This window comes from Mixophyes fleayi, chromosome 6 (assembly GCF_038048845.1).
Source record: "Mixophyes fleayi isolate aMixFle1 chromosome 6, aMixFle1.hap1, whole genome shotgun sequence".
Lineage (NCBI taxonomy): Eukaryota > Metazoa > Chordata > Amphibia > Anura > Limnodynastidae > Mixophyes > Mixophyes fleayi.
In genome coordinates, this window is record NC_134407.1 from 70149819 (window position 1) to 70221907 (window position 72089).

Below are 72089 nucleotides of genomic sequence, written 5' to 3' on the forward strand. Positions count from 1 at the left end.
TTGACAGCCAGAAATATTAATGCACAATTAGAGAGGACACCCCAAAAACACTGAGGAGTGCTTAAAATTATTGAGTAGATACTGCTGACAGATATGACTTTTGACAGCCAGAAATATTAATGCACAATTAGAGAGGACACCCCAAAAACACTGAGGAGTGCTTAAAATTATTGAGTAGATACTGCTGACAGATATGACTTTTGACAGCCAGAAATATTAATGCACAATTATGGGGGACAACCCAAAAGCGCTGGGGAGTGCCAAATATGAAGAAAAAATAATAAACCTCTATCCTCCTCTCTGCACTAGCGATTTTGGTTAGAGCAATTGCAAGAACAATATTGTATTCTTTCTCTGTCCCTGCTCTAATTAGCCTATGACTACACCCTGCTCTCTCCCTCTGTCAAATGGCGATGGATTGCTGTGGAGGCGTGTATTTATAAAGTTGAAGTATCGCGAGAACCGAGTCCCGAGATCCGACGACGTCACAATGACGTTCGGCCTCGATTTGGATTCGGAATTGGCGGGAGAGTACCGAGCTGCTCAGCTCGGTACTCGGATACCCAAAGTTCGGGTGGGTTCGGTTCTCGGAGAACCGGACCCGCCCATCTCTAATTGGGACTCACTTTACCTAATCAGCTACCTGGGACATTTTGTGTCCAATTATATAGGACTATTGCTGATTATATAGGTTTGAGCCGTGTGACGATTATGTCTCTATATGCTTGTTTTTTATGACATGTTTGTTTATACAGGTTGCAATCTTACATTGTATGTAACCAATACAGTTTATGTCATTATCAAATTGAGTTTAACTCACTTAATACATATTTGTGCGCTAGGGGAAACCTCTTTTTTTCAATGTACCAATTTGTTTAAGGGCTGGAACTACCCTTATCTCATCTTTTTTCCCCCAAGCAGCCTTCTGTTCTCTTACATTACCAGGGAGCGCTCACCAAAACCCCTATCTTTATATATATATATATATATATATATATATATATATTAATATTAATAATTTCCTTACGAACTATGCATAGAAATGACTATTGCCCCACTGGGTATATTTCCCATCATGTCAATGCCTCAAACTAGACCTTTATTTAGCGCTTCACAGAGAATGTTTATCATTATTATCATCTTTTATTTATTAGACACAATAAATGGTCTGCAGCACCACATATGACATTTACAGTAGTATACAATACAGACAGCATCAAACCATAGTGTATCTCATAGTACATTATTAGACTAAACATAATCATACAAAGACCAGACATCTACTAGTTAACAGATTACACAGATAACATGGTAATGCAGATCAGATTATTCACGAGACAGTGAGTAAGAGTGAAGGTAATGTGCAACGTGATGTTGGCTGGGTCTCAAGAGAACAGTGCTAGGGAAGCTGGCGTAGAGGTACAGAGTGAAGCAATAGTAGGAGCATATGAGGAAAGAGGACCCAGCTCATGAAAGCATACAGCCTGGGGGGGTGGAAGGGCGTTGGTGGAGGTGATAGCAGAGGCACAGGAGTTAGGAAGAGGGCTAAATAAAGAAATTAGTTCTAAGAGCACGCTCAAAGCATTGTAGAGAAGAGACTAATCTAATAGGGCAAGGCAGATGCAGCCTGGGTAAAGTCCTGGAAATAGGGGTGGGAAGAGGTAAGCAGGGTGGCATTGAGGCGACAGTCTTTTGCAGAGCGAGCGGAGGGGGCGGGAAAGAGTATGGGTAGAGATGAGGTTTGAGATTTGAAGGGGTAGGATTGGTAGGTAGGAGTTTGAATTGAATTCTGTAGGCCATCGGGAGACAGTGCAGAGACTGTCAGAGAGGTGTGAGGAACTCCAGGGGATCCCTCGCCACTCCCATACCCAATATGGCGGCCCCCATGCAAGTGACCGGGACAGGGAACCAATCAGGGTTCCAAGCTCGGTCATCTGAATTTTGGCGCCGCAGTGAGCAGAGTCACACAGGCACACGGCGTGTGACTCGGCGTGCCGACGTCTATTTAAGGCGCCGGCGCCATTTTGTTCAGGCGGCGGTGAGAGAAGAGTGCAGACGTCTTGAGACTGGCGGAGAAGACAGAGAAGAAGACGTTGTGCGCAACAGGACCTGCGAGGAACAAGAAGAAGAAAAAAGCCGGCGGCAAGCCAATGGAGGCAGAGAGCACTGGTTAGAGCTCAGAGCCACTCTGCCGCCTGAAGACCCGACGGGATCAAACAAAGAAGATGGCGGCAGAGCATTGACAAAGGCGGCGGCTGTGGGACCCCTTGAGAAGACCCCTGAAGACGCCAGTGGAAGGTAAGGCCCTATTGGGCAACCCCTCTCCCGTGCCCGCACCTCTACACATATCCCTTTAGTAGGACTGGTGGGTTCTCTTCCTTTCATCAGGCATTAGGCCTGCGGCACTACTGTTGTCGTTTCGGGCAAAAGACCCGTGGGCAAATTCAGGCACAAGGCCCGGGCGCAGTTAGGACCTAGGAAGGGTTCTCTCGGGCACAAGGCTCCATAGTTAGAGAGAGGGGGAACACGAAGCCCCATAGGTAGAGAGAGGGGGGCACAAGACCCCAGTGGTAGCGCTTGGTCACAAGGCCCAATAGATGGTTGTAGCAGGGCGCAAGATTCTTGAGTGTAGCAGGGCATGAGGCCCCTGTAGTATAGTTCTGACAATAGGATTGTCTACCTTCAAGTAGAAGGCTTCTGTTATTGTGTGTGGCTCTGCTGTATAATTTTCTTCGTGGTGCCAGACGTCAGGCCCCTATTAAAGGTAGGCTTTTATTTCCTGTCCCCTCCCTGGTGTTTGGGGTCCCCTTCTTGGGAGTAGCTAGTTAACTGCCCCAGCTACGGGTACGTGTAGGATTCTCAGTAGTTTGTGCAGCCCGTAAGTCCCCGGGTTCACGCAGAGTAGTTGAGGCCGTGATTGGGTTCCCCACTGCCCGCGCAGCACGTCCCTAGTGAGTTTCCAACAGGCCCAAACTTCGGTTCCACTTGGGTACCTGACACTGAGTTTCGGCAGGCCTGCCTGACGGTTCCAGTTTAGGCGGTGTTACCACCGGGTTGGGCAGGTCCAGTCTGAGTTCCAGCAGCTGACGCTTCCAGGTGGAGGCGTCTGACCAGGTGGCACGCTGTTCCTTGGTACTGTGTATGTTCCCCTAGAGAGGAGACATACTCCTTGGTAAGTCCTCAAGATTTGGGGTTTAGTGTATATCCCCTAAGCAGAGTCTCACACTGGTCCTGAGTTGGCATGGGGTCAGGTCTCCTGGTGTATCAGCATACACGTGGCTCATCATAGTCTCACTGTTAGGGTTGGTGGGAGGCTGTGTGTTGCCATTGCAGGTGACGGAAGGAGGCAAGGAAGCAGGAGTCACAGTTGAGAGTCATTGGGTGAGCAAAGCCCTAAGTTCCCCTTTTTCCGAACAGACTCCCACCTATTGGTGGGTGGAGTATCTGGGCGGGATTGTTCCTAGGCCCTCGTATTTGCGTCGCCGGAGTAGCAGCCCAGAGTAAACCGAGGTGTCGGCAACCGGGGTTGAGTGTGTGTCTCTGTCTTGAAGTCGTCACCTCGGACATTGCCCCTCCTTCGGAGGATAGCAAATCTTCACGCTTTGTTTCCTCTGCAGGTGTCGTACCGGTAGGCGTGCAAGGGAAGGAGGATCAAAGCGAACCCCGGATCAAGGGATCGCAGAGAGTGGGGTGGTGTTCCATAGTGTTTCCTCGGGATCGGATGAGTAACTGGGGTCTAGGGTAGGGGACTGTGCCCGTTACAGAGGGACAGCAGAGATAGAGCAACGGGAGAGAAACATAAGGCAGGCAGCAGCATTGAGGCAGGACTTGGCTAGGCCAGAGAGGAGGTTACAGTATTCAAAGATTATAAGGGAGTGAGTAAGAGTTTTGATAGCTTCCACGATGAGAGAGGCACGGATCTTGGATATATTCCAGAGTTGGAAGAGGCAGGTTTTTTTAACTCAAAAAGATTTTAAGATTTTACATACAGCATAAATAACAGGCAATGATATTGGTGACATGTGCTAGAGATTAAAAGAAAGGTAATAAAAAATTGAAAACATAAAAGAACAGGGGCAAAGTTCTACAAGGGAAAGATAGAAGGTGGGGAGGAGGGAGGTGGGAGACACTTCAGAAATAACTTCATTGATAACGGTTTAGACAGACAAAACTTAAAGTACATACATTCAGTGTTATGGTCTCTAGCCTGAGCTGGAAGGGGAAACCGAGGTCAGCATAAAATTCGTACCAAGAGTTCCACTTAATCAATTAATAATTAATAATTAATTAATTAACCGAGGTGAAATACTTAAACCTGATGGTTTCCATAACATAGCTGTGCTGGATTTTTACAATTATTTTAGAGAGAGATGGAGGTACCGGGACTTCCATATTTGAGCTATAGCAGCTCTTGTGGCTATTAGAATATGTCCAGTAACATATCTATGGTAGGCTTTGAGATCTGAAGGGTAGAGGTGGAGAAGAGCCAGAGCAGGTTGGGGCATGAGGCTCGTGGAGGTCATCTGACCAATCAAGTCAAACATTTGCTCCCACAGAACGCCAATTTGTGGGCAGGATCAAGAGACATGATAGAGGGAGCCGGTCTCGCCACAGTCTCTCCAGCAGAGCCTAGAGACCGTAAGCCATATCTTATGTAATTTATCTGCCATAAAAAAACAATTTGTGAAAAATCTTAATCAGTATCTTATAGACATTTTTGAATATTTTATCCCAGTTCCCATTTGAGATAGGAATTTGGAGATCTTGTTCCCATTGAGATTAAGTCAGCAATTTTCTGAGGCCTGCTACATTTAAGAGGAACCTGTACCATGTGGATATATCTCCTGAGTGGGAAGAGGAGGAGATCAACAATCCCACGGGTGGGGGACTTCAGGGGAAGTGGGTGAGATCTCTGCAACTGGATTCAGTGGAGAATCTGTAGGTATTTATAAAAGTCATGGGTAGGAATTTGATAACGTTCTTGGAGTCGTGAAAACGGTGCCAATATCCTGTGTTCAAAAAGTCTTGTATATTGGCAGCCCCTTGGGAAAGCCAGAGATCCAGTCACAGACTTGGGATTGATGCTGAGAGGGAAAGATAGGAGGAGGGGAGAGAGAAATCCTGGATAGAAACCATCATTCTATCCCAAACAGTAAGAGAGTCTCTAATGCAGCGCAGTGTGGTGGCTGACAGAGGTCTACTAGATTTATTTAGCCATAGAATTTCATTTAATGGAAATGGAGAAATATTATGCACTTCAATGGAGACCCAAAGCTTGTGGGGATGAGGGGCCAGTTGGTTCAGCAAGGAAGCTTGTTGGTAGGTTTCTAATTTAGGATGAAACAAACGGTCCCGAGCCAAACGGGGGCGCATACCTCTCCGCACAAACTTAAAAGCTATTGTGTAAAACTTGTTAATCAGATGCTGGAGTATTATACCATGAATAGATCAAAACAAATACAAGATCTTCGGTAGAATCATCATCTTGAATGCTGCTATTCTGCCCAACCATGAGACCTCAAATTCTGCTCAAGACTTAGTTAAGGTAGCAAAGTGATGCAAAATAAGTTACACTCTATGCCATTTTAAGGGGTGTCGTGGGATGGAGAACCCCAAGTATTTTAGGAAGGAAGAATACCAATGGAATTTATAATCTGATTGGAGAGAGATAAGTAGATCCTAAGGGAACCAGAAGTTTCAGATTTAGTGGAATTTAGCTTATAATAAGAGGCTTCCAAGTATGCTCGAAGAACCTCTTGTAGAGCAGGCATTGAGGTCCTTGGGTCAGTCAGAAATAAAAGGACAGCATTCACAAAGAGATAGACTTTATGATGCAGGCTAACAATACGTGTACCCTTAATACGTTCAGTCATTCTGATTTTTTTCAGTCAAGGTCTCCATTGCCAGAGCAAATATTAAGAGAGAGAGTGGACACTGCTGTCTCTTCCAATTTGTAGTTGGAAAAGGGTTAGAGAAGAACTCATTGCTAAGCACCCGTGCCGAAGGGCAACTATAGAGGGTAAGGACTACCTGGAGGAAGAGCCCACAAAACCCAAACAAGGCAAGGATGGCAGTCAAGTAATGCCAATGGATCCTGTTGAACATCTTTTCGGGATCTAACGAGAGCTACAGTAGAAGTTGCGCCCGACAGCGTGATTTGCCAGCATATTAAGCGCAAGCCTCAAATTGTCAGGCGCTTGCCTACCTAGCATGAACCCCATCTGGTCCTGATTGATCAATTGTGGCAAGATAGGGTTCAGTCTGTTAGCTATTAGTTCAGCAAATATTTTCAAATCAGAATTTAAAAGTGCAACAGGGTGATAATTGTGACAGTGTGACCCACCCTTAACAGGTTTGGGAATGGTAATGATTTGGGCTTCGAACATCTCGTTTGGAAAGTATGAATCTCAAGTTGCATTGTTACATGAGGACCAGGGTTAGTTCAGCTTGAAAAATGAGGTAGAATCCATTGATAAGGCCACCTGGGCCTGGGGCCTTGTCATGCTTTAACAGCACTTTGGATCTCCTCATCCGTCCAGGGCAAATACAATTCAGCAGTCACAACAGGGCAGAGGGAGTTCAGAAAACTCGAAATCAAGGCAGCCGTGGGATGAAACAGTGACCCATCCGATAGGAGATTATACAGTCGTTCATAATATAAGGCAAATAGGTTAGCTATGTCTAGAGGATTAGAAAAGCATACACCTCAAGGGGTGGTCAAAGCTTTAATGTGGTTGCTTGCATATTTCTCCCTCAGTTTATGGACTAATAGTTTACTTGCTCTACTACCAAGGGTGTAAAATTTCTGGTTCAGTCTGGCAATAGCATTATTAATCTGTAGAAGCGAGTTATTATTTAGCTTTGGTCCATTAGGGCCGCTTTAATATTGGAATTTGAGAAGTTAAGGTTGTGCTAGGACTCCAGAGATGTGATCTGGGATTTGCATGAGTCTTGCACCTCAATTTGCGTTAATCTTATTCTAGCCGATGCCTGTATGGCCGCTCCTCTCGTTACAGCCATTAAGGCACACAGGTGAGTATATATCAAGGTTTACCATGAGTATTTAATTTGCAGATAGGTATCTAATGACTCTTACATAACTTGCAGCACAATATCATCTAATTAAACATAGCAAACCACCAGTCGAGGGACACGGTCCCTAGAAATACTTTCCATGTGCCAGGACAGGGGCGCATGGTCAAACCATGCAATAGTCAGGATAGCTATGCTGCGGCCCATTGTAGGGACTATTTATTGGAGGGCAGATCTAAACACCCAGGGGAAGGTAACTTTACATTTTCACTTCTTTGCATAACTCCTTTTCTTGTATCAACTTTCTGCCCTCCAATAAATGGTCCCTACAATGGGCTGCAAAAAAAGCCACGTTAACCTTTTAAACCGGGAGGAAGGGAACTGAGTCAGGATGTGGGCAAAGAGGTAGCGTGTGGCACTTCCACTGAGAGATTTCAATCTTTCAAGACGGCCAGGCCTTTTTCTGGGCAAGTGATCGCTGTGTAGGATCCATACCTGTGGATAAGAAGTTTGATTGGAAATCCCCATTGATAACGAATGTTTGATGACCATAAAGCAGAAGTAACTTGATAGAAAAGTCAGCGTTTTGCAAGAGTAGTAGCTGAGATGTCTGGGAACAGTAGCAGCTTGCCTAGGACCTCAAGGCTGGAAAAAGAGGGCGACGATACCCGTAAGATCTGTTCCTCGATGCAGAAAAAGTGAACTCAAAGTAGGGTATCTTTAGGGGCTGAGTCGGGTGCTTGCTTGGATTTAGGAAGCTGGTGGATTCTGTCTATAAGATCAGAGGCTACAGCAGCATGGAGTAATTGGCGAAACAAGTCCGTGGCATATGTGTAGAGATCAGCATTGGAGATGGCATACCTCAAATTTTTTAAGTTATTGCACCAGGATCGGACTTCAAGGTCAGTGATTTTGTCCTGGATAGCAGAAAATTTGTCATGCAAAAGGTTGTGGGAAGAGACCAGCTTATCTATCTTGGTTTGGAGGTAATCCGGGACCAAGTTTAGCCAAGTCAATTTTAATTTCCTTAATGGTTGTTCGGAATTCAGAAGTTATATCAGACTTGAGATATGTCAATAGAGATTGAATAGATCTTAGGGTGACACGACCATCAATTGCCACTGGCTGGGGGACCTCTTGGACCATTTTGGGTCCTGCTGTGACCTGGATGGTGACAGCTGAGAAGAATGACTCGCAGGTTTAGCTGTCGTGTGAGAGTGGGCCTGGGTAGAGGCCAATGAGACAGAGCCTGTTCCAAAGAAAATCACCGGGAGAGCCAACGTAGTAGATTTCACTTTTTTTGGGGTGCATATACCCCAGAACAACAGGAATTTAAAGGTTATGGGAAAGCACAATGATGGAGGGATTGCTCAATTTTCAGCAGGAATGTCCCATGTTTAGCAGTTATAGAAGGTGTTATGACTTGGAGGGAGATGAGGTCAGGAGAGGGCTCAGGAAAAACATTTACCAAAACATTGTTGGGTAGCCGGAACATGCTGCCAGAGACGGGCAGACTGTCTGGAGATTCCATATGGGGCAGGCGTGGATGTGGCCTTGACGTCTGCCCAACTGCAGCGACCCCTGCATAGAACAGATAGGGTACCAGGCACCTCACCAGAGCCCCATGCGGGTAGCTACCTCCAATGCGGGATGTGATACAAACACCTGTGTAAATTCAGGCCATGGGAGAGCTAACATACATCCAGACTGCCAGTCCACAGAGGCACTAGAGTGTCTAACATCTGAAGGGATGGGCTGGGTCACAGAGTCAACTGACAAAGAAGCAGGTGCAGATAGCGGTTTGGATAGTAGGGGGATGTCACATGCAACGTTAGCGGTGGTCAGGGATAAGTCTTGGGTCCGTGGAAGTATTAGGGGTCTGTGCACTCTCCTTCCAGACAGGATTCAGCAGAGTATAAAGTAAAAAGCCCTCAACCAACCCACCACTGGACTAGCACACACTGCCAGAGCTACTTCAGGGATGTTACCCTCCGTCAGCGGGCAGGAGCAGAGATGATAGATGATCTAAAGGGATAGTTCAATGTTCATCGGCGATAGCAGTGTGGCAGGTAGGCCCAACCGGAAGGACTGCTCAGCTAGTTGTTTTCTGGGTCGTTTGAATTGCTCGAGGATGGCATGCTGTTGTGCACCAAATATTCCGCCCAGGTGAGGGGAAGGGCAGTGTTGTAGCCCCCTCCGGAAAGAGGTGTTAGAGGTATGCCCGACACCAGGAATTGGCCAGTGGGAGCGAAGGTAGTCCACAGGCTCTGGAACTCTGCGTTCTACACTAGTCCTGGAATCACTCAGGGGACTCTTGTGAGTTCCCCAAGCTATGCCCAGGAACAGGAGGGGGAGAGGGGTGAGCCTGGTTTTCAGCCAGATCCAGGGCAGAGCTTGTGAGAGACACGTCCAGCTATAATAGTGTTCCAGAAGAGGTTTTGAAGAAGGACTGAATGAGAGGTTTGAAGGAGAGGGAGGAGTCAACAATGACGCCCAGGCAGCGGCCTTGAGGGATACAGAAGAGAAGAGGGGCCTGGGAGGAAGGGGAGGGGTGAGGGAAGATAATGATTTCAGTCTTCAAAATATTACGATTAATAAAGCACTGGCACATCAAAGATGAAATGAGACACAAAGGAATGGGAGATGGCTAGGTGTCATCAGCATACAGGTGGTATTGGAGACCAAAGAAGCCAATGATGTCACCACTGAAGGAAGTGTAGAAAAAATATAGCAAGGGGGGGAGCAGGAATAAAAATAAAAGGAAGCAAAGAAGAGCAGGAAGGGGGATTACAGGGAGAAAAGATGAAGGGGGATAGGAGGAGAGGGAAAGATGAGAGCAGCGAGTCAGAGCGTGGACGAAGGGAAGGGAGAGAACGTAGGAAACTTGGACAAGGGAAGCAAAAGGAAGGAGGCAGAGGACAGAAGGAAGAGGAGGAACAAAGCATGATAAGGTTAGAGAGAAAAGTGAGATAGAGAATTAAAAATAGGACTGTTAAAGAAGAGCAGCGGGAGGTTAGAAGTGAGAAGACAATGATTTCAGTCAGACAAGGTAGGGTCCTGTTCCTAATGGGGGTGGAGAGAAATTCTACTTACTTTTTATGAAACCATAAGAGTTACATTTGTCTTATTGTAGAGTGTCCAAATAACGAGCATTTCTGTCTCAACAATACAATCATAATGCAATTATTTCTTCATCAGCGATACATCAAAAGGTAAAAGTGCACTAAACTCAGAGGTAAAAAGTTTATAGGGTAAGCTTTAATGGTGTAGTACAGGCTTGGCTAACCTGTGGCACGCCAGGTGTTGTAAAACTACAAGTGCCAGCGTGCCCTTCCAGCAATAAGATGGGGCTTGTAGTTCCACAACACCTGGAGTGCCACAGGTTAGCCAAGCCTGGCGTAGTATATTAAGGTGGTTTTATTAGAAGAGTAAAGAGCATGTACATAGAAAGGTCTTAAAAGCAGCCTATCTGCCAATGGCAGTAGAAGTAGTCCACTCGTATGATCCATGGATAAGGCTTTAGGCTGCCACTAGAAGTCCGGATCCTTTAGAAATAATAGGAGGTAGCAGGCTAGACTACAACCACAGTGAAGCAAATACCCAGAATAACAGCACTCTTGACCCTACGCATTTCATCAGTACAGACCTCAACAGATAGATTCCATGTACATGTTCTTAGGTATATATAATAAGATATCATCAAGTATCATATCCAGGTATAAACACTACCCAGTGCATACAATACCAATAACGAGATAAGTATGAGTAATAAAAAGATTCCAATCATAATGGTCGCTGCTGGGGGAGGACATCTGCTGGTGGAGACATGGTACCCCTTGTTTGTGGATGCCCAAAACAAGGAGCAGATATCAAAGATGAGAAGTCTGCACAAGGTAACAGGAGTAACCATTAATGGAGAAAGGAACGATTAACAAACAAGTCCCAAACTCTGTTTCGACCTAATAAAACGGAAAACCTACTTGAACAGCTCACATCTCTACTGAGTAATAGGCACATGAAGCAGCGGTCTTGGGAGCAGCTAGGTTAGAGTGAATACAATTATTTTTCATGTGCTTGGTATATAATCAGGAGAAATGTGTCCTAATGTGAAGTCTTTATTGGATCAGAGCTGCCTGTGATGACTATGACCATTCCGGTGGTATGAAAATGGTAAAATATAAAAGGGAGGGGGGGGGCCTAAGTTGTGTACCGACGACTATAAGATTCAAATTTGGATAAATGAAGGGCCATATCTCTCCCACACCCAATTTTCAGTGGAGGGCTTGTTTCACAGTTGATTGCCTAATCCTGATGTAGTATATTAGATATGATCAGAAGAAATAATATTAAATGTACCCACCCATAAACTGGTTATTCTAGTCACACTAAAACTGTACTTCGATGCACCATCGCCTCAGTGCACTCTGCTATTATGGTACACACCCTCCATGGGTGCTTTACAGTCACTCACAGCTGCTTTTTCATTTAAAAAAAAAAAAAAAAAAAAAGGGGGGGGGGGGGGTAAGAGGTACAAGTGGAAATTTTTTTTTTAAAGCTTCCAGGCACAAGGAAGATAACACACTTAAGTATATTCGTTGCCTTGACAAACAGTGTGTGTTTAGTAAAAGATTTAGCAAATTATGCCATATAAAAAGGCTATAGCAGCACTTTCGCTTCCAATAAAAAAAACTACACTTATAACAATAAAGATGAATTGGTGACTAATGTTTCCCCTCTAGTGGTCATGAAACAGTTAATTTTATTTATTACTTTACAGTGAAACAGTTACTTTTACTTCAAGTTTCTAAATAATTGATTTTAAGAACAGTATTTTGTGTTCAAAACTTTGAAGTGATCTCCATCATATTGTTACCAAAGTATAATAAAAAGGGTTTCATATTTAAAAATGTCCATGATTCTAATTAATTACAAAACAAAAATACAAAATTACAGTTAACACGTTTAAAATAGACAAGATATATGTGAAGTGAAACTAATCAGCAGCTCAGGATCACAAATAATTCTCTACAGATTAATACACAATAGGGTTCACTTACTAGCTTTACACTTAGGTACAACATCTGCACTAAACCATAAGCAGACTCAAGTTTACCCTAAACTGAAGTTCACTGACAAAAGCAAACTGCTAATTAGGTGCAAAATTTGCACAACCAAAATATAAGGTTCGTAAAATGAATCGTATTGGTTAATGGCTCATGCGTTTGCTTTGGTTGACAAAGAAGGGCTATTGAAAGGTAATTTAGTAGCAGTATCCTAAACATATTATGTATCCTCATGATGATTAAAAACGGAGGGCAAAGATTTAGTTCTTAATTCAGTTGTGGAGGTGATCACATGATAACGAATCTATGGTCCAATTGGCTGAAGAAGTCCGCTTTACACAAATAGTCCTCTGTTCCTCCACCTCACCAAAGCAGATACCATCTTCCCAAAAGTGTAGCGATCATAAGGGGGACACCGGTGGTCCTCATTCCCTGTTCAGTAGCGCTTGCAAGATGGCAAAGGTGGGTTCAGACAGACCCCCCCCATGGCCGATATTACGCAGGGACACGGATTCCAAAATATTTTCTCAATTGCTCCAGAAACACAAAGGTCAGAACAGTGTGTGGTACAAGTCTGATGCCAGCTGGAACAAGACCCTGGGACAAAATATGAGGAGTTTAGAAAGCAACAAAAACATAGGCACTATACACAATATACTATAGTACAGGTGCCAATATATAAACATAGAACTGTGTTTAAGCAACTTAATTTAGACCACACCTTCCAAAGCTTTCCCAACCCCATAATCACCTTATAGAATGCCAGTGGTCCCAGTTTTGCTGTCTCCATGGCACAATGTGCTACTCCCTAGCACAGAGGATGTAAGACGTACAGGTTATAACAACGTGACAAAGCAGATGTACAAAGCAGCACGTACACAGAGCCAATGCTTACCTTGTACTCCCCCTTGGAATTCATGAGTCGTGTTTTCAGGACATCCAGTGGCTGACAAAGGAATGTAGCACAACCACCCTACAGGGGAGAATGATTACAACATACTACATCAACAGCTTCTAGTCATGTTATTGCATCCAGTTTAAGCAGATTCTTCTAACACAATACAAAATACATATAGACATGTGATCTATTTTTGGATAAGGTAGGTGGTTAACTGTGGTTAAAATATACTATCAAACATGCAAAGTCATGCCAGCCCTTGATAAGCTGTAGGAGGAGACACATGGTGATCATTTCTGCATGTAGGACATACTCACCAAACTAGTGATTCCTTTTATCTTTTCAGGACGACTGATCCCATATATGTATATATATTTGTTTAAATTTTACATTTTTCTTTATTATAAAATTAACTTACCGCAATGGAGCTGGCTAAAAAGTGTGTGAAAATGTTATCAGACAGATAACCTGTGGTCAAAACCAGCTGCTTTGCCTGATCGTAACATGCCAGCTGTGGGACAAGAAGGTAAAGAATCGTTAAGCAGATTGAGGCATGGGCCAGCGACATGCAAACGAGAACAAAGTATCAATCACAACGAGTGCTAATAAATCGCGAAATAGAACTTGGATAGCACGTAGTGTGCTCGTCATCACCTACTGCAGCAATAAGGGGACAGACAGGAAGTCAGCTTAGAGAGGAGATCTCAGAGATGTCATTAAAATAATATTACAACTCAAGGAGAGGCGCAATTGTGTTGGTGGACTCACCTGTCCCACAGTTACTAGCGCTCCTCGGCTGGATGCCATGGTGGCCCCCGAGAAAAGCTTCCTGAATCCCTCTAAATAACAATAGTAATAAGTATTTCACATTCACAACATGGCAAATATTCAGTCTCCACCACCGTCACACCATGATTACCTTCTTGCATGACTCGGTACATGCCGTCTATGGCGTGAGCATAGCTGGAGAAACAGAAAGATGAAGAAATAATGGCGCCATACTAAGCATGTATACCAAGAAAAACACATACTCCTTTCTAGGTGTCATTTTATGGGGTTATTGGTGTATAATGCACGACCCAAGCTGTTGTGTATAGGCAACCAGAATACATAGAGGCCCTACACAATGTCTAGACATGCAGGTTCTGTGGATAGTAACCACAAAATGTAGTTTCACAATGGTCTTACTTGCGTCTCAGATGTGCTGGCAATTTCATATCATTCTGCATTCTGGGGAAAAAAAAAAAAATGAAATATATGGTAGAACAACACACTAATAAAATAATACACACATTGGAATTGGCTAGTGAATTAAAACTTGTAGCAGCATTAGTCAGTGGTGCAGCAAACTTCAATATAAAAGTGTTTTCATTGACAGCAAACCACAAATTGAAAATAATAAACACCTAGACTATTCAGGGCACTGCCTCTTCTTCAGCCCTATCTAACACATATGCAGCAAATCTGCTCAGAACTCTAGTAGGTCTGGCCCTCACAGGACTCTTGTCTCTTAGCTCCAGGTCTCTACTAGAACTCTGCTGTCTCTCTCCAGACCTGCATAGTGCTCACTTGGCCCTCAGCTCTCCAATCTCCCATGCAGGTCTGTACTAAGCCATCTGCCTGGGCTCTATCCTAGGGTGCTTGCCTGGTCCGTGACGTTCTCTTCTGGGACACACATAGGTGTGGTCACACCTTATCTTCCTAAGACTGGACAGGTGGTTAATTAGCGCTACCTATCCTGTTATCACAACACACATTTTTTCATAACTTTTAGCCTTTAATTCAAACATTTAGGAAACCTGTGCCAGGAACAATCATACTCCCTCTTCTGGTCATGTATGGTACTACAAGCTAACAGCAGTCTGGACACACAGCACTTACAACCTCTTGAAATACCTTTTTATTGTTTGTAGAACAACTGTACTCCTCAAATATAGGACACTTGAATGCTCAGATGGATTCATTAGCAAATTCTCAGTAGTGGGCATTTTGTTGGCATCTGCCCCCCAAAAAAATGACACTTTTCTAGGAGCCCTAAACTAAGGGTTACAACAAAAGGGAAATTCAAATGACCTTCTTTAAACAGGCAACTAGTAATTGCTCCTACAGTGGCACAGTAGTTTCAATACTAGCTCAGGTTGTAGGGAGATCTATGGCAGTATTAAAGTGTGTGATAAGAGGGTGACCCTATCCATTTTTCATTGTCTACATGTCCCTATTTCCCCAGTTTTTAACTGGACGTGCATAGAACAACCTGTAGCCAATCAGATCATCAGAATTTCTCAGCTGTACAGTATTGCTAGAGATGAGTGAGCTGATCATCAGGCAGAGGCTGACAGGACTCCCTGTGTAAGGAAGTGCAGGGCTGTACGTGAGGAGGGCAGTGTCGTGATGTGGGAAGAGAATAGTGAAATGCGGGAGGCCACAGACAGTCAGTAGTGATACAAGACTCCTGCCAAATGATGCAGGAAAACTGATGTGTTCAAGGAGCCTACATGAAACATCCATCTTGTTATATAATAATAATTTATATATAGGCAATTATAAAGGGAGGGAGACACTCACCTGACATTAACCATGTCTGCTGGGGTCCCCACAAACCCCCCTGTAAAACCTAAAAACAAAAACAGAAACAAAACATAACTAAGTACAGACCAGATTTCAGCCCCTCTCCACATATAATTATTCTGAGACAAGACAGCTGCCAAATGCGACACTGAACAATGTTGACAAGCCCCAAAAGGCGGTATCCTAGGAATAGCCTGCAATGTAGGACCCAGCTATAGTCATGTATCAGATGCAGGTATAACAACTACAACCATATTCTAATTCTATAAAATTCAACTTCTTTAATTCCCATATTCCAGACTGTATATGCAAGAAAATAAAAATAAATAAATTTGGGGGGTGTATTGCAGATAAACCTCTTGTCCTATCCTATGTTTAAGGAGTCCTTTGTCTATGGCCACCCACCTCCACTGTGGTGCAGAGGAGACATTGAGTTTAAACTAAATGGCCCATAGACTCACTACGCCAATATGCCTGCTCCCCATAGTCTGCTCTGCCAACAGGCATTCCTGCACTTGGTGTCACACATCATACACTTTGAACTGACAGGACAGGCAATCTATTCTTGCTGCAAGTAAACTTGTTGTCACTGAGTACATGGTGACCTGCCAGGGGGGAGGTCTGTAACAAGCAGAGATTGGAGAGGAAGCAGATTCTCTGAAAAGGCCACAAACTATTTACAGGCACTGAAAGATTACAGTCAACAGAAGCAGGTTGTAACCCTTACACTGAATGTCCAAGGTAGGGAGTTTAAACCTGATAAAATGCTTTTAAGGCATAAATGTGAGCGACAATATTTTAGAAATACAGATTGCCTCTTTAAAAGGTGAGGGAAAGACCATGTAACATTGTAACGGTCTACTGTTGTCATCCAGCATCTCCCACACCAGGAATGCACACAAGAGAAATATCTACACTTTCTATAACTAGCTAGAGGAGCAGAGGATTTAGGACACTAAGTCCTGCGTCATCCTACGTACAGTATGTAAGGCAGTTCATATATAGATAGGATAATGAGACAGATAGAAGCTTCAAATGCAACAAGCAGACAACTCTAAAGAGCCATGTTCATCATGCTGTATAAAATAAAACAAAATTTAAGTTTGCAATGTATTTCATTTAAAAAAAAAAAAAAAAACACAAGCAAATGTATACTCCTCATTATACAGGCACCCAATTCAAATTTCGGCCAACAAAATCTAGCATTTCTGTCAATTTTTTTGTGCAAAGAACAGATACCACACACCGATGTGCTAAAATGAGGTATAATATTTAATCGTATAGGTAGGGCCAACCTTTATTTAATATCAGAATTAAGGAATGAATTTGGCAGAAGGCTAAAACTAGATTCCAGATGAAACCCAAAATATGGGTTTCGTGCATCCTTACTGTTCCAATAACAAAACCACTTCATATACAACTCTGCTTCAGTACAAACAGCATGCAGTAGAAGTACACTTATCCATTACCAGAACACCACCCATAACATGAAAACATGTAGCATCGCTGGAACGTCATCATAAGCGCCTGTCTTTCCCTCTTCTTCACACATCAGATAACTCAATACTAATACAATTAACAGACTCTGTATAAGTGTGTGAGAACTGTATAGCATGGCGCTGGCGAGATGTGATGCTTGGATTGCAAGACGACTCTTGGCACGCTAACTGCAAGACGTATGCTGCCCTGCTACCATTCATGTGAAAGGCAGAGTGTGTCATTTGGGACATTCTGGCTCCTATCACAGAACACCAGCTCAGTAAACTCTTACATTGTTTATTTGTTTTTTAAACCATGCAAAAACAGCATTCATTAAACATTACTCATTTATTACATTTATCTTGTGCATATTATCTCAACAAAAACTCATTACAATTATTAATAGTGTATTAATCCTAGCATTTAGATAAGAGTAAATGCTAAAGGCAGAAATAGTTTGTAGGTTATACCAATGAACAATGAGCGGCATAGAGGTTAACGGTCAGTCACTAATTCTGTAATTCTACAAAAAAAAAACAAACCCAAGACAATGAATCTATCCAATTACAACTCAATGTGTAAACCTTCGGTATACCAGAGATATCTAGCGACATTGTGCAATTCAACCTGCATGATTCTGTGTTGCATCAAGTTTTATATGTTTTATTTGTAATAAAAATACTTGAAATTAGTATTAGATATTATAGAGACGTGAGATTACGTGATATTTTGTTGACCAACTAGAGCCATCAGAGGCATTTTGCGAATCATCCACAAAAAAGGAACATAAAAGTGCAATTGTGCGTTTGGAGGTTTCAGGGTGGTCATTATAAAGACCTTTAATTATATCAACAAAACTAATTTATATAACGACGACACTACTTGCATATATAATAATTTATTCTATGCAAAACATTCAAACATGAATATTAAATATGCAGTGGGGGATTTGTGCTGCAGATAGAAATTAAAAACAAAACAAAGACCATATACTAATGAAACAACATTAGTCTGCTGGATCGAAGAATTGTTCAAGATGCCTATGTTCTTATACAAAAAAAAAAAAAAAGACTTCCTCCCCCCCATACTGGCGTTTGATTGATTATGATTGGTTGACCCCCGGCTTGTTCATTGGTCAGAACCCTTGATGATACAGCCTAGATAGATGTGAAACAAGTGTGGAGAACTGATGAGGTCACGGTTGTGATGTAAAGGAATGATGTACAGCAATGCTCTGCTGCCAGTGTCTTCAGTGGTCTCTCTTACTGGACCTCAGCTGACTACAACAGTGTATTGGTCTCATTAGTTTTGAATACTACAACAACATTTGTTCAAGCAGGAGGTTAATGTCTCCGCAGCACAAACAAGTTCATCCCATATGGTGGGCTGAAGATTTTTTTACACATAAAAAAAAAAGTTACGTAGAATAATTAGCTCTGTCAAATAGAAACAAATTATATTGTCCCACCACAGTCCAATAGTCTGTATGTGTATTAGAATTTCTTGAAATAATCATCTGTGTACTTTTCTTTCAGATGGATGGGAATCCACATATATCTTGGAAAATTCAGAAATGTCATATAGTGCAGTACATTTCGTATAATATGCACCCTCAGTGTGACTTGTGAACGATAAATGGGAACCTAATCAAGTGATTGTGTTTATTTTTTCCCCCTTTTGAAACAAAAAAAGATTCCAGAGCAGTTGTGAGTTTCTTCTACCAAAAACGCCCCCTAAGTTAATGCACTTGCTCTCCCCCCACGGACATCAGCTACGTCAAAGTACGTAATTTGCACAAACCAGGGCTCCTTACCAGAATGGAGTTTTGGATTGCATAAAATATGGGGATATTCTACACTCCCTATTCACCTTAAAAGACTATATACTAGTCGAAACGCGTTGGTTTGACAATGGGGTATGCAGAAATCCACCAGAAAATAAGCGTCATCAAACAGGAGAGGAACAACACTTGGTAGTCCGGAGCCTCTGGTTTTCCATCTTATGTGATCCAAAACTGTAAATTCTGGTAGAAAGAGAACTGCATTATCCTATTGTGGGCAGGTTTTTGTTTTTTTATTTATCCATTATGTTTTATATATTGTATGTGTACCTAAATACACACATTATAAAGAAGATATTATGCCAGATCTTTCTTCTTTTCCCATGTGTACCTGGATTTATGGGGAGATGACGTATTATATTCTGAAGATCGATAATGTAGTAACCGTCGTTTGTGCAAATGACAAACCACAGCTGATCTCCCTGCGGAGTTTTTGAGGGTGCATATTATACAACAGGCACTGCACTATATGACATTTCTGATTTATCCAAGAATTAAGTGAATTCCCATCCATCTGAAAGGAAACAAAACAGGATTATTTCAAAAGATTCTTCTACACATATAAACTATTGTACTGTAGTAAGATTATATAATTTCTGTGTTTTTGTGTATACAACAGCGCTAACTGTTCTCCATTACTTTTCTATGTATATGCTTTGATTGGAGTGACACTTTTATATGTGGAATTGAGCTGCAAGTGCAGGAGCGCTGGTTAGCTTATTTTGTCAGTTTAGTTAAATTGTAGTGTGGACACAGTAGTTTCACAGAAATCAAGAACTATGGTATCATTGTCTCTTTAGTATTTAATTTAAAGAGTATATTAGTACTAAAAATGCTATTCTTTTTACGTTGATGGTGCAAATAGGAAAAATTCAAAGTCTTATAAAATATTAATTGTTTTATCTTTATATAATTCTGTCGAAGCATTTTGAATGTGATTGTTACGACTGCATTTCAATGTTATTTATAGCGCTAAACACGTTACGACCTTATTTGATGAAGTGTCACTGACAACGACAGGACACTGACTGACCCTTATTATGTTGGAATTATAACTCTTTGCTTCAGTTAACGGTTTATTTTACATTAAAAACTCCATGATCAACCTCTTGTGAGGGCTCATTGAGAAGAAAGTCTTGCAAGAGTTTCCAAAATAAGAATCCTAAAATTAATAAATACAATACTGACACCTAACTTTTGGGACTAAATTCTCGGTAGGTCAATTGATGCTCATCTTCCCCGACTCCTTAAAACTTCCTGCTGGATTTGACAGGCTGTCTATATTAGTCTGTACCCCTAGTTTATATATTGTATATACCTAATGATTTTTTTCTATTTGCATAAAATACAGCAAGACACGTGAGACAATCTTTTCTCCCAATTTGCCTGCAGATACGGGGCCAACACAGTCATTTGCCCAAAAGATTTACAGGTGATTAGTTTATTTATGGGCATGTGCTTAAACCCAATACTCAAATGACCAGACTGGCATATGTGTTATACTGGTTCGTTCTGATTGAATACCTGTGTTTGGATCATTTATCTGCCCATTAACACCTTGCATACACAGAATATAATTATTAATGACAATTACAATTAGTAAATGTTAACCTATCTTGATGGTATGCATCTTTTAAATGTACTCCTGCATAATGATCTGTTCATTTAGTTTGGGATTTTGCTGTAATAATGTTACTGTGGTAATGGATTAGTTTCTAATCCTTTCCTTGTGTCTTATGCATTATAGTTATTAATCCTAACACTTCCTATAATCACATGTACAAAGTAGAAACAAACACTGATATGACGTTACAGTGACACCTGCAGGCACCAGGGAGATAAACACAACCTACAGAAGAAAACGCTATGTTCTGTTTCCCTTGTGTGAATAAAGTTACAATGTTCAATTTTGTAATTATTCTTTAGTTATACTCAGCAGCGCATTATTAAGGCACATCCGTGCTCGTTACAAGAGAAGCTTACAAATTAATGTCACTAGTACAGACACACAAGCATATATCGTACACAGTCCCCACACAGGGACAGGAAGGTACTTTTATGCCAGGTGCACACAAGGTATAATAAAACCCTAGTAAACACTTTATTGGAATACATTAGCAACATTCAGTGGCTTCAGTTCTATAAATACATCAAACTATAACTAGGGAAAGAAAATACAGGTAAGGTGAAAAGAAAATTAGAGAAATGTGTATAAAGAACTTTCTGTAGTATATTTTCAATTTATAATAGACTTTTAGAATTAAATTATCCTATAGTGAACTTGTGTGTGATCTTAGGTTTAAATAAATAAATAGGATAACATGACAGAACTTCTAGACCTGCTGGTATATAGCCTCCTTAACAATCATCGTTGTATATTTTCATTCACAAGACACATTAGACCAGGCCTGTCCAACCTGCGGCCCTCCAGGTGTTGTGAAACTACAAGCCCCAGCATGCTTTGCCGGTAGACAACCAGTTGATAGCTGGAAGGGCATGCTGGGACTTGTAGTTTCACAACATTTGGAAGGCCGCAGGTTGGACAGGGCTGCATTAGACAATTACACAAGGTATCATGACAATTAAACAATGTACTATGACAATTACACAATGTACCATGCACTCCGGCTTATTAGTAGTGTATTCTAAGCCCTAAAATAGCAATCTCACATTTACACATCAGTGCCCAAAATAAAGAAATATTGAGGAGCAGAAATGACAATGCATGTTTCACTGTATAACTTTTTCAAGCATACATACCAGGGTAAAATCTGTCAAAAGCCAATTAACTTACCCGTATGGTTTTAACCCATAGCATGAAACCAGAGCGGCTAGAGAAAACCTACGCAGGCATTGAGAGAGTGTGCGAGTACAAACCCCACAGAGCCAAATCCCCAGACCTCCGAGGCAATAAAGACAACCAATGTGCCAACGGTTTACACAAGAGATTAAACTGTGGTATCTTACCACCGAATGCTCCAAGGAGCACCTTCTGGTAAAATGGGAGAGGAGCGTTGTTGTCCTGGGCCAGACGATCGCGAACGGTCTCATAGATTGCAAAGCGGGTTAAGGAGTATGTGATCTACAGGTGCAGGAAGGAAGGGAAAAGCAGTGAAACAACATTTAATGGGGATCTACCACTGCAGAAATGTGGTGTAGGTCATACAAAGCCAGCAAGCGAAACAGTTACCAGGAATAAAATCTAAAAGACAATATAGAAGCTATAGGAAGCTGTACTAAGCATTTACAATTATGCACTCCACACAAATAATGAGGCTAACAATAGGCACTATAAACACTTCTGTTCTGGGAGAACAAGACAGCCTTCCTGGGAACGTCAACTAATAAAAAAGCAATAAGAACATGTTCCAGCACGTCTAACTTATATGTATATTTCTACTACATATTGGCACTGGCTGGGTTTAAGAAAGCCTGTGTTAAAGAACTACATTTATTTTATATCACTGTCATGTAAACGGATCTGGAAAGATTGTTGGATGTTCAAGTCCAGAGCTACAAATGCAAAAATTAAAGAAAAAGACCAGTGTACCATTTATTAGTGTTAAAGCAGCAATTCCATGAAAAAAAATTAGATGTGTTTTTCTAACACTGTAGCAGCCTATAAGGAAAAAGTTAGCATTTACCAGTATTCCTTAGTTTGATTCTTCATGCTGCTCTAAATGATTTATAATTCTATATAGTGTCATGGACTACCATGAAAACTAGTGTCACATGATGTAGTGAGCAGAGAGGCTTTGGAACGCCCCTCTGAGCTCTGTGTTCTGTGAAACTATTTCCCTTACTTAACCTGACATTTAAAACAAAAACCTTATGTGGAATTGCGGCTTCTGAGTGCACCCATCACATACACACAGTGTGCTTTGTATATTCTTTGAATTCACTAGGAACATTTAAATGAACTTGGCTGCTAGTGAATGAATAAGCTTCATAGTCATGTACGTTTTATAAATCTATGAGCTTAAAGGGTCACGCAGCCAGTTGAATGCCTTAGTTTGGATGTAATCTTAGTTTGTGTCGGAATGAGAACGTGTTCTGTTACATTTATGAAAAACAATGCAAAGAAAAAATGGTAGTTATGCCCAAAAAAATTATCTGCCACAGTTCAGAAAATTATATTAAACATCTTGCCATGGGTAATTCCACCCCCTGCACCAGTTTACATTGACCGATAGGAGATATCCCGACCTGGAACATGGATTTTCCTAGACTTTGGACTGAAGCTCCAACTGGTTTATAGGAATTAGTTAGAAATGTATTGATTGTTGGTTTCTAGTTAATAGCAATTACAGCGCTACAATGCATGCTTGTATATTTTCTGCTCTGGAAAGGAAGATTGAAATCCAGCTGCAGTAATAACAGGTGCAGCATGCAGGAGTTGTCACATTTCTCCAACACATTGTAACTTATCCCATGAAACTCACCTGTCTGAACAGTGATGCACTCAGACCATTATACAGTGCAAAAAAGCCATCATTCTTAATGACTGTAATAGCCATACCAGTCATTCTCATCTTCACCTCCTGCTGAGTCTGCAGATGCACCTAGACAATAGGAAAGATGGAGTCATGTGACAAAGACAGAATGCCAGGAGAGATTGCATTGTAATGCTGAAGAAATAACCCAAAGGTCATTATGTCTCAAGCACTGAGCAGTTTCTGCTTATTGCACACCAGGCCACAGCCCCCTGCCAAAGGTCTGTGTGTCACTTCTACCTCTACAACTATATATATATATATACACACGCACACAACAGTTTAAGCACACACACACTGACTGCTGCCCTTAATTTCAAAGTCATTCATTGGATGCCAGAAAAATGACAGGTGCTGTCAGACTGACAGGGCTGCTTCAAATTACACTCATTGCTCATTCAGATCTATACACCTTTCCTGTCAAACACATAAAAAGCACATTAAAAATAAATCAACTTAGAGCCATTCTTGCCATTGCATTATACAATTGAAACATGCCACTTCGAGTGCACCACAACCTATTTATCATCCATTAAGGTACACTACATGTACAATGGACTAATCGTATTAAACAAACTATAACATGTCTAAAAGCAAATTCATTTTCATGCACGTTATCCGAGAACATGTGTGTGAAGTAGCCTTCACAGAGAAAATTCTTTATTATACTCGTTATGTAGTAAATGCACAATGTACAGATTCATACACTTACTAGCACAGACGTAAGTCATTACATGCAATAATTGGACAGCGCATGAGCCACAATATAAGCCAGAACTATACTCCTTTCATCCAGACAGCAGACATACTATATCATGTACACAGAGCCATACATAGCATACTAAACCATATGTACACACAGGATGCCATGAGTTCTAGTATCACATATAATAAATCCACATACATACAGGATCACAATATATGGACCTTCACACATATGTTGTATGTTGCATGCTGTATAATCACACTACACAGCCTGCAGCTGTCATACATGAAGAGTGTCTAGCTATGCTGCACACATGTATGGAAGGACAATCATACATGCTGTATAATCACACTGCACAGCCTGTAGCTGTCATACATGAAGAGTATAGCCATGCTGCACACATGTATGGAAGGACCATCATACATGCTGTATAATCACACTGCACAGCCTGCAGCTGTCATACATGAAGAGTGTCTAGCCATGCTGCACACATGTATGGAAGGACCATCATACATGCTGTATAATCACACTACACAGCCTGTAGCTGTCATACATGAAGAGTGTCTAGCCATGCTGCACACATGTATGGAAGGACCATCATACATGCTGTATAATCACACTGCACAGCCTGTAGCTGTCATACATGAAGAGTATAGCCATGCTGCACACATGTATGGAAGGACCATCATACATGCTGTATAATCACACTGCACAGCCTGCAGCTGTCATACATGAAGAGTATAGCCATGCTGCACACATGTATGGAAGGACCATCATACATGCTGTATAATCACACTACACAGCCTGCGGCTGTCATACATGAAGAGTGTCTAGCCATGCTGCACACATGTATGGAAGGACCATCATACATGCTGTATAATCACACTGCACAGCCTGTAGCTGTCATACATGAAGAGTATAGCCATGTTGCACACATGTATGGAAGGACAGTTCATACATTGAAACTTACCTTCAGCAGGTCCAGCGGGTGAGTGCAGCATGCCGCCCCGCAGGAGGCCAGACCCCCGAAGTACCAGCGGGACACCCGCCGCTCTGCCATCTCTTGCTCTTCTCACCCGGATCGGGGCGCTCTGGACAGTCCAAGGGCCAGGGGCGGAGCTTCAGCTGGAGAGGCGCGACGAATCAGCGAGAGGCGAGTTAATGTGCCCGCCCACCCTGCGCTGCCAAATCATGAGACGCAGCTTGTTAAAGTGGCGCTGGCGGAGGTGGGGCCCACCGGGGAAACGTGGTGTAAGTGGGTGAAATGTCAGAGGTTACAGGGCTCGCAGATCTCGTCCTCTAGGAACCTGTCTGCTCCCAGAACCCTCTGCCAGTGTGTATTATCAGGGCTGATGACTTGTCCATGGTGCCACCTGTGACACTGCACATAGCACATGTACCCTCTGCACCAGCAATTATATGTAGGTGTCCTTACCAGGCCTTAGGGAACCTGTGCTGATCCAGTGTATGCTGGTACGTGTAGTTCTACCAGGGCTGGAGTACCTGCATCTGATTCTCCTAGAAAGGTCCAATGAGCAATTAAGAGTTTAGCAAATGTCCTGTACAGTAACATCATTAATGTTGTGGTCAGCCCAAGGTCACATCAAGTTTTGTGTTTCTTAACGATTGGCACTCCTAAAATATGTTCAACTGTACTCTAAAAGAACCTGTCTCTACTGTGATAAAGCAGGTAGAGCTTTCCAATTAACTATTTTTATACAGTCCCAAAAGCCATATCTAGATTACAGGGTTGGATTGGGAAGTTAAAAGTGGTTCTGGAAAAAATTCTGAAAGTGGCCACCTGTAGGCAGGTCCAAATCAACTATTGGCTGGGCCAAAACAAAAGCACACAGGGTTCAAATACATTTTCCCTAGCAGTGTAAAATAAAAGCATACATCTCATTGAATCTACCTACTTGTGCCCAATGCTTCATTCTATTGACCGATATACAGTCATGGCCAAAAGTTTTGAGAATGACACAAGTATTGGTTTTCAAAAAGTTTGCTACTTTAGTGTTTTTAGACCTTTTTGTCAGACGTTACTATGGTATACTGAAGTAAAATTACAAGCATTTCATAAGTGTAAAAGGCTTTTATTGACAATTACATTAAGTTTATGCAAAGAGTCAATATTTGCAGTGTTGACCCTTCTTTTTGAAGACCTCTGCAATTCGCCCTGGCATGCTGTCAATCAACTTCTGGGCCACATACTGACTGATGGCCGCCCATTCTTGCCTAATCAATGCTTGGAGTTTATCAGAATTTGTGGGTTTTTATTTGTCCATCCGCCTCTTGAGGATTGACCATAAGTTCTCAATGGGATTAAGGTCTGGAGAGTTTCCTGGCCATGGACCCAAAATTTCAATGTTTAGATCCCCGAGCCACTTAGTTATCACTTTTACCTTATGGTAATTTGCTCCATGATGCTGGAAAAGGCATTGTTCATCACCAAACTGTTCTTGGATGGTTGGGAGAAGTTGCTCTTGGAGGATGTTTTGGTATCATTCGTTATTCATGGCTGTGCTTTTAGGTAAAATTGTGAGTGAGCCCAGTCCCTTGGCTGAGAAGCAACCCCACATATGAATGGTCTCAGGATGCTTTACTGTTGGCATGACACAGGACTGATGGTAGCACTCATCTTTCCTTCTCTGAACAAGCATTTTTCCAGATGCCCCAAACAATCTCAATGGGGATTTATCAGAGAAAATGACTTTACCACAGTCCTGGGCAGTCCAATCCCTATACCTTTTTCAGAATATCAGTCTGTCCCTGATGTTTTTCCTGGAGAGAAGTGGCTTTTTTGCTAGCCTTCTTGACCCCAAGCCATCCTCCAAAAGTCTTCGCCTCACTATGCATGCAGATGCACTCACACCTGCCTGCTGCCATTTCTGAGCAAGCTCTGCACTGATGGTGCCCAATCCCGCAGCTGAATCAGCTTTAGGAGACGGTCCTGGCACTTGCAAGACATTTTTGGGCGCCCTGAAGCCTTCTTCACAACTATTGAACTTCTCTCCTTGAAGTTCTTCATGTTCCAATAAATAGTTGATTTAGGTGCAATCTTACTAGCAGCAATATTCTTGCCTGTGAAGCCCTTTTTGTGCCAAACAATGATGACTGTAAATGTTTCCTTGCAGATAACCATGGTTAACAGAGTTAGAACAACGATTTCAAGCACCACCCTCCTTTTAAAGCTTCCAGTCTGTTATTCTAACTCAATCCGCATGACAGAGTGATCTCCAGCCTTGTCCTCGTCAACACACTCACCTGTTAACGAGAGAATCACTGACCAGATATCAGCTGATCCTTTTGTGGCAGGACTGAAATGCAGTGGATATGTTGTTTTTAGGATAAAGTTTATTTTCAGGGCAAACAGGGACTTTGAAATTAATTGCAATTCATCTGATCACTTTTCATGATATTCTGGAGTATATGCAAATTGCAATAATAAACAATGAGGCAGCAGACTTTGTGAAATATAATATTTGTGTCATTCTCAAAACTTTTGGCCATGACTGTACAATAAAGAGAAGTGAGATATTTTATGAAAGTCAATTTCCAGTGAAGCAAGATGGGATTTCTCCACTGCCGTTTGCTAAGGGTTGTCTCAGAACTGCAGATCTTCGCACAATGTGCTTAAGGAAATGGGAATCAGTGGGTGGATTACAGGGAAGGAGGGACTTCCATCTCACATTAACAGGGATGTAACAGCATGGGCACAAACTCCTCACTGAAGGCGCTCAACAGATGTAAGCAGGGAGCTAGGGGGAGTGTAACGGATCTTCAGCACATGGAATAAGGTCGCTGTTCCTTGTGGAAGGGTCCAGTCAAAATCAGCCTGTGTCCACCAGGTGATATTTAGAAAAATTAAATAAAACAAAAATAGGTGGCCTCCATAAGCCCCCTGCCTACCAAGAAAACTTCTGGTGAGGCATATGCCAATCCACTACTACTAGATTGTGTTCTTCCCGTCATATACCAGTACATATGGAAGCTACGAGCATAAGCCAGGAAGTGCTAAGTATCACTAGTTTATAGGCTTACTAGGCTGAGGATGCGTGTCTGTAGTGCATTAACATACCTGTCCCTATAAAACATTAAGTGTAAGAAATGGAAGATACATTGAAGAGTTATTTACAGAGCAAATAACAGCACCACTTGGGAGCTTTAGTGCTACTTTTCAATGCACCTGTCATAAATGACAGGTGCATTTGAAGAAACCTGGTCACTAAGCATGCAACTCGTGTGTTTTTAAGTCTAAGGCAGGATTAGTGGGATTGGTTTGTTATTTTAACCAATAATCTAGCAATGCAGTACACAGAAATTATATGCTATTGGAATCACATGGGTGCAGTGGCGGATCCAGGGGGGGGGCGATTGGGGCAATCGCCTCCCCCTAGCAGACACTTGCTGCCAACGGCTGCACAGTATGTGCAGGTCTGTCCAGCCGTGACAGGCAGGGACAGTGTGCTGCCCGGCTGCTCTGACTACACAGTCAGAGCAGCCGGGCAGCACACTGTCCCTGCCTGTCGGCAGCCTAAGATGTTAGAAAGGGGCGGGGCCTAAATCGCCTCAGGTACAGCATTTTTCTAGATCCGCCCCTGCATGGGTGCAGCTGATCATCTCTTCTAAATGTTTTTTACTTGTGCTGTGCTTGGTAAAAGGCTGCCTCTGAGAAGTGTGATTTTATATTTTATATTTTGAACAACTGTAATTTAATGACACAAAGGAAAAATATTCATAAAGCTCTTATAAGTCGGTGACCATGTAAATCACCATCCCTTTTCACTGTAGCGATGGTATACCTGTCTGTATAAAGACACCTGCTCACACTTTACCTTATTCTTTAAAGAAAGATGCCCTTGTGTAAAATTAACCATCTAGATCTCTCAGCGCCAAATAAACCAGTATACTTTCAAATGCGATTCCTTCCTTGCAAATGATCTGCTTCATAACATTGGGCCACTTTTTCTTAATTTAGCCAGTAAATAAGACTAGCAATATGGAAGAGACAACTTTTTTTTTCTTTTTTTTTTTTAAACATTTTTTTTTATTGTTTACATGTATGTAAAATCAGCAAGTCGATGTATACATGAAGTAGTACATAATTACATGAGGATATAATGTTAACAACATTTATAAACGCATAATAAATGTAAAGAAGTTATATCCAAATGTGGTATTGGTGTATACAATTCAAAGAGAAAAAACTTGTAGGTCAGGGGAGACATACAGGGGGTTGAGGGGGAAGAGAAGGGAGGTATCTGAGGGGGAAAAGAAAAAAGTAAATTAATTTGTCTATGATCACTGATACAAGAGACTGGTGTGTTTAGTCAGTCATCTCCAATCAAGAAAAAGTGTGTAGATAAGAGGATTTTTACTTACCGTAAAATCTATTTCTCTTTCTCCACTGGGGGACACTGCCAGACATTGGGGTATAGTAGTGGGATTGGGAGTTTAGGCACTAAAAACTCTTTGATTTTTACTCCCCTCCTCTGCTATGCCCCTCCTCTCCTAGATACCTCAGTTTTGACTAACCAAGTGTACTATAAGGAGCTGCCCAAAGGCAGAAGAATGTAAATCAAAAACATTCATAATCAGATCGTCTACAGAGCAAGGGAGGGAGCGCAGTGTCCCCCAGTGGAGAAAGAGAAATAGATTTTACGGTAAGTAAAAATCCTCTTTTCTCTCTCCTACCACTGGGGGACACTGCCAGACATTGGGGACATACCAAAGCAGCCTCTATGGGAGGGAATGCTCTGGAGCGGCTGCACGCAATACTTTCCTGCCAAAGCTCGCATCAGAAGATGCGAAAGCCTGCAATCTGTAAAACTTTACAAAAGTATGAACAGACGCCCAAGTGGCCGCTTTGCACAGTTGTTCAGCCGAAGCCCCATGGCGCGCCGCCCAGGACGCACCAACAGCCCTGGTCGAGTGAGCCCTAAGCATCTGAGGAACTGGCCGAGAAGCTCGGACATAAGCCAGACTAATAGTGGAAGTGATCCACCGAGCAATAGTCTGTTTAAACGCCGGCCAACCACGCTTCTTGACGTTGTATAAAACAAACAGATCCTTTGTTTTACGAATTGAGGCTGTGCGGTCCACATAGCACCGGAGAGCCCTAACCACATCCAGCAGATGAAGATCTAATCAACAGAATCAGTTGAAGACGACAAATCCGAACGAAATGCCGGAACCACAATCTCCTGGTTGAGATGAAACCTAGACACTACCTTTGGAACAAAGGAAGGTTTAGTACGTAACACCGATCTATCTTCATGAAACACCAGAAATGGAGAGCTACAACAGAGCGCTGCCAATTCTGACACTCTCCTAGCTAAAGATATGGCTAGAAGAAAAACCGTCTTCCAAGACAGATGGTGCAATTCTGCTGTCTGAAGGGGTTCGAATGGAGGAAGACAAAGAGCCCTCAACACTAAATTCAAGGCCCAAGGTTCTACCGGATGAGAAAATGGGGGTTGAATATGAAGGACCCCTTGTAAAAAGGTCTGAACCTCACTCATAGGCGCCAATTTTCGCTGAAAATAAATTGACAGCGCAGACACCTGAACTTTAAGGGAACCCAGTCTGAGTCCCTTATCTAGGCCCTCCTACAAAAAAGCCAACAGTCTAGACAGGCTAAACCTGGAAGTATGGAAACCCTTGGATTCACACCAGAGGATATAAATCTTCCAGACCCTATGATAAATAGCCGAAGAAGATGACTTTCTTGCCCTAATCATGGTGGCAATAACCCATGACGAAAAACCCTTAGCCTTAAGAACTAAGGATTCAGTAGCCACGTCGTCAAAGCCAGCCGATCTAATTCGAGGTGGTGAAGGGGGCCCTGAACTAGCAGGTCTGCGCGCATGGGCAGACGAAACGGCTGATCTGCTGACATTCCTAGGATGTCTGAGAACCACGCCCTGCGAGGCCAATGAGGTGCTACCAAGATTGCCTGAACGCGTTCTCTTTTCAGCTTTTTCAGAATGCGAGCAGATAACCAGCCTGAAGCGCCACAGAATCGCCATGGCGTCTGCTGCGTATGCTCGAGGGTCCCGGGACTTTGCACAATACCGAGGGACCTGACAATTCAGTCTGGAAGCCATGAGGTCTATTTCTGGTAGACCCCATCTCTGGACTAGAAGAGCGAATACCTCTTTGCACAGGGACCACTCCCCCGGATGAACCTTCTCCCTGCTGAGGAAATCGGCTTCCCAGTTGTCCACTCCTGGGATATATACCGCCGAGATCTGGGGTACATGATATTCCGCTCAGATTAGAATCCTGGCAGCCTCTTGCATGACTGCCTTGCTGCGAGTTCCTCCTTGATGATTCAAGTAAGCCACGGCCGTGGCATTGTCTGACTGTATCTGCAGGTGTTTTCCTTTCAGAAACCCCTGAGCTTTTAACAGAGTCTTGTGAACTGCTCTCAGCTCAAATACGTTTATGGGAAGAGCTGACTCCTGGGGAGACCAGAGTCCCTGAAACCTTAACGGTCCTGTGACTCCTCCCCAACCCGAAAGACTCCGTGGTAACTAAGGTCCAGGGGCCCGATTTGAGGGTCTGACCTTTGCTTAAATTGCTCGTGGAGAGCCACCATGTTAATGACAGTCGAGTTAAAGGAGACAGGCGGATAAACTGCCTGTCCAACTGTTCCTGTGACCCCGACCATTTCCGGAGAATCTCTAACTGAAGAGACCGGGAATGAAATTGGGCAAACGGAACTGCCTCGTACACCAGAGCCGTAACTAGGGTGGTGCGGGCGGTGCCGTCGCCCCGAGCGCAAGCCCGAGGGGGCGCAGCAGCCGCCCGCTACCTTCCCCTCTGTGGCACAAAGTAAAAAAAAATATCTAAAAAAAATAAAATAAAAAAAATATTGCCCCCCCCCCGCGACTCATGCAGGGGGGGTGCCGCGAGTCGGGGGAGGGGGGGGGGGGGTCGGTTGCCACGAGTCGGGGGAGGGGGGGTCGGGTGCCGCGAGTCGGGGGAGGGGCTAGTGTGGTGGCTGGTCAAAGAATGATCACACTGTCTGTCAGACAGTGTGTATAAAGTTATTTGTCAGGACCCGCCCCCTCCCCTTCCAGGATGCTGTGCTCCGCTCCACCCCCCCCCTCTGAAAAGAAAGTGAGGAGCGGCCATTGCTGAGGAGAGAGAGTGAGTCCCCTGCATCTACTGCTGACTGCTATGCTGACCATCCAGGAGGGAAGAAAAATAGGTAAGTAAATGTTATATTGTAATTAAAATATATATTTAAAAAAAAAAAAATAGGAAATAGGGTGCTCCATCCAGGAGCAAAAACTGAGGGAGTGTAGTGGGGAAGCAAAAGCTATGGGGGCAGGGGACATGAAAATGTATAATGATTATTTTTTGGTATTGTATTTTGCATTTATGTATTCTCCCCTGTCCCTCTCATCTACCCCACCTGTGCCACCTTCTCCCCAGTCCCTCTCATCTACCCCACCTGTGCCACCTTCTCCCCAGTCCCTCTCATCTACCCCCTTGTGCCACCTTCTCCCCAGTCCCTCTCATCTACCCCCCTGTCCCACCTTCTCCACAGTCCCTCTCATCTACCCCCGTGCCACCTTCTCCCCAGTCCTTCTCATCTACCCCCCTGTCCCACCTTCTCCTCAGTTCCTCTCATCTACCCCCCTGTCCCACCTTCTCCACAGTCCCTCTCATCTACCCCCCTGTGCCACCTTCTCCCCAGTTCCTCTCATCTACTCCCCCCCCATGTGCCACCTTGTCCCCAGGCCCTCTCATCTACTACCCCCTCTGTGCCACCTTGTCCCCAGGCTCACTCATCTACTACCCCCTCTGTGCCACCTTGTCCCCAGGCCCTTTCATCTACTACCCCCTCTGTGCCACCTTGTCCCCAGGCCCACCTTCTCCCCTGTCCCTTTCATCTACCCCCTTGCACCATCTTCTCCCCTATTCCTCTTACTTGTCATACTGCAGCCCACTTCCAGCACTGGGTTTATATGTATTTAAAAATCCAAATTTATATAGTGTATGTCGTGTAAAGTACAGGAAATAGAAAATTTGTCATTTTCATATTCATAATCTATGATTTCTATTTTCCTCCACATAGTGTCTATTGCAAAAAATACAGGTGTAGCCAAGGGCTCTTATATTTCTTCCCTATAGTGAGAGAAATTTGTATAGGTTACACCTGTATTTTTGAGGCTACCAACTACACAGCAATGCAAAAGAATTCATTCAGTAAAGTGCTAGCCACACCCCCACATTAGGTTGGCCACACCCACTTGGCAAATGTCACTCCCACTTAGATAGGGGGCGCCGGTGCCCTGTCTCGCCCAGGGCACTGAAATGTCTAGTTACGGCACTGTCGTACACCCACAGCATGGTCCCTAGGAGTTTCATGCAGGAGAGCATGGACACTCGAGGGCGATCCAATAATACTCTGGTTCTCCGCTGGAGGGCGATGATCTATTCCTGAGGAAGGAACACCCTCTGAAACATTGTGTCGAATGCCAATCCCAGAAAGCGCATGTGCTGAGCTGGGATGAGAGACGATTTTGGCACATTCAGAATCCACCCATGGTCCTCCAAGAACTCCATTGTGGTCTGAACCTGGCGAGATAAAATCTCTGCAGACCTCGCCTTTAAAGAGAAGGTCATCTAGATATGGAATTTTCGTGACTCCCCTTCGTCTCAGGGCACTTGCCATAACGGCCATAATTTCGGTGAACATTCGAGGAGCGGAGGCCAGACTAAACGGGAGGGCTCTGAATTGAAAATGATCGGAACTCACCGCAAACCTCAGGAACCGATGATGCTGTTCCCATATGGGAACGTGTAAATACGCATCTTTTATATCGATGGAAGCTAGAAACCCTCCCTCTTCCATCCCTGCAATGACTGTCCGTAGAGACTCCATTTTGAATCTCTGGACTACCACTTGCTTGTTCAAGGACCTGAGGTTCAGTATAGGGCGAAATGTTCCGTCCGGCTTCGGAACCAAGAAGAGATTGGAGTAGAACCCCTGACCCCTTTCTGGCCCCGGCACCGGAACCACCACTCCCGCACCCTGAAGTTTCGCCACCGCTTCCAGCAGGGCCTGACTTCAGAGGGGACAAGCGGGCACCGGTGAGGAAAGGAACCTTGTTGGTGGAAACTGGATTAAGTCTATAACATAACCCCTCGACACCACTCCTCGGATCCAAGCATCCGATGTGACTGACCACCACTGGCACTTGAAGAGAAGAAGCCGTGCCCCCACCACAGGTACCCGCGTGGGGGCCAAGGAGTCATGCTGCAGGTTTTTCACTGGGACGCGACGTTCCCCGTCTGGGAGCGCCCCTACCTCTACCGCCACCTCCTCTGGAAACAGCCGGCTGGCCCCTTGGTGGGCCGCCACGGCCCTGAGAGAAGGAGCGAAAGGACCGAAACCGAGCTTGACGCGGTTTACAAGAGCCCATGGGAAGAATATTACTCTCACCTCCTGTGGCTACCTCAATCACTTTCTCAAGCTCCGGCCCAAACATAGTGACGCCATCAAAAGGCAGGATTTCTAAGGACCTCTTTGACTCAGCATCCGTCGTCCACGAACGTATCCATAGGGAACGTCGTGACGCCATAATAAGGCCGCCAATTCTGGCATTGACTGCTACTGCATCCATGGATGCCTGTCCCATATAATCCGCCGTCTCCTGAATGTGCTCAGCGAGAACCAGGAGATCAGGTAGCGGAGCATTACTCTGGATGGCCGAGATCAACTGCTCTGCCCATACATGTACCGCCTTATTTGCCCATGCAATTGCCATAGTGGGCCTAAACAAGCTACCGTAAGCCACATAAGCGGACCGGAGAGCATTGTCACACTTTTTGTCAGTGGGATCTTTGAGAGATACTCTCTCCTGGGTAGGAATGGCAGAGGAAGTGGACAATCTGATAATTGGTCTGTCCACCTTAGGAGACGCCTCCCATTTAATACAATCCTCTGCTGAAAGCGGGTAAAAACTCTTAAATCTACCCGGCATAACGAACTGTTTGCCTGGATTTAACCAAGCGTCCGTCACAATCTGCACCATCTCTGATGACGGTGGAAAAGACATAACCTGAGATTTAGTCCTTTTGAAAATGGAGAAACCTGAGGGAGCCGAGGGTGTAGGGTCAGCAAAACCAAGGCTATGCCTAATACCTAACACCAGACTTTCAATATTACCCACCGAAGTGGTCATAATACTCAGTGAGTCTTCCTCCTGAGTATCCAAGACTACATCCCCATCCTCATCTGATGGAATATCTGAGCCTGGGCTACAACCCTGGTTAACATCCAGTGAAGCCCTTTTGGCTCTGTGGGAGACCGCAAGTAGGGGATCATCACTATGAGTTAGAGAACTCTGAGGATGTGCCTGCAATTTCTGTCTGGTCACTCCCCCCTGCTACATGTGTGGAGCGCTGCCCTGCAGATAGAGATACCTGAGAGTCTGTAACAACATTCTGACGTATCTCTGCAGCCTGTAACATCACCGTAGTAAACTTCTCCATGGTTGCAGCAAAGGATTTAACTCAAGGCGGCTCTACCATGGCTACTGGTGTCTGAGCTGGGGCGGGACGCTCCTGAGATCCAGCCTCACAAGCAGCGCAAAGGGCACCTTTGTCATGCTGTCCTTTTGAAAGTTTTACTTTACACATGGCACAAGTAAAATACAATGCAGACCCTCCAGAGGATCCCCTGTCAGAGGACTCTTTGTTAGACATCACAGGTTAAATACAGTATAAACTGATTATAACTAGACAGATAAATTATTGTCTAAACAGTAAATGTCAGAATACAGCAATACACAATTTGTAGCCAGATCTATATACCCGGGTACAAATTAGCCATCCCGCTAGGCAGAACAATCAACCATTATTGTTTAAATTGTTTTTGTACACAAACAAACACAGGTTTTAGCGATACCAGTCACAGAAGAGGTAAATGAGAGGAGAGAAGCGACATGCAGCTGTAAGGTGTGAGTTAAAGATGGCGACTCCGCTGTGCAGGATCCTGAGAAGTGCGGGAAAGGAAGGTCCTCCTCCAGCTCCGCCTTCATCAAAAAAATGTCTGCTCCTCTCTAAGTTACCGAACAGCTCATCTATAATATGGCTGTCTGTAATCTCTCCACAACACGCTTGTTACAGTGCCCAGGTAGCGCGTGTGTCTCTGCCCTCCTCCTGCAGCGCCGCTCTCTATAATAGAGGGAGCGCTAACGGACCCCCGCTGCTCGTTGTCAGGGGAGGTGGGGGTATGGAGGAGGGGGCTTGCCGGCTAGTCCGTCAGCGGGGAGAGATGGATCCTGGATCTCCCCTGCGCGACCTATCTCTGTGGCCCGCTAAAGAGGACTACCTCCGTGGGCACCTAAAGCCCTAATGGCGCTATCACACATCTACAGCTCGCTTCTAGGGGATGAACTGCCGGCAAGACTGGTGAAGGAAGACCCGGGCATCAGCCACTTCTTACCTTGCGCGGGGATCAGGGTGAAGGAAGCCCAGGACTAAATGCTGTACCCGGGGCAAGATAGGGGGAGGGGGGGGTTTAGGCCCCACCCCTTTCTAACATCTTAGGCTGCTGACGGCTGCACACTATGTGCAGGTCCGTCCAGCCGTGACAGTGTGCTGCCCGACTGCTCTGATTGTGTTTTAAACACAGTCAGAGCAGCCGGGCAGCACACTGTCCCTGCCTGTCACGGGTGGACGGACCTGCACATACTGTGCAGCCGTCGGCAGCAAGTGTCTGCTAGGGGGGGGCGCTCGCCCCAATCGCCCCCCTCTGGATCCGCCACTGGTCTGGCAGTGTCCCCCAGTGGTAGGAGAGAGAAAATAAGTTAATATAAGAGAATGTCAAATGGTAGAAAGGGGGGGGTTCTGCTTCATAAAAGGATGTCCAAGGTTCCACACAGCTTTGAATTGGAGTATCGTTGAGGGTGGCGGTTATACTTTCCAAGCGGTATGTTGACCAGATAGAATTTATGGTCGCAGTAAGTGAGGGCGTGATCAAGCTCTTCCAGTGCGAAGCAATCAGGCAGTTAGCTGCATTCAGTATATGTCTAATTCGTTTTTGGGTTGGGCGGGGTATATTGAGGAGATGTCTAGGGAGTAATGAGAAGAGAGGTGTATCAGGAATTTGAATATGTGTAATGGAGGATATCAGCTTATGGACTTGTTGCCAGTATGAAATTATCTTGGGACAGGACCACCAAACGTGCAGCAGGGAGCCTCTACAACCACACTCCCTCCAACATCTGGAGGAGTCAACTTTTTAAATGCACAGAATAGGTAGATTGTGCAGATAATATCTTACCGAGCATCTATATAAAAAAACAAGTAGCAGTGTAATGAAATCAAACACCCAAGTCCTTTAACAAGCTGATTTGTCTTACACTTCTCCAGCCTTCACTTCAAATGAGAAAAAATAAATAAAAATGTTTTGCACAAATGTAATTTCATGATGACGCACAAGTGTATTTATTAAGGTCAGTTGTAAAACCAGATGCCTTTTCCCTTGGAGTCAGCAATAAAAGTTAGAGCCCTAAAGTGATACACTATTTATTTTGACACAGACATGACTTCCTAGGAACCAGTTTTTCTTATACTGAAAAACATACTGTGAACAAAGAGGGACCAACACTTTTAAGAGCAAACAAAATAACAAGGTCACGGCTACTACACATTCTTCCAGGAAGCATGATGTGCAGGCCTAGTGAAGTATTGGTTGAGGAACTACCAGAAAGAGAGAGTTTTTATTTTGTGATAGCGTTGTCCAGGTGCGAACACAGAATATTGTTTCACAAGCAATTTTTCGGGATCTGTACCCAAAATAAAACTTCACTTCAAAACTATCCAAATGAACACTGCACTGAAGAAGCCAACTGCTGTGATGCTCAGTCTGATTTTAAAAAGATGTTTCATACTTCATGACATCTGTCTCTATAATCACACACACACTATTATTTATACTTAACCACCATAGCCCTAAATATGACTACAAAAATAAAATTTCTTTGTTTACCTGTGTGCATGTGTGATTTCTGCAGAGGAGAAAATGACAAAAGAAAATCAGGCCAAGTTACCCTATAGGACAAATAATATGGGTCCCCTTGACGCACAAAGTGGGCAATAGGGAAATGTGTATAAAAAAAAAAAAAGACCATATATTTTAATAACTAATAGGTCAGCACATAAATCATTTACAAATATTTACAACATAGGTTGCAACCTAGAATAAGTACAGTAAACAAGTTTGTATCAGTACTTGCATATACACAAAATACACATGGAGCATGTAAAGTATAATGGCATATTAAACAAGAGCATTTATATGGGGCTCTCAAACCCAGTAAAAATCCTCTAAAACCAATACATACAGTCCTTCAAATGACATATAGATGAAGATCTGGTACCAGAAGTAAAAATATATGTAAAACGATATCAGTCTCTATTAGGACAATTAGATGGAGTTCCTCAAAAGTTGTATAGAGTCCATACATTTGCAGTTTCTTGTAAAAACCAGAGGACATGGATTCTCATAGACCACTGGAACAAAAGTCCTATTCAGCGGTAAACAACGCTTTTCGCTAGTAGCTTCCTCAGGGATAGTGAGAAAAGTGGGAATAAGGAGAATATTTAAAGGCGCCCAAAATATTGGACTCTATGATTGGTTGGTAGAATATGGACTTCTGATTGGTCCGTTATGGCTGATTGCTTGCACAGCTGGTTACACTGATAGTAAACAGTGTGAATCCATCCATAAAGCTGGTATAAACTAGAGATTCCGCTAATCCGAGCCCACCCGAACAGTGCGGATCCGAACACTGTTCGGATATTTCCGGCGGGCAAAAAAATGAAAAGGAGGCTTTGTCGTCCAAGTCTCGCGTCGAATCTCACGAGGGTTGGGAGGGAGGGCCCAGAACAATTCCATCTTGTATCTCTTTTTTGGGCATTATGTGCTCAAGCTACCTCGGTGCAACCTTTTGGCCTAAAAACAATATTGTGAGGTGTTCAGAATAGACTGGAAATTAGTGGAAATGATTGTTATTGAGGTTAATAATAGCGTAGGAGTGGAAAAAAAAAAAACCACAAAACTGGTTTTTAGCACTTATGTTTTTTTTCAAAACAAATCCGAACCCAAAACCTCAAGCAAATCCGAATCCAAAACACGACACCCCAAAAGTGGCCGGTGCACATCCCTAGTATAAGCACACAGGGGAAAATAATGCATGGGATATGTGAGAGAACAACTGGAATTAAACGAATAATTTCCACTAAATTATATATATATATATATATATATATATATATATATATATATATAATATATATTATATATATCTCTATCTCTTTCTCATATATATCGTAGCAAAACATTAAATAATGGAATATCCCAACCCTTAGTAGTAGGTCAAACACTGAAATTGTAACGGATGGACATAGTTCAGATAGACCTTAATGAGATAATAATCCCAACAATAAAGGTATTCATAATATACCTTTTGATCCGGACCGTTTGACTACCCCTTTTGGATTTCCCTACTGCTCCGCATCGTTAGACTCTTACCGACCCAGCTTGTCTCACTATTCCTCTAGGTACTCCGTGTGTACCTTGATTGCCAGCACCGTTACCAACCTGGCTTGTCTGACTTTCTCCTCGCTAGCTGACTTGGAGAAGGACCGCGACCTGCGTGTCTCCTGGGGCTGAGTCCATAGCTCCTTGCGGGGGTCCCTGGTGAATACCAGGGGCACATTAGATTTCGCACCTTCCTTCAAGAAGTGTCAACACTAGCAGGTACGCAACATACTGTTGTGACATATTTGTGAATGATTTAGGTACTGACTTATTAGTTATTAAAATATAAGGTCTTTTTTTTTTTTTTTTTTTTACACATTTCCCTATTATTCACTTTGTGCGCTAAGGGGACCCATATTATTTGTTCTATTGTCTATCTTAAGGGTTGGAACTTCCCTTAGTAACTGCAGTCCCCTCAGGCAGCCTTCTTTTCACTTACATTGAGGGAGCGCAGGACCCCTATACCCTTTCCAAGTTATTCTATGGCAAAGGTGCTCAAACTAAGTCCTCAAGAGCTACCAACAGATCATATTTTCAGGATTTCTGTCTGTAGAAACAGATGAGATAATTACTGAACCAGTCAAACAGATTAACTTGCCATGCTTAAAGAAATCCTGAAAACATGAACGGTTTTTAGCTTTTGAGGACTGAACTTGGAGAGATTAAGAGTACACAAAAGTAGGTATACCTCCAGACCCCCTTTTCGTTACCAATCCAGTCGCTTGCCCTCCTTCTACCCATACTAACAATTCCCGTTTCCCAGATTAAATCCCTGGCCACGATCCTTTGATGTCAATCAGTTTATTAATGAGATGTACATTGTAGAGTTATGGCTCCTCACGCCAAGGACTGTTATTGTTTTATTGAGATTGTATCCCACCCCCCCATCTTTATCATGGAAAAGCCAAATACAATCATGTTGTATTCTCATAGTGACCAATAATCTGCAAAACCTCAATTGTTCAGTAACATACATTACACAAGTGTTAAGCCCTATTTATATATTGCTAGAGGCATAGGAGAGCTGATGCTAGAAGCCGAAGCAGATGAAAAATGGAGCAGCCTCAGGGTAAGAGTTTAATGTATAAAACAAGATTAGATAATGAGACATTAAACGATTGCAAGGTGAAGTGCATGAGAGGCCAAGGTTCATGGAGTGAAAGTAGACAAACACCACATTACCCCAGCCGACCCATATACAGTGGACGTGTTCCTATCAGAAATCTTGATTGAAGGCCCATCAGCAGCTCTCCTGCAAATTCAAGTGACGGACACAAGAACGCACATTCTGTCTATTTCCTCGGCCTGCTATTGTTGGGCCCTTGGAGTTGTGGCTTGAGTAAGAAAACCCAAACAATGCCCCAGTGAATTGTCTTAAAAGAGTCTGGATGCTTCACTCAAGCACAACCTTTCCTCCTGCAGCTTCCAGTAAAGCTTTTATTTTCTCAGCTTCCTCCTTGGCGACATTCACCTTGATCTCATGGGGAAGAGACTCCACCATCTTCTTGGCCTGTTTAAAACATTAATTAAAAAAAAAAAAAAAAAAAAAAAAGATATCATCAGTCAACATTGATTATGCTGTAGTAGAAGTGTCTGCACAATAGAATCACAAAAGACATGTTATAAACTGCTGCCTGTGTGCAAGAAAAGGGAGTTTTTGTTCTCGCTGTTAAATTTCCTTTATCTAGTCTATTGGGAGGATACAGACAGTACAAAAATCCCCAGTTTCTCCTTCAGCAGTACATGTTACAGATGTTGAAAGCCCAAAATTACCCTCAAGGGGAGGTAAATAATGGTTACGAATGAACAAGGGAACTGGGTAAATGGAAGGTCTTGTTTTTATATTAAACAAGGTACGGGAGACATGAGGACGTGGGGTTCTTTATATCACTCAGACCAACACCAAGTATAAATCCAAAAGAACTGTATTTATGTGTTGAAGGTACACTTAGAAGTTAGGAACATCAATAAAACACCGGCAGTAAATACAATCACCAAGGGATTAACTGAGTCTGGCAAACGGCAGATTACAGTCCCCAAAGTAGATAACTGGCAAAAATCCCAACAGCATGCAAATCCAATAATGGCAAGTTTACTCTGACCAGAGCATCACCTCTTCGGTCAGTCTTTCCCAAAACAAACACCTCTGGACTCCTTTTTATCCGCCAACCTAGGGGATGATTGGAACAGACAGTCCCCTGCCCTGAGGTGTCCCGATAGGATAAAGCATGTCCCTGGCCAAACTTTCACACCTCCCCCAGGTGCTATGAGCTAGATAACCCACCCACACATAGGGCTCCTAGAAGCCTGCTGAGGGACAAGATAGGACTATGGGGCCACTGGGGATAAAACATCGGGCTAGTAATGAGGTTCCCCCATGATTACCACCAGCTATTCTGAAGAATAACTCATGAAGTGCTTTTTACGCTCTGTGGGTAGAAAAACCTCACTGATACTGCCACTCAATGGACTATCACCCTGTTGTTTAGGATCATCCACCTGGCATAATGTAAACGAGTCCTATAACACATAACATTGTTTATAACATCTCCCATTTGGGCAGTCACCAAAGCTTTTGAGAGAACAGGCATGGGGTGGGACAACCGCTTCTCTCAATTCCCAGTACTGTGCTTTCCTCTCATGAGCTGCCGGTTCAGAGACCCACCCAGCTGAAACAATAACTAGCAGAACAATCACCCTACAGGTTATTAAGCACTAGAGAACAACATGACAGCGCTCAAAACAAGCAGCAGATAGGACCTTCAAAATGAGGTTCTAGACCCACAACGATAAAGGAAAAAGTGACCACATACTCCCCACTCTTTCCAAAACAAAACACATAACCTCACAATTATGTCTTTAAGCCCCAGTCCTCACACTGCCAATAGAAAAATAATGAAGAGTCAGGGAATGGAAAAATGTACTCTCTCCACCACTCAGGGCAACTATTGTTTGAAAGGGGGCAGTTCCCTCTTTCAAATAAGATGCCCCATAGTAGTTATTGTCTGGTGATTACCTGACAACAATACCCTACAGTACAGAGTCCACAGAAGGGGATGTTATAATGTCCACATCGCCCCCATTCCGGCTTCAATAAACTTAGGAGTAGCCTCATTTGATGCAGTAGTACAACATAAAGCGCTCTAATTACGGTCAGGTAAGAACATGGACCATGAAGTGTATTGGAATATGTATAGGTATGCACCTATTTAATGGAGACGATTGTGTTATTATAGATCCCGGTTATATTCCTTATTTTACCATGACACATTTAACATGTAACACACTCATAATTGCAATCAGTGGATAAAGCTTGTGGCACTCGTCATATAACACAAATGAACACAAATAAACTTCCAATGTGAAAAGTCAGTGGCATGCATAATGGGTATAATGACCCCGTATCCTGAGTTAACACATAGTTCCATTTTCGATGTGACTATTATGTGATATGATCGTCAGCTGTACAATATTGTCACATTAGGAGTGCACAATGGTGATTGATCCCTCTAAGTTCTCCTATTAGCCTCCAGATAGTCCATGGTATTGTGCTCATGGTGAGGCGAGGGGTGTACAATTATCTTATAGGTGTACCATTCGCGTGTGTGCGATACTTAGTAGCTTCCAATTCCGATGGTGGTATGGTGCCTGGATCTGGATGGTCAGGCTGCTTCTTCCCTTCTGCCAGACGAGTTGTTCTAATCGCGCATGTGCGAGTCAACGGCTCAAGAAACCAATAAGGCCATGTATAGTTTAGTAGGTTTTAACAGGCATTTTATTAAGTATTCAAAGTTAAACTTACATGAAATGGGTACATTCATTCAGCGGATAAAATCTCATTAACTGCACTGATGCAAATGGTGTTCTCAAAAGTGGATATAGGCGATAGTCCTGTTAAGGACGAAACGTGTTGGACACTTTCTCATGGAGCGAGTGTATGTTCGTTGTCCTGGGTTTGTTTTATAGAACTGGGTTAATTACAAGTGGTGGCACCTGTTGATAATCGTGCACTGATGCAAATTACAGCTGCACCCCCATGTTGCCTAATTAAAGCACTTTATGTTGTATTTACATATATCTATTTAACTAACCTAGTTGCAAGAGAGGGTGAAATTCAACCAACAGAACACACAATAGAACTGTCACAAACAACATAAGGGTGAGAGCGCAGTGTCCCCCAACTTTGTTTAAAGAAACAGATTTTACGGTAAGTACAAAAATCTTCTTTTCTCTAGCACTAACAGTTGGCATGGGAATGTTCCAAAGCTGCCCCTATGGGTGGGAATGCTCAGACGAAGTGGCACGTAAAACTTTACGGCCAAAACTTGCGTCTTTAGAAGTAAAGACATTAAATCAGTAGAATTCTGTGAATGTGTGGACGGTAGACCAGGTAGCTGCCCGGCACAACTGCTCAACCAACGTCCCATGCCGCACCGCCCAAGAAGCACTATCCAACCTAGTGGTATGTGCAGTAAGACCAATTGGAACCAGCAAACCCCCAGAGACATAAGCCTGACGAATTGTAGCCATGAGCATCAAGATATTGTCCGTTTTGTGGCTGGCCAGCCACGCTTCCGAACATATAACACCAGTAGGCTGTCAGTCTACTGACTGACGCTGACCGATCCACATAAATCCGCAAGGTGCAGACAATATCCAAGAGCAGAATAGATACCTGACTGTTTGACTGAATCCCTCTAGATAAAGCTGGAATGATAATATCATCAGTGATGTGGAACCTGGAAAACACTTTAGATAGAAAAGACAGTACGGTACTCCGTACCGCCCTATCATGAAAAGAAAGAAAGGAACACAATCCCATATCCAGACCATAATTAAGGAAAGCCAACAATCTAGATACCCGAAAAGAAAAAGTAGAAACCTTTTTCTTCTCACACCAGCAATATAACATTTCCAGATTCTGTGATAGTTACTGGAAGAAGATGGTTTTCTAGCTTTGATCATTGTGTGGATAACACCGACAGACAGACCTTTATTTCACAGTACTTGTTCACCCTGCAGTTCAACCAAGAGGCCATTAAGTCAATCTCCAGTAAACAAGAATTTGACTGAACGCCTACAGATGGAGGGACCGCTCCCCCGGATTAATGGCATAGCGACTCAGTTAGTCTGCCTCCTAATTGTTGACCCCTGGAATAAATACTGGCAAAATGGTCGGGACCTGCCGTTCCACCCATTTCATGAATTTGGCTACCTCTTTCATTGTCAGAGAACCTCTGGTTTCTCATTGATGATTGATAATAGCCACCGCTGTGGCATTGTCTTAGACACTTATGGGTAGCCGAGTCTCTTCATGAGTCCAGGTGCCCTGCAATCGGAGATTGCTAGTGACCGTCCCTCAGCCCGCAAAGCTGGCATCTGTTGTCACCACTGTCCAATCCCATGTAACAAGTGGGCAGCCCTGACTCAGGTTGCCTGACCAGAGCCACCACAGTAGAGACCGTCGAGTTTCTGCTGACAATCGACTGGCCTTCCAAGTGAGGATTCGATCTCAACCACCTTGCCAGGACTTCTAGTTTAAAATTTTGAGAGTGGAATAGGCAAACCGAACCATTTCAAAACATGACACCATGCGACCCATTAGTCTCACACACTGCAGAACTGAGACGCGTATCAGAGAGAGTAAAAACTTTACTTGAAGTTGAAGAGTTTGAATTTTGTTTGGAGGTAGAAATATCTTCTGGGCCCTGATGTTAAATAATAAACCCAAAAACACCATCTATTGGATAGGAAGCTTGCTGGATTACTTTATAGTGATAATCCAGCCGTACTCTTGTAAGAACTGTATCGTCAACTGCAGATGAGAGCTCAGCAAAGCTGCTGAATCCACCTTGAGTAGGAGGTCGTCCAGATAGGGAATGATCACTACCCCTCGCAACCTTAAATGTGCAGCCATGATCGGCCATTACCTTTGTGACCACCCGAAGAGCTGTCGGCAGCCCAAAGGGAAGAGCCTGGAATTGCTTATGTTCCCGATCCACTGCAAACCTCAGCAGGTTGTGATGATCCTGCCATATGGGTACGTGTAGATACGTATCCTTGATGTCCAAGGAATTAGTCCTTTTCCATGGAGTTTATAACAGAATGTATGGGCTCCAACCGAAATCCTGGAACTCAAACATATTTTCAGTTTTTAAATTTCGAATAGGCTGAAAGGACTGATCTGGATTCTGAACTAGGAAAAGGTGAGTAATAACCCAGACCCTTACAAAAACGAAACAAAAAACACAGTTCTTTTCTTTGTTCTCTTGAACACAGACGTCTGTGTAGGCACTAGATCCTCATCAGAAATGTGAAACACCTGTCTCACTGCCAAAATTAGATCCTCAATTCCCTGTCACGTGGAAGGATCTTCCTCCTACCCAGACATGTCCTCCAACTCTGATTCATCATGAATTTCATCCTCCTCCTACAAGGAGGAATCCATATCAGAGGCCCCCAAATCTTGGGGGAGAGGAGAGCCCACACTGTCTGCCCATGTCTAAGGTGGTTAGTATCTTCTCCAAAGAACAACTCCCTGACCAACCCCTGGACAGATCTCTTTAAGTATTTTACCCAGGGGGGTGGTCCGGTGGAAACCCATGAGGCCTCGACCAGTAACTGGGATGCCTGACCCGAGGGAAGGACATCCAAAGGCTGTGTACCCAGAGAAGACGACGCAAATGTATCAGCACTTACCGTCCCCAAATGTGGGTTGTCTCTCAAGCTCTGCAATGGACTGTGCTGGTTCCGCCAGGTCAGTCACCTCCTCAGATGAACGTAAACCTAGGTCCTCAGACTCACAGGTAGTGCATAGGCCACCCGGGTCCGACCGCCCACCAGTCATCTTAGATTTGCACCAGAAGCAGGTGAAATACATCACAGAAACAGCTTTGGTCTTTAAACCTGTCCCTTTCCTGACAAGGTGAGAAAAGAAAGATGTAACAAATATGAGACGCACCGAAGAGCAATCTATAGGAATAGAGATCTAACAGTATATAACCACCCTCTTAATTGTAAGAAAATGAGGGAAAACCTGCTATACGTCTTACAATGTATATCAGAATGCAAGGACAGAAAGAGAAGAATAAACACTTATGTCAAGTAAATGCAGAATGTGAAGACAAGCAGCACAATCAGTCAGAATATCTAAGTTTAGATCCAGAGCTATCCAACTGCTCTCCCTCCCCAGGGGACACTGTCACCGCACGCACCAACAGCTGCAATGGCGTCTGCAGCCTTTAGAGCCCAATAAACAAAGAGGGAGCGACCTGCTTCTCCCCTTCCTTAGCCCGCATCTCTGTAAATATGGTGCTCATACCTACAGTGTAAACTGGTGAGGACTGCACTCTGGCGACAGCTCCACACCAGAAATATGCCCCTTGTACCTGTGTTTCCACTCGCTGTCTATCCCAGCAGAATCAGTGTGGTACCAGCAGATAGGGCATGAACTGCCGGCATTTCCACCTCCCTTCCGCATGGGAGACCAGAGTAATGCCGCTGCGACCCCTAGGGCAGTCCGCTACACTGCCCTGGTCAGTGGCCAGTTCCCCGAGCCCCACCGGTGTCGGATGACCCTTTTCCTGGGGGGGCCACACTAAAACACTGTATGGTGCTCTCCCTGTCTTCATCTGCAGCGTTCACAGAGTGAACAATGCTAAAATAATATGGAAAAAAAAAAAAATGATAAAAATGAATGCTAAATAAAAATGTGCCCTACTCCATTCGGCACTGCTAAAAATACTGATTGTTAAAGGCCAGAGGGAGGGCATAGAGTGGAGGGAGCATGCTAGACAAGTTTGTAATGCCTTTACTCCACGGCGCCCTCTGTACTCCATTGTCAGCAGTGTCTCCCAACTGTTACTGCTAGAAAAAGTATTCTTGGTGATATTATCTGATTATTCAAGTTGTGTGGGTAAGGCACAAATAAATGACTGAGATCGATGTTCGAATGTGACCAACCTAAAAAGTGACAAAAGAGGCTCTGTGGGAAAAGGGGTTAATAAGATCTGATGGATATACTGTCTGTATATCAGAAAATGTACATGTTTACGCTTAAACAGTAACCTAAACACACACACAGGCTATTTAGTGCCCTTGGCTTGACTCCTCATTAACTTAAAATATGGAATAGTGGCATTCTGAGAAGATTTTCTATACCAGTATGTACATCAGTATCTACTCTATAATATAACCTGGCTCTAAACAATCCAGCTTTTATTTTCTTCAGCATGCCCTCAGCCTCGTTTTTCTTTCCCAGTCCTCTTTTCCATCTACACTTGAAATAGCGAATTGGTTTTCAGATTTTTTTTTTCATAATTAACATTTATTTTTTAATACGTATGTAGAGGGGTGGAAATATCAAATAGGTCAATACAAAGATTTATCAGAGATTTTCATAGTATTCTGCATCTAGAGGGAATATGATTTCCCCATCAGCATAGACAGTACTTCATTGTAAGGGTATAATCAGCTCTCTAAGGGGATTGGATTCATTTTATTATAAAAGTGGAATATCTAGCTGCATTATTGCAGTGACTGACCCAGGCAAATTAAATGAGCAGACAGTCATTAAAATCAGTGGGGGGGAATCCCCTCCCCCCCAACCATGACAACAAAATGGCAACAGACTGGTCTTTCTCTGGATTAAAATATAGAGAATGTTGAATGTGATTGATGTGTCTTTTTTGCAACCTTAATATGCAACTATGGATGGACTGGCTGAATGCTCTTGAAAATTGCTTCATACCTAAAAATTACTTGTTTTGTGAAGGGCACACTTAAAATAAAGCAGGAAATGTTACAGGAAAGGGAGACTATAGAAGTATCAAGGGATTAACACATATCTGAAGACATGGGACTGGAAAGCAATGGTCGTTGAAATCTCCCAGTTACAATAAATCAGTACTGAAAAGGGCACCAAAAGCACCATAAGAAGAGTCATACAAGCCCTTAGCAATGTCAACATCTTACCTGCACCAGGTTCACCCCCTGCACGCAGTTCTTTACTTCTTTGATGAGCTTCACTTTGTCCTCAGAAGTATACTCTGTCAGTTTTACAGTAAAGTGTGTCTTCTCTTTCTTAACTGGAACTTCCTCTTCTTCTGTGGCCTATATTAATCACAAGAAAATATTTAGCACCAGCCAGTTCTTTTCTATCATAATCAATAACAACCCTTAGGCACTTCTTGTAAGACCAGTGTATTACCTGGGCAGATACAGCTGTGCCAACTGCTCCTGGCATCATGGCACCCATTGGCATCATACCAACATCCTGAATATTTAGGGTTTTCTAAGCAAAAATAAAATAAAAAGTCACACTGCCTGTGAGGAGTAAGAAAATGGTCAAAGCCAAGATGCATTATATCATCATCACCATTTATTTTTATAGCGCCACCGATTCCGCAGCGCTGTACAGAGAACTCATTCACAGCAGTCCCTGCCCCATTGGAGCTTACAGTCTAAATTCCCTAACATACACACAAACAGACAGAGAGAAAGACTAGGGTCAATTTTTGATAGCAGCCAATTAAACTACTAGTATGTTTTTGGAGTGTGGGAGAAAACTGGAGCACCCGGAGGAAACCCGCGCAAACACGGGGAGAACATATAAACTCCATACAGATAAGGCCATGGTTGGGAATTGAACTTATGACCCCAGTGCTGTGAGGCAGAAGTGCTAACCACTTAGCCACAGTGCTGCCTATATATATCTTGAAACCATTAGTAACCGAAGGTCTTTCACACCACTGTGACCTGACAGCTTGAATTATTTTGAGATGTGTCAGGTAAAGTCATAGCTGAACTAGCTCATTTGTTAGTTTAACTCAAGTGATTATTTTCTTAGTGAAACAGATGGCACTCATGAATTTAAGTAAATATGTTACACAAAGGGAAAAAATATGAATAAAAATAAACAGGAAGAGGAAACTAAAAGGGTTTCAAAGCAGCTGCCATTTGTTGACACAAGTCAGCAGTACAATAACGAGGCAGGGGTTCAGACACAATTTGGACCTATACAGAGAAGCAATTAGTTAGAGCTCAGGGGCGGATCTAGAAAATAATATTACCGGGGGAGATTTAGGGGGGGAGCAACTTAGTCCCTGTCCCTTTTTGACAGCTAAGGCTGCCTATGGCTTCACACTATGTGCAGGTCCGATCGGCAGAGACAGGCAGGGAGAGGGTGCAGCCCGGCTGCTCTGATTGTTCAACCTGAGCAGCCAGGCAGCACACTCTCCCTGCTTGTCTCAGGCGAACGGACCTGCACATAGTGTGAAGCCGCCGGCAGCAAGCCCCTGCTGGGAGGGGGGGGGGGGGGCGCGATTGCCCCCCCCTGCTGGATCCGCCACTGCTGGGATATAATGGGTAAGATGCATTACAGCCAATGTGCCTTTAGCATTACATTTTACTGGGATTTCAATGCCCTCTGAGGCACTGCACTTTTGCCAACACAATTTACTGTACAAGTAGAATGCATTTGTCATAGGTGTCACATGCTTAAATTTTAAATACGGCTTTACAATGTTAGGAAGCAACGGTGTGAAAAAGCCCATAACAAACCATTCATTCCATTTTAATGCATTAGTAGCTGAGGAGCACATTAACAGTGAACGAAAGTGAATGAACCCTTAAGATGTAAAATATTGCATTACATGAATGCCCAGTAAATAAATATATTGTCAATTAATTAAATACAATTGTAGCAAGGACTTCAGTTTGAAACATTTTGTTTGCGTAATTTTTGTGATAAAAGTGGAACCAGATGGCACGAAACAATGTGTCTTTAGCAGTAGGAGGAGATTCAATTGCTGATGATGTGCAGCATGGACATTACCACGATGTATGACTGCGCACATTGCCAGCCATTAAGGTAGGAATCTCCGCTCATTTTTCTGCGCACCTCTATGGGGTCTGGGGAAAAATGAGCAGAGATTCCTGCCATAACATTGGCACGATACATCTCCGTGGACGTTCCTGAGACACATCGCACTGAATTGAATATTTTGCTTAAAGGCAATTGAATTAACTATGACAATGTATGGTACATGTGGTTAAACTGTCAGATTTTCTCACATTGTAAAAAAGCAGTAAATATAAGACTGTATATTTTCTAATCAAATGAACTATAAAGCTTAGCATTTTACATCAGCTTAAAATGATGTTGATGAATGCCTCTATAGTGCAATATATACATATAGTGCACTTCAAGTATTCTTATTTTTAGAGGACACCTCTTGAGCACATTATGCCACTCTCCAATTTGCAGATTATTATTTATAAGGAGCCACAGACTCCATAGCACCAGACGATCATACAAATACAGAGAGGATATAATACATGAGGCGATTATGGATAAGTAGCACAGATGAGAGTAAAACTGTGGGGTCTCACACAGAATGTAGCAAACGACATATGAGGGAGATGGACACTAGACAGACATGAGACAATAGGTAGAGAGGACCCTGCCCAGTGTGTGAGCTTACATTCTAGAGGGAGGGGTGATGAGACGCAATAGGACCAACCGCGATAAAAAGGAGATGTGAGAGGAGGTGATGGAGAAGATGGTCAGAAGGTAGTAAGGCTAGCATGTAGAGGTGAGTTTTGAGAGAGTATATGAATTATTGTAGGTTGGAGGAGAGTCATGTGAGGAGGTGTAAGGCATCTCAAAGGTGGGGGCAGCACAGGAGAAGTCTTGGGAGGCGAGCATGGGAGGAGGTAATGAGAGGTGGTCAGAGGCAGAGTGGCTGGTAAGGGTGTACCTCAAAACGAGATCAGAGATGTATGGGAGAATAAGTGTTGATTGGGGCTTTTTATGTTAGGGTAAGGAGCTGGAACTGAATTCTGAACAGATGTCGAGTAGGTCTTTTATACCCACCTTAAGTAGTTCATTGAGGTCAGACACTTCCAGAAGAGTGAGACTTGCTATTTGATCTACCAGTTGGTGGATTTTTGGGGGGTATTCTTTGTGTCCATTGTCAAAAGCTGGGGTGGCCAAAGGTTCATTCCTGAGGGTGCTGGATGTTCGTAAATACCTCACTACCGATACCTCTAACCTGTGCAACATAAACAATCATTATTTAACCATCAGATTATGAGTCACCATTTGTACAGTGTTAAAGGTTCCACACCAAAACAGTATGTCAAACATACACATAGGGAAGGAATGGGCAGATCGACTATCATCCAATACAATTTTCTACTGGCCAACGCACACTTTACATGCCAACTCATAACAGCTATGAGGGAGCAAACAAGGCTGGAATATTTTAAAAAAACTTCCATTACCATGACCTTTTGTGATTCCTTTTAGATGCAAATGATTCTTATCAGAGCACCTATTGCATTCATTTGTCAAAATTGGTGCCATACAAATGAGCAAGAGATGAAAAAAGCAGGGCAAGAAAATTGAAACCTAATTACAGCATTTGTTAACTGCAGGTAATTCAGATCAACTAACTCTGGTGTGTCTCTGGAGGGGACACGTCAACATGGAGTCAGAGTATGATTTAACACAGTAATGATGTGCGGCTCTTGTCAATAATGTTTCATACAGGAGTGCTTTTGATACCAAGATGTTCATAGAACCAGCTTGTCTTAGCAATTCACTGTCTTTTGCATTAATTTACTGACAATGATAAATAGCCAATAAAAGGAAGCATTCCGTCACAGATACTGTAAAAAATGGCCTCTTCCATTAGATTTACGGGAAATAATGAAAAGGTCAATATAAACATACCTCTCTGTATTTAAAACAATATGGATTTCAGTTCGATATTTCGCTCTGAACTTCTATACATTGATTTTGTGTATAACAAATTCCTAAAATAAGAATTAGAAAACCGGAAGGACAACATGCATGGCTTCAGATTACCGTTCATATTGATGGATGTATCTGGTCATTGCGCTGCCGAGATCGTCTCTCACCCTTTACAATGCTGTCACCTTATCAATCATATCTCCACTTACCCGCCTGCTGCACCCAGGGTCCCTTTACAACCCTATACAGGTGCATACAGCATTCATCACGTTACCTGCACAGGGCTGAGGCAGCTCTCCGCATTCTCCAGCAGCACCGAGCGTGCGGAAACATGGTAACGGGATTTCGGGTGTTAGGGCTCCAGCGGGTCACTGCACACTACTCCCTCTCACCGGCAGCAACACATGGAGTCCTAGACACTGTGACCTACCCAAGCAACACCGCGCAAACCTCAGGACAAGGAAAACTTTATTAATCAAAACACAGATTTTTGTGCGTAAGAAGGAAACAAATACGGCAGTGACGTTCTGCCAGGAAGTGTTAGCGAGCTGACATCTTTAGTGTGGGTAAAAGAGCAATTAGAAACACACATATATATATATATATATATATATATCATCAGCTATTTATATAGCACCACTAATTCTGCAGCACTGTACAGAGAACTCAATCACATCAGTCCCTGCCCCATTGGAGCTTAATGTCTAAATTTCCTAACATACACAGACAGAGATAGAGAGACTAGGGTCAATTTGATAGTAGCCAGTTAACCTACTAGTATTTATTTGGAGTGTGGGTGGAAATCGGAGCACCCAGAGGAAGGCCATGGTTGGGACGCACGCACGCACACGCTATTATGAACTACAAATTCCAGTATGTCCTGTGCATTAACAACATACACTGATCAGACAACATTGAAACCACTTTGTCTGCAACAATGATTAGGTAGGTCAAAGTAGCATCCACATGAATGCCAGGATCCAAGATTTCCCAGCAGAACATTGCCCAGAGCCATCACACTGCTTCCACTGGTTTGCCATCTTGCCATCTTCCCATAGTGCATCCTGGTGCCATCTCTTCCCCAGGTAAACGATACACACACATCCGGCCGACCACATGGTGTAAAATAAAATATGTCAGAGATGGCGGCCTCTGCCAGCTCCCTGATCATATAACCGCAAATAATCAGTCACACAATATATCACCTCTATTTCATCAGGAAACCGTTCATGACTACCTTTACCTGTCACAAACGCACTCTACGCACTTGTGACTTGGAGGTTTACCGTAAGGGAATACACAGGATTCCAGTCTCAATCTCGCTTTCACCTATCCCTTAGGCTACAGATCTAACTGGTTCCTTCCCAACAGAGGCACACACTTCCACACCTCTCCCCAACTTAGGTGTATACGGCCCATAGAGCGCCTATGACTCAATTGTGCACACTCTGCACTCTGATACCAAAAACAGTTAGCACTTTAAAGGGTTAACACAGCCTCTTCTAAACAGTAAATTCGCTTAGAGCAATATTACATTTTTAGACTTAATATACAAATGCTTACAGGTTATAAAAACAACTAATAAAAGGTGTCAAAATATATAGGAGAAATATATATATATATATATATATATATATATATATATATACTCTTGCACCCCATTCTTTACATTAATTAATTCCAACTTGTGTCAGGTGAGTCCCAGGTCTCCCATGGCTGCTAGTGCTAGGGAAAGACTTGCCTTTAAAAGCTGTGTGCAGGTAAGCCTTAAGTCCAGATAAAATAGCATAGCATTTGATCATGTTAGGACTGACCAGAATGGGAAGACTTTGGCGTCAGTTGGTCAGCTTAAACATATATTGCAATATGTGGAACTAACATTCCCTGTTCTTAATATGGAACAGTACTTGATATAGCATTAATTATGTGTTTGGAGAGTGCAGAGTATCCCTGTTTTCTTTATATATATATATATATATATATATATATATATATATATTTATATATAGAGAGAGAGAGAGAGAGAGAGAGAGAAAATGTCAGAGTATAAATAAGCTGCACCAAGGAAAATTGGCTTGGAAAATGGACAGCTTATCAATGTTGATTGATTTCCCAAAAGACTGGACCATTTCTTGTAAGTGGTTTCATCTTTTTAAAGATACATTTTTCACCTTTCCCTTCCTACTGGGATATGGTCTCTAGGGGAGTCCTGTGACACATTTTACAACCACAATTTACATCTCAGTTTAATACGCAATGCTGAAATGTAACATAACTTTCCTGGGAAGTGTTACACAGACACAATTTTATTATTAATAAGTCCAATACAAATTAACCAATCTGTTGATACCAAACATGCATAGGTCCAGTGGATTAGTAGAGCTGATACTGATTTTCTCTCATTCCAGGAGTGTGAGACAGCTTTATTTGACGTGTGGGTTGCTCTTTATCATACTATTTATGAATGTGTGGATGATCACTAATTATATTGATTGTAAGTGGTATTTTGTCAAATAAATTTTATTTGCCTATATAAATATAGCAAACCATTATGTGGTGTCCTTGTGTAAGACCACACGCTGAGCAGTTTCTAAAAGTCTGTTCAGGTGCCAAAAACCATTCCATTACCAGGGCATGGCTCACCCCAGGGGACCCTTGAAGCTGTTCAGTGCTCCATAAGGTGGCAATGTTATCTGGTAGTTCCAGGTCTGCAGAGTCACATTGAGTTAATTCATTAACCCTGTGAGAGCAGGGCTCTGTTTACAAGTCATCTGCATTTAAGTTACAGAGAAACACAAATTATAAATTGTAAATTTATTTTATTACATAGTATTTACAATGCAGGACCTTATGATTAAGCTTTATTCACCAAAATTTCAAAATTGCGCCTGGGCGCCGGAGACCCTAGCATCGGCCCTGCTTCCAACGCACATCAATGAGCCTTGGGTGCCCATGACCCTGTGCGCCAGTTTACCAGTTGTTCTTTCTTGGATCACTTTTGGTAGGTACTAACCACTCCATACTGTGAACACCCGACAAGACCTGCCGTTTTGCAGATGCTCTGAACCAGTCATCTAGCCATTACAATTTGGCCCTTGTCAAAGTCGCTCAGGTCCTTACGCTTGCCCATTTTTCCTGCTACCAACACAGGAACTTCAAAAACTGTTCACTTGCTGCCAAAAATATCCCAACCCATGACAGTTGTCATTGTAGCAAGATAATCAATGTTATTCACTTGTCAGTGGTTTTAATGTTGTGGCTGATAGGTGCAGGTCCTCTGTTTTCCATAGGCATCAGGAACAATAAGGAAATCTTGAGAGCTGAGGTGAAGGTTATTAATGCAGTCTTTCTGTTGCTCATTTGTTATTAATGTGGTTATGGTTTTACATCTTACATATGCCCCATAAAGTGCACATTTACATGACACATTATTATTATTATTGTTTATTTATGAGGCGGCACAAAGGGTCCGCAACGCCGTACATAGAGTAAGGGACAAGAGTACACGGTAACATTTCACAGCATGCAGGCATTACAAAGTGCAATAAGTACAAAGAGTGGATATGAGGTGCAAACAGTACAAAAATTACAAAGTCAGTGTCAGGATTACCAATATGAAGACCACTGAGAGAACATAAGTGGAACAAAGTGGTTTATTTATAACACAGGTTTAGAATGCAATAAATGGTAAGGCAACAAGTACAAGTTAGCAGGGTATGGAAATTATAGCATGGATAACTCAGGAAGCCAAAGATGCAGAGAATGGTCATTAATAATACAGTTCAAAGAGGCAGTGCTGAGAAGTCGGATGACAAGGTCTGGTTCAGAGGCTGAAGAAGCAGGATAAACCACGGGTGTCAGGATACCTGGATGGCACGGGGCACCGGATGAACCATGGATGACTAGACTCCAAGTTACTCAGGAGGCACCAGAGGAGTCACAGGTGTCAGGACTCCAGGTTACTCAGGAGGCACCTGATGATAGGTAGGCAGAAAAAGTGCAGTGGTCTGCAGCACAGAGTACTCAGAGGTCCTGGTAGGCAGCCAGCCAGGAGACTAGATCAGACACAGAAGTGTAACAATCGCAGACGCAGGAGCTAGATAGCTGTAGATGCTACAGGCTGTAGATGCTGGATTGCTAGAGGAGCAATAAACTGCAGACACAGGAGCTGGATAGCTTGATATCCCACACACTGTAGGTGCTGGATTGCTAGAGGAGCAATAAACTGCAGACACAGTAAAGCAGGAGGGTCAAACAAGCCAGGGGTCAAAGCCAGATGGTCCACCACAATATCAGGGAGAAAGCAAGAGAGAAGTCACAACAATGCTAGGTCATGGGTCATAGAAAGGAAGATGTGCCAAAACAGAGGGACAAGCAGAGGTCAATACCAGGAAATTAATCAGGAATCATAGGCAGGAAAACCACCAGTAGTTAAGGTAACAGATGAAAAGCAGTTTTTAAAGGCCAGAGACAGGTGATAAACATCCAGTAGTAACGAGCTTAACTCTAGTAGGTAGGAGAACAGTCCAAGTACCACTGTGGCCCCTTTGATGGAATAGTGGTACTGCAGGCTGGATGCATATATGACAGATCCAGACATATCTCTTGTAGGCAAGATCAGGGGAAGGCACAGCAGCGTCTAGATGCCGGGTTGCAGCCAGAGTCAGATCGTGACACTCAGCAGGGAGCAGGTGCAGAGGCAAAGAGGTAAGTGACTAACAGTGCACAGATAGAGTGGGAAGGGAGGTGGGGAGTGAAGAAAGGAGACTGAGCCTGAGCCTACAAGTGTGGGTGCCGCTAACAGGATCAGGCAAAGGTGGAGATGCAAAGGCAAAGGGGAAGAAGAGACACAGTGGTAGGAGTCGAGTGACGAAAAGAAGAAATGAGGGGGGAGCCGGGGGCAGAGGTAAACAGGAAGAAGAGGACATTAGGATAAAGGGCTCTGCTCTATGGAGTTTACAATCTTGAGGGGGTGAGGGGGCGACTGACAGGAGACACAGAGAGGGAAAATATTGTGATGGGAAAAGAACTCTAAGGAAAGAGATAAACGTGAGTAGGAAGACCGTAGAGGACAAGAAGGAGCATGAGTGGAGATGAGTTTGAAGAGATAAGGGGCAGTGGTGTTGGAGAGGTTAGAGACATGTATAAGAAGTGTGTTTTTTGCATTAGAAACTATAACGTCAGAGCCGGATTTAGACCTCATGGGGCCCTAGGCAAGATACTGGTTTGGGGCCCCCCTCCCTGAAACAATCCATAGCACTCTATTTTTGTAGCATACCATATACCCCTATAGTTGAGTAGAAGGTAAGCTATGTGCCGCCGCCAGAGGAGGTGTGGCCATACAATTGGGGACATGGCTTGCATCGTTGTAATAAATAAGTATTTAAGTCAGGATGAGAGAAATACTTAAGTTGTTTGCAAAAATAATCTGCATACATCCAGTGATGTGCCCCTTGTCACTTTTCTCCCTCTATCATCACACTGTGCCTCTTCATTGTCACTTTTGTCCCTCTATCATCACACTATGCCCCTTCATTGCCACTTTTCAGTCTTCACAACATCACTGTGCCCCTTCCTAATTGTGTTTGAAACAACTTGTTTCCCCTTTATTATAATGTGCCTTTGTGCCTCCGTTAGTTTGCTTTCCTTTCTATTGCTTTGTTCTCTTGTTTTCTCATCTTCTGTTCTGTTTTGTCTTCTTTCTTGCCCCATCGTGCACACTGCTCCACTTCACAGTGAGTCTTATCTGAATATGGTGTCGGGTGTGATGATGTCACATGGTGTGACCCACGCCCGACATTCAATGGAACGCAACGGCGCAGGGAGGAGGGGAAGAGGCTGCCAGGGGCCGCTGCAATCGTGATTTATTTATTTTTTTCCCTTGGACACAATATTTTTTTTTATTGGCTGGCATACCCTGCCACCCCCGCCTTGCCCCCTGGGGACTGCTGGGCCCGAAGCAAGTGCCTAGCTTGACTAGTGGTAATCCAGCCCCGGTGATCATCCACATTTTTATTTCTTACAGGGTGTATTTATATTTATTTTAAGTAGACGATTTGGCCCCAAGTAACATGAGCTTAGTAGTGGTAAGCATGTCCAGCTCAAGAGCAAAGCAGTTGAGACAGCTGCCTTAGGCCTATAGTTGATATAGGCATTAATTGGTTTTCTAAATGTGTTGATAGGATGGACTCCCAACTTCCAGAGACATATTGTGTAGTAGTTTTATCCCACTCTACATATAAGCAGTTAGTGGCTAGTAGCAGTCAAATTTCCAACGGAGGAAATCCTAACACTTATCCTGTTGCCATAAAAAATACTGACTGGGTAAATACCGACATTACCATTTGCTCGAACCTGAAAAAATGTTAACAGTGTGATTGCAGACTCGCCGGCACAAAAGTGTTACAAAAAAAAATTAAAACAAAAATAAAACATACCCCCTCCCTCCCAAAACACCTGTAAAGTTGGGCAAATGGAAATGTCGGCATGATAAGTGTTGGTATTTTGTCCGTCTGGATTTCGTACCGAACCAGGTAGTGGCAACATAGCACCTCAACATTGCTGTGCCAAGATATTAGTTTTCCGTTGTTTAACATTGCGACTGTCATACCTCCCATGACACCGTCCGACTTTCTCCACTACCTGGGCACAGACACTATCCTGGACATTGACCAAATAGGTGTCTCCACCATCTGGATACTCCAGGACTCTGAACCATCATGGCCACAGTATCTTGCAGACCACTGCACCATAGTGAACCCCATTATGCCTCTTCTTCCCATTTACCTCTCACTTTAGAATGTAAGCTCTCAAGGGCAGGGTCGTCTACCTCATGTCTGTACTCTATGTCTCATATCTATCCACTCTCCATCATCCACCATTTTGACTTATGTTAAATTGTTTTTTATGCCATGTAATTTGTTCTGTTAATTGCATCCACACATTTATTATTCTGCTTATCTCGATGTATCAATGTAATTTAGTTGTATGTTTTAAACCCCTTTGTATGGCACCTCAGAAGCCTTGTGGCACCTTATGAAATAAAGATAATGATAGCAGGACCCTAAATAGTCCTAATAGGAGTTTATTTAGTTAATTTTAAAGGTAGGCTGTTGGGAGGGGAGAGATTTTGTAGTTTCATCATTATGGGAATGGGATTGATCCTCACAGCTGAAGAGTCTGCAGTGGCCTCCGTCTTCAAAGTGAGTGCTCTATGCAGTCGTCTGGATATGTTCATTATTATTATTATTAATTTTTATTTATAGGGCGCCACTAGGTGTCCGTAGCGCCGTACAGGGACAAACAAAATTACAATACGAGGTGAGACAGCACAGTACAGTAAACAATAATCACGGTAACTCAGTGAGCTCAAAGCACAGCTAGAGGGGTGGAGGAGGGGAGAGGGGAAGGTCCGCCAACGACGGAGTCCAAGAGGGAAGGCACGGATGACAGGGAGACCCCCAAGGGGAGAGGAGGGAGCGAGAGGGGACGCGGGAAAGAGGGTCCTCAAGGAGGAGGGCTAAGTAGCTGGAGAGCAGAGTTAACAGTGGTGAAGACAGGAGGAGAGAATACCCTGCTCAAAGGAGCGTACAATCTAAGGGGTGGGGTAGACAGACAGAGAGACACGGGGGAGAGATGGAGGAACAGAGGATAAGGATAAGGGGGGAGGAAGAGGCAGAAGAAAAGGTAGGAAGTTAAGTGGGAGACTAGAAGGCTTTAAGAAAAAGGTGGGTTTTTAAAGCCCGTTTGAAGCTGGACAGATTAGGGGAAGTTCTGATGGAGGGAGGGAGCTTGTTCCAGTGGAGGGGGGCAGCACGGGCGAAGTCTTGGATACGCGCGTGGGAGGAGGTGATCAGGGGGGAAGAGAGCCGATGGTCATTGGCAGAACGGAGAGGGCGGGATGGAGCATGAATAGAGAGGAGGGTGGAGATGTAGGGTGCAGTGGAGTTGGCGAGGGCCTTGTATGCAAGAGTGAGGAGCTTGAACAGGATTCTGTAGGGGAAGGGGAGCCAGTGAAGGGATTGGTAGAGGGTGGAGACAGAAGAGGAGCGGCGAGAAAGGAAGATGAGCCTAGCGGCTGCGTTCAGTCCATATAGCTGCAACATCTGCATCACAGCTTGTCTTAACTGGTTTTGTTTTTCCCATTTATCCCATACTCATTATCGAACTTCTACCTCTCCTCACTATCTACAATATTTTATAGCTGCACTCTACATCACACCCACTATAATGTATACATTCATTGTCATTGCGCGATAGCCAAAATGCTATAGGAGTCATTACAAAGAATGAAGTCTCTCTACCCATAGACTGCAGGGTTGCCCTCTTACCTCTCTGTATGTATTACCCAGTATTGTTTTATTACTGTTTGTTCCTAATGGTAAAGCGCTACAGGATTTGCTGGCGCCATATAAATGTTGATTATGATACTGCATATGTTTAAAACTCTCATAAGCAGTGAGCATAACTGTTAGTTCTTAATAGAAATTAGTGCGGACAAAGTTACTGCTCCTTTCTGATATAGACGAGGCGCAGCGGAGACACCTTTCTTGGACTTGTGTGGTTCCAGTTAGATAGCAGCAATCCATCTTTCTCTTTCCTGCCATTGAGGTACACTACAACAATGGGGATTAGTAGGTGGAATTGGAGCAAATATAATTCTTAAATAGTTGAAGGATAGCACCTCCCCTACTATGTGATGTGGAAGCCAACCTGATTGACACAATATTGACTCTATGGTTAATATTGTATCAATTAAGCAATACAATATTCTTATGTTTTGTGTGTCCAATTCTGTTCTTTTTAGAATTCAGCAAGAAGGGGTCAAAGTTTGACATGGTTTGAGCAGATGTATTCTGAGTGCAAAATGACAATCTTATCTACCTATAAGTTTAAAGAACAATGAGAAAGGATTAGCTAAATAAAGTGAAGTGAGATTTGCGATCCCAACAATTATAACAATGTTGGTTTATGTGGTTTCTTTATATCAAGGTAGACAATAGAAACTTCTTTACCATATTAGCAAACTGTAAATAGCAGTATAGATCTTCACATTGTCTTAAGCTTGGTACACACTACACTGTTTTCATCCAATAATCGGCTCAAACAGCCGACATACGACCTCTCGTTCAAAAGTCGGGTCAGTGTGTGCAGTGACACAATGGTCGAAAGTCTGCCCAAATGGACGATTGTCGCCTCATTTGGTTGGTCGTACCGTTTAATATTTTTGTTCCAATCTCGTTTCCACTGTGTAGTGTGTATAAACTTCCAACCGATCCACAACAGTGAGCACGAAATTACAGTCATTGCTCACGACAACATGGCTGTAAAAAGTCGCTAAAGGGACATCCGCTCTTCCCTTTATCGTCCTAAACAAGGCTAGTGTGTATGCAGTCCATGGACCGAGCGATCGGATCATCGATCGCATGTAAAATCGCTCTGCATAAAAAGTTGGTCGAAATTTCTGTAGTGTGTACCCAGCTTAACAGATGCTGTTCAAATGTATACAAGCTTGTACTTGTCTGCACAATGGGACACTTCTCTCTGCTTGAGAGGTGTCTACATCTGAAGTGAAAGGAATAAAGACTTCATACTTACTTCAGAAGACTTTGAAAATACTTTTTGCTTTATCATTATGCCACTCCCATCTGGAGCCATCCTGTTTTAGGTAAAGTGCCACTGTAATAGGGAATTTTACTTTTAGAGCTCTGTGCCCTGGGTTTATTTTTATCTGTATTTGTACTTTTATTTGTCTCTTCCTGTAAACAGGGACTCCTCCCAGAGAGTGAATAGCCACATCCGCTAGTAAGGCAGCCGTCCCTCTTTGTTGCTTCACCAAATGGGTGGGTAGAGAAGCATAAGATTTCCAATATAGGCGTCTATAAAAGGGAGGGGGGGGGGGCTTCTTTTAACGCAGCGTTCTTCCCTTAAGTGAGGCAGATATTTTTTTTCCTGCACGGCTGTTGCTATATCCCTTTGTACCCTCATCTACTGCGATAACACAGAGGCTTACATATTTATTTTCCCTAGCACCTAGTTGTGTAAGTGTGCTAAGGGCTATACAAGTCGGGCTCCATTTTCTCAGACTTTATAGTGTTAGTAACTCAATGATGGTGTTCAATAATATTTATATATATCCCTATTGTAGATTTATAAGTTGTTTTAATAGGGTTTATGTTTTTACTCATCATTCTTAGACAATATTTACATTTTATTTCTTGTTTGTGTTTAAGATTAAAGAGTTTGCTAGAAAGTGTGCAACAATATACTTGTGCCAAATGTAATTCTAAATTAGCTTGTGGACAATCTAACCCGAATGTGCACGGCCTGTGAGACCGAGTATTGTGATCAGCGATGGAGGGACCAGCTTCAGCTAAATCACTGGTGACATCTTTCGCTGAACTTACAGAGAGATAAGTGAGCATTTTCCTACACACACGTCTGAATCACAGCCGCTGCCTATCACTAGTGACCTTCCAGGCAAAGGCAGGGCTGGCTTTCACCTTAGAGTCCACTCAGGGTCTAGCTCAGGCTTCTTCCTAATTGGAATGTCACTTTTGCACCACCCATAGGAAGACAGGCAATCATCATGTTACTGAAATAACAGAACATTGTTTGACTCAAAAGTCTCTTCTGAAGGATATGGGGAGTTAATTCACAAGAGGTACACTCTACAAGTAATGTAGAGTATACCTCTAGAACACAAAGTGTGGGTGACTTAGTCCTGGTAATTCATCAGACATTAGGATGTGCAGAACCTGAAGTTACAGATCCTGACTTCTTTCTTTCAAAAAGACAGAAGATGGTCGTGTTCAGCCATCTCCTCAACTCCAAGAGATGGTTTCAGAGGCTTGGCAAAAACTTGAAACTTTAAAAAGCCAGGAAAATGTAAATCCCTTAACCCATTCCCATCAGAAAAGTCTTAAATGGGAGAATTCTCCAGATGTAGAGCTTTCCATTGCTCACCTATCTAGAAACCAACATTGCAGGGAGCAGCCTCGCTCCGATAGAGTACGGACAAGAAATTTGATTTTCTCTTTTATCCGCTTAAGTGTTTGACAATGCTTATTCAGGCATTTTTAGATGCTGTTTGTCAGCTCCAGACCGCATAATGGATTGAACATATTACTAGCATCTTGATGGGCTCCTCTGTATCTTTATACAAACTTTAGTCCCCCTGGCCCTCTTATCATAATCAACCTCTGCTCAGATGCTGACCGGTACCAAACCTGTGACCAGATTCCCTGTCTAGACTACCTCTGCATTTTCATTGCGTGAACTTTTTTGACCTACACTCCTCACCAAACCCCCCCCCCCAGCATCAAGCTACCATGTACTGTTCTCCTCTCTGCTCTCCGCCCTATAGCCACTTTCCCTTCCTGTTTGAAATGTTAAAAACATATCAATATGGTACAAGACCAGCACACAGCTGATTTCATAATGTAAAAGCGTTATTGGGGAGTGTTCATTACTGGCACTGTATATTACGTTTTGGAATGCTATATTTTGTGCATTAAAGCATCAGTTTGTAAAATATGTAATTGCATGCTAGTTGCAATGAAATCATACAAATAAAAAAAGTCTCTGCAATTTTTGCTTGATGATGCTTAATGAGAATGTGAATGTCACAATACTCCTGTTCATGGGGTGAGTGGTATATCACTGCATGTTCCCGATGTATGTTTATTTAAGATTTTATAACCATAGCTAACTGTACAACAACATATTCAACTCAAGTGATGACAGCTAAAAACAACTTAGGGGCCTATTTATCATTTTTTTGCTGCAAATCCCCCGAAAACGAACGCAAATCTAAGTCCGCTTCAAATTTATTAGTAGTGCATCGCAGCAGATATCTGCTGCTTTGCATTTTTCTTCAAAATACATAGCAGTCCCCTCATAAATGTCTATGGGGACTGCTATGTACCGCAATTTATTAACTTTTGTAAAAACTTTTACACTTGTGGTAATGTACGCCAGCTCAGGCTGGCGTACTGCCGTGTACATTACAGTTTGATTGTTTTCAGCACTGTAAAGCTCTGCTCCGAATAGCAGAGCTTTACAGCACATGTGCAGCCCTGTCACATGACCCAGGTCCTTCCGGTCAGTGCTGTTTGGATGCCTGGAGGCAGGAGGAACGAAGAAGCCACCCAGGATCGCATTACAAAGATCGAGAGGTAAGAAGTTTATCGGAACTGCTGTTCCTGTGTTGGTTTTTAAATAAATTTGAGAAATAGTTCAATCCAATATGGGCAGCACAGTGGCCTAGTGGTTAGCACTTCTGCCTCGCAGCACTGGGGTCATGAGTTCAATTCCCGACCATGGCCTTATCTGTGTGGAGTTTATATGTTCTCCCTGTGTTTGCGTAGGTTTCTTCCGGGTGCTCCGGTTTCCTCCCACACTCCAAAAATATACTGGTAGGTTAATTGGCTGCTAAAAAATAAAAAAAAATAAAAAAATGACCCTAGTCTCTCCGTCTGTCTTTCTCCCTCTCTGTCTGTGTGTGTGGCTATATTAGGAAATTTAGACTGTAAGCTCCAATGGAGCAGGGACTGATGTGAATGAGTTCTCTGTACAGCGCTGTGGAATTAGTGGCGCTATATAAATAAATGATGATGATGAATCCTTATCAATGTGATAAGGATTGAAAACTATTTTTCATTTTTGGCTGATATTGATAAATGTGCCCCTTAATCTTTTGTGATTTTGCATGAACATTTTCTGAATGTGAAGTAATGTCTCTGCAGGTTAATGCACACATATTGTACAGGCAGCCAAAGTGTTTGAATGACAAGAGAAAATCAAAAGTTTGATAGACGTTTATTGTCACTAATCGAATAGGTTAATACAAGCAAGAATTCTGTGGTGCATACAGACCCTGACCTTCACAGTTTACAAGCACAAAAAGCAGCCAAACACGCTAAGGAAAACCTGCAATGATAGGTTAGCCTGAGATCATACCAGTGCTCGAATTATCACCTTCACTGCCATCACAACATATGAACCTGCAGTACATCAGGCTGAAAACATACAGATTTTTTTATACATTTAAAAAGCCTAAACTTTCAATCAACAAACAAAAAGCCAAGCAACTGAGTGATTGGCTTCAACGTTAATTGTATAACATTAGTAGTAACAGGTAATTGGATTAACAATGTTGGATTCTGCAAAGCTATAGCAAGATTTTATACCAGGACATTCTTTATGAATCCCAATGTTCACACAGGGGATGGGGGGCAGATGCAAGAAGGCAATTGTGAACTGCACCACTGATAAAACACACAGCTAATTACCATGGCTTACATATTGAATAGCTTCCCCCTTTGATACGGACATGTACTTTGCTCAACACATGTATACCACTTTGGTAAGTAAAATGGTTTGTTGAAACACACCTAAATGCTCCTGTACCTGACTAAGAACATAACTAAATAATAATAATAAACCATAGAATAAAACATATATGCTAGAGCTCATGAAATAGCCAAAGATGACTAAATTATATATGGTAGCGATTTAATTTTTATTACAGTCTCTTTTGTCACACATATACCAGTGCACAGTTATTATGTGACATTGCATCATTTTATAGTACGGTAATTTAAACCAATTCAAACTAAATATTTTTAAAATATGGCTGTTTTGTGCCAAACTGCTAATTAAATTACAAAATGTAGGCTTTGGGTGGGAGCTTAAGCTTTTCAGTGACTAGATTTACTAAGCTGCGGGTTTGAAAAAGTGGGGATGTTGCCTATAGCAACCAATCAGATTCTAGCTGTCATTTTGTAGAAGGTACTAAATAAATGAAAGCTAGAATCTGATTGGTTGCTATAGGCAATATCCCCACTTTTTCAAACCCGCAGCTTAGTAAATCTAGCCCTAGATGTTATCTCCTTTGTCAGTGGCCATTTAACCTCTATACAGAATAGCAGGGCAAGGTGTAAGACTGAAACAAAGTCAATGCAGTACATGTGAATAGACATAATGGAATGCCCTTTGACTTAACAAAGGAGAAGCACAAAAAAAAAAAGCACTTATGGAAAAATCTATCAAATTCTGATCTAAACATGATTTCCATTCAAATACTAAAACTGGTTACCAATAATTGTCTTGTCATAAATCTCTTCTACGCTGGGTGAGAGACGTAGCATAATACTATAATACACAGGTGTGCAAGACATTACAATGTTAATTGAAAGCAGCGTGGCAGTCGCCAGCTCCGGTGATCTGAAAGAGGAAGCTGGCAGTAAGACAATAGGAGCATTGAGGCAGGTACATAAATGTAGTGTTTTACTGCAGTAGTGCTAGAATACATGCTACACACATTGCTAGGGAGAGCCAGCAGAATGACTGAAGAGCGAGGGACGTGTCCTGGAATTAATCAAAAGAGATTAACTGGGCTTCACTGCCACCGGGCACCTGCTGACCATGTGTTGCTGGCTGCTGTTGAGGCTGTTGTTGACCAGCACCCACTGGCATCTAGAAGAGAAGAACTCACTGCAACTCACACAAACACAAGTGTACACTGAACATGCATACATTATATTCTCTATAGCCTATTTCACACACACCACCCACTCAGAACTTACTTACTGGTTGATACATAGGTTGTTGTCCGCCAAGGAAAGGTTGCTGGGGGGGCATGTTGCTCATTGCTGGGTCTTGTCCAGGGAGATTAGACATGAGGTTCTATGAAGAAATCCCCAAATATAATACTTATAAACTGGTGTTTCACTTGCTGATAATGTGATATCTTTGTTGAGCTTATTTTTATTCTATAGAGAAAGGTAATGTTTTAAAAAAATATATATATTTTTTTATCTAGTGTTTCATATCAGTTGGACCAACCTGCATATTGTAAGGCTGATAACCCAAAGGGACAGACTGTGTACCCATGTAACTCATCCCACTGGCTGGAGGATTCTGGGACATGGAAGGTAGGCTCTGGGAGGGCACATTCTTTAAAAGGAAAAAAAATAAATACAAGTCAATAAGACTTAACATACTTTTTAATTGTACTGGACATACATGTAAACACACATACAGACACGAGGCAGACAGCAGTTCACGTGACAGTGTATAAGTTCCTAACACATGCAGCTCCACTTGCTTGACTATTGGGTCATTCCACACAAAGGACTACATCCACTGTATGATGTTAATTGGTACATTTTTTAAAAACATCTGTATTTCTGAATGCTCATAGGTAAGTAAATAAACAAAACAGTGAAACAGTCAAATTGACATCAATACTGTTAAGTGGAGAGGGCAGTACACAATCATAGCTGAATGCAAATTACTAACACTGGGCCTGTGAAATGTATAAATGAAAAGGAGTCATATACTGTACATTCAATAGATCATTTAAGAATGTATAAAATAAAACACCCCATAGCTATTGTTTATGAGAACAATCACATAGTAACAGTTGATATGTATAACAGGAAGAAATGAACACCTAAAATCTTCAAAAGCAAACAAGACTCCGGAACCATAACAGTCTACACTCAGGATTTGAATTAATCAGACACAGTACTGAAGAGAATTTACAACTAATTTGCCACTTCGTTGTTTAATTGCTTACTTGGTAGGGCTGCGTTGGGGTGGGTTGGTAAGACGTGTATGCTGGGTTGGTAGTTGGCACTGGCTGGCCCTGCTGAGCTGCTGGAGCAGATCCTGCTGGGTACATGTATGCATTCACCATGCTGGGGTCTGTAGCAAGAACAGAAGGGAGGGAATTAAGAGGAAGTGCAGACTTTATGCCCATAGAATCACCGCATATGAAGAAGACTTACCTGTACCAGGTACCGGCATGGCAGGATATTGAGCAGGGGTCGGTTGTCCTGGTTGGTTCATATACACTCCATGCATGGGGGACCCTTCCACTGATCCAGAAGGACTGAAGGTGCCAGAATAAGCATTAGGGCCTGAGGGTGGGTACATGACACCACCAGATGATGGCAGTGACTGCAGCTGCAGGAAAACCAAAGAGGAGTTAGAAGTGTATGACAATCACTTACAATGTGTTACTCTGGCAGCAAAAGACACAAACCTGTGCGTAAGGAAGCGAGAAAGCCGGCATCTGGGCTCTCATCTGGATTGTCTGCTTCTGCTGCTCCAGCCGCATCTGCCTCTCCTTTTCCTGTTCCTGCAGGCGTTGAATGGCAAGTTGTCGCTGCATCTCCAGATATTCCTACAAAAATATATGTTTCCTAAGTGCAGGTTTGACATTAGATCATTTTTATTGTGCGTAAGATGAGTACAAGGGGATGTGTTATTTGTTTTTGACACTTGAATTTAATTGTCCCTCTCCTTATTTGCACATTTGCTTTTTAAGTGTCTGATCAAGATTATAATCTCTTTATGGAAGGCACGAAGAGCAATAAAGTGCAGATTCACAATTCAATAAACACTGAGCAAGAAATGAAAGAAACAGAAATGAAGAACCAGGATCCCCGTTATTAGCACATTATACAGTCACAATGGTTCCCATTCTATATATACCTGTTTCTTCTGCCTCATTATCTCCAACTTCTGTGCCAGCTGTATCTGCCTCTGTCTCTCTGCCTCCTCTGCTGCACGACGCAGCTTTTCTCTGTGCTCTTCACGTAGTGCATTCAGTGCCCCCCGAGCATCTCTGATCTGGGCCAGCTTGTCCTGCAGACCCTCATAGTATACTGTGGAAATAGCAGTTAAATCCATTATTTAGCCATGTCAAATATTCTCATACACACACAAATCTCCTTGCCCACAATTCCCTTTATGACAGAAATATCTCGGAACATACAGCGCCTCTCATCCAGCTGGTTTAGGAGTTCCAAAAGCTGTGGGTGCATGTTGTTGATAGACTGGAAAAGGGAAAGCACAGCGGAGTCGTTGGTGATGCTTCTGCCACGCATGTGGTTGCTTTTCATGCGGTTCACGAACGTGGTGACTGCATTCTGCAGAGCCTTCAAAAACTGCTCATGATTCTCCTCTGACTCTCCATTCTGGTACTGCTGCTGGAGGAATGAGATAGGTCAATCCACAGCCAATACTGTAACGTACATACACCCCGTGGGTATAGATTACATCAATGATCATCATCGCTGTGTCACAATCATTAGTTCATACATGCATGACAACCAGACAGTACCTTAACATTTATGTGTTTTATAAACACATCAAAAACACATGTGTTTTTGATATGTTTAATATGCAACTTCATTGAAAGAATATAAAAATGTGTGTTACTTCATACAGTGGAACATGATGCGATCTGAACTCCTTTATGCAGCATTAAAATTTCAGAATGCACAGATGCGTTAAATAAAGCATGGAGAGCATTAAACCCATTTAGATGTCAATGTGCCAACCAAAAGCACTGCAGTCACAATGTATCAACTTCAACAGTGGGTCCCATCTCCTCACACGTAATCACAGAGATTCATTTCTTTTTGTGATACAGAGTAAATGTGGCTACAATTTTTTTTAAATAAAGTATGGAAAAAATTGGTTCAAGGTAAAAAAAATTAATGAAATTACAGTTATTATTATTATTAATTTTTATTTATAGGGCGCCACTAGGTGTCCGTAGCACCGTACAGGGACAAACGAAATTACAATACAAGGAGAGACAGCACAGTACAGTAAACAATAAGCACAGTAACCCTGTGAGCTCAAAGCACAGCAAGGGCGGGGAAGGAGAGAGGGGAAGGTCTGCATACGACGGAGCCCAAGAGGGAAGGCACAGATTATAGGGAGACCCCCAGGGGGGGAGAGGAGGGAGCGGGAGGGGACAGGGGGAAGAGGGTCCTCGAGGAGGACGACAAGGTTGCTGGAGAGCAGAGTTAACAGTGGTGAGACAGAAGGAGAGGTGACCCTGCTCAAAGAAGCGTACAATCTAAGGGGTGAGGTAGACAGACAGAGAGACACGGGGGAGAGAAGGAGGAATGGAGGATAGGGGAAGGGGAAGAATCAGAAGAAAAGGTAGGAATTAAGTGGGAGACTGGAAGGCTTTACGAAAAAGGTGGGTTTTTAAAGCCCGTTTGAAACTGGACAGATTAGGGGAAGTTCTGATGGAGGGAGGGAGCTTGTTCCAGTGGAGGGGGGCAGCGCGGGCGAAGTCTTGGATACGCGCATGGGAGGAGGTGATCAGGGGAGAAGAGAGGCGACGGTCATTGGCAGATCGGAGAGGGCGGGAAGGAGCATGAATAGAGAGGAGGGTGGAGATGTAGGGTGCAGTGGAGTTGGCGAGGGCCTTGAAAGTAAGAGTTCACACATCTTATCTGTTTTAGAACTCCAACTTCTTTTAAGACATTTCTCCTACATTTTTCAGTAACATTAAGTCTGTTATGGAGACAACACTACAGAGACATTACTTTGTCAGACCGTAAAATGGCAGCAGGAAAGTACTTCAGAGATCCAAGTAGGCCCTGTATCAGCAGCATATACAAGAACTATGGTTGGGGTAAATATTAAACTCCACTAGAATAGACTTTCAGGTTATTACTAAAGACTACTCTGGCTCCAAAGCCTAATATCCATCTTCCAGCTATATCTAAGTGGAAGTATTAACATCTCTCTGGTAAAATCCTCAGACAAAGGTTTCAGGAGTAATGAGGATTTGTGACCCGTCAGTCACCAGCAAACATAAAAATGTGTTTTTCCAGATTTGCTAAATACTACTGAACCGAATACTGAAAAAAATATAGTAAAAGTGTAAACACGACAACACTCCCACAAGGTTTCCTCAGAAAATCATTTCAAGTTTCCATTACAAATCCCTAATCACTGACAGGACTTAATGTATGCTACAACAAACAACAAAAAATTATATATATAAAAAAAAAAAAGCCACACAAGATTGTTTCATAACAAAGTGCACTTGACACCACAACTTCACACATCAGTGTCAGGGTCACTACACTGTGCTGTTGGAGAAACCTGCTCCTTCCAGTACGCTAGTCTTCCTGCTTACCACCAGCCATAGCTCCCTGACGTCATGACACAGTAACAATCTGCCTCCTACAAGATCAGCACACCATATAACTCTCCTCCTCTTCTGATGATCTGGTTAACTTCAACCACTTCGAAACAGGCAACAGAAGCAAAAAATAGGAGATGACAATTGAACACAGTACATGGCACTCTGACCCTTCTCAAAACATACCGTAAATATACAATCTGAGCAAATTAATTCTATTATGATTTGCTTGCAATATATACAGCACAGTACTGTCCACTTTGAGCAACATTCTCATAGCAGCTCACAGTTCGCTTTATATAATCCACAGTTTTATTTTCGCTTTGTCATGTATGACTGGATGCATCTTACACAGAGTTTTAAAATAAGTGTTTTTAATGAAGATTACTTTTGTGACTTGTTAGAATCCGGGCTCTTACCTCCATGACGCTCACTATGCTCACAGGAGGCACCTCAGCCACCTGAACCACAGGATCACTCATGGGTACTGGCGCAGATGGGGTGGGGCTCTTCCGGACCTCCTCCTGTTTCTTCTCCCAATAGTTTCGGTTCAGGTAACGAGCTAGCTGTTAAGACAAGCCAGAGAAGACTGAGAATGGGAGAGAAAGAGGGACATATAAATCACTCCCGTAAGTAATAACCCCTCATTTTTACCTCTGGGTCAATTTCTTCAGCAAATGGAGCAGAAGAATTCTAGATGTGAAGGAGATAATATGTATAA

At 43.0% G+C, this 72089-nt stretch overlaps 3 protein-coding genes across 7 annotated transcripts in view; all 3 read right to left on the reverse strand.

Annotated features, from left to right (window-relative positions):
* Window positions 1-11768: 11768 nt before the first annotated feature.
* On the reverse strand, window positions 11769-25210 carry SLC25A10 (solute carrier family 25 member 10). Its single transcript, XM_075216817.1, has 11 exons — window positions 25050-25210; window positions 23323-23442; window positions 21848-21962; window positions 15559-15607; window positions 14182-14223; window positions 13913-13956; window positions 13762-13832; window positions 13412-13504; window positions 12991-13068; window positions 12847-12903; window positions 11769-12692 (listed from the first exon to the last, which is right to left on the reverse strand). Exons 1-11 carry the CDS (start codon window positions 25137-25139, stop codon window positions 12591-12593), a joined length of 861 nt encoding a protein of 286 aa, XP_075072918.1. The 5' UTR covers window positions 25140-25210; the 3' UTR covers window positions 11769-12590.
* Window positions 25211-40711: 15501 nt separating this feature from the next.
* MRPL12 (mitochondrial ribosomal protein L12) lies at window positions 40712-52992 on the reverse strand. Its single transcript, XM_075216818.1, has 5 exons — window positions 52679-52992; window positions 51523-51700; window positions 48856-48939; window positions 48621-48758; window positions 40712-41157 (listed from the first exon to the last, which is right to left on the reverse strand). The coding sequence occupies exons 1-5, from the start codon at window positions 52735-52737 to the stop codon at window positions 41041-41043; spliced, it is 576 nt and encodes a 191-aa protein (XP_075072919.1). The 5' UTR covers window positions 52738-52992; the 3' UTR covers window positions 40712-41040.
* A 12215-nt stretch (window positions 52993-65207) lies between these two features.
* Window positions 65208-72089, reverse strand: part of HGS (hepatocyte growth factor-regulated tyrosine kinase substrate) — an 18100-nt gene continuing 11218 nt past the window's right edge. For 2 of the 5 annotated variants that reach the window (XM_075216823.1, XM_075216820.1), the window contains 10 exons: window positions 72023-72061; window positions 71788-71934; window positions 69191-69401; window positions 68908-69080; window positions 68456-68596; window positions 68199-68376; window positions 67988-68115; window positions 67252-67362; window positions 66997-67092; window positions 65208-66882 (listed from right to left, as the gene is read on the reverse strand). In XM_075216823.1, coding sequence (XP_075072924.1) covers window positions 66781-66882; window positions 66997-67092; window positions 67252-67362; window positions 67988-68115; window positions 68199-68376; window positions 68456-68596; window positions 68908-69080; window positions 69191-69401; window positions 71788-71934; window positions 72023-72061 — 1326 coding nt within the window. In that variant the 3' untranslated portion in view covers window positions 65208-66780. Of the gene's footprint in view, window positions 66883-66992; window positions 67093-67251; window positions 67363-67987; window positions 68116-68198; window positions 68377-68455; window positions 68597-68907; window positions 69081-69190; window positions 69405-71787; window positions 71935-72022; window positions 72062-72089 lie in introns of all 5 variants that reach the window. The other 3 variants (XM_075216822.1, XM_075216819.1, XM_075216821.1) reach the window with 2 other exon arrangements.

Coding starts and splice junctions, on each gene's coding strand:
- SLC25A10 (XM_075216817.1), bottom strand. CDS start 25,139: ATGGCAGAGCGGCGGGTGTCCCGCTGGTACTTCGGGGGTCTGGCCTCC. Junction 13,505..13,761: donor CGCTAGTAACTGTGGGACAG/GTGAGTCCACCA, acceptor CTTGTCCCACAG/CTGGCATGTTACGATCAGGC. Junction 12,904..12,990: donor ATTCCAAGGGGGAGTACAAG/GTAAGCATTGGC, acceptor CCTCTGTGCTAG/GGAGTAGCACATTGTGCCAT.
- MRPL12 (XM_075216818.1), bottom strand. CDS start 52,737: ATGTTTCCGCACGCTCGGTGCTGCTGGAGAATGCGGAGAGCTGCCTCA. Junction 51,701..52,678: donor GCTGCCTCAGCCCTGTGCAG/GTAACGTGATGA, acceptor TATGTTGCACAG/GTTAGAGGTATCGGTAGTGA. Junction 48,940..51,522: donor ACCTCAATGAACTACTTAAG/GTGGGTATAAAA, acceptor ATTTTTGCTTAG/AAAACCCTAAATATTCAGGA.